Source organism: Trifolium pratense, linkage group LG7 (genome assembly GCF_020283565.1).
Source record: "Trifolium pratense cultivar HEN17-A07 linkage group LG7, ARS_RC_1.1, whole genome shotgun sequence".
Classification (NCBI taxonomy): domain Eukaryota; kingdom Viridiplantae; phylum Streptophyta; class Magnoliopsida; order Fabales; family Fabaceae; genus Trifolium; species Trifolium pratense.
This window is the reverse complement of record NC_060065.1, coordinates 12,344,524-12,415,538: the sequence shown is the minus strand read 5'-3', so window position 1 is coordinate 12,415,538 and position 71,015 is coordinate 12,344,524. Positions and strand designations below refer to the sequence as shown.

The following is a 71,015-nucleotide window of genomic DNA, read 5'->3' as shown; positions in this document are numbered from 1 at the left end:
CATAGGTAGCACACATAGAATCAAAGATAGATTTAGCGGTAGACTTGTCCTCTATTCTGACATAGTCTTCATGTCTAATAGCACCAACAACAATGTCCTTTACTCTATGATGCTTAGTGTAGGTTTTTAAGTTAGCTGGTGTGAGTAACTTTCTATGCTCAATGGACAACCTTCCATGTTCATTTAAGTTTTCAAAAGTTACTCCCAGCTCAACCAAATCCCACAACTCATGATCAATAGCAGTAATATTGCTATACAGTCTTTCCTTCCACCACTCAAATAATGATGCATCACCATTGAATATAGGGGCTTTTCTATTGCCACTATGATCATGTGATTCATTACTTAAGTAGTCATACCCAAAAGCATTTCTAGGACCACCACCAGCACCACTGGCCTCACCGGCTTCACCGGTTGTTCTAGTACTACTATCGTCTCCTCCAGACATAGTGTTCTCACAAGATCTTTACTGTCTCACTGTTAAGTGAAAGTAACAGACCAGGTGCTCTGATGCCAATTGAAGGTGTGAAAACACAAGAAGGGGGGGGTTGAATTGTGTTTTAGCTAAGTTAAAACTTTTTCAAGTTCTTAACTCAACTACGTTAGCAGCGGATAAATAACACAAATAATAACAAGATAGAGAGAGAGAGATCACACAAGCAATTTATACTGGTTCCTCTCACAAAACGAGAGTAGTCCAGTCCCCTTGCACTTCCAAGGGAGTTCACTATAATCACACAAGATTACACCTGCTCAAGCACACAAGCAAGAGACTTCTCAACAATGCTCAAGCACACAAGCTTAAGACTTCACACTTAAGCACACAAGCTTAAGTTTCCTCAAGTAAATAGTAAAGTATATAAAAATATACAAATGCTCTTAGATGAACCTAAAGAGAGCAAATACAAATAGTACAGAGTATTTGGCTAAAGTGCAAAAACACTTGACAGAGGTTCAGAGCCTGTATATCACAAAGTTCAGAGTTTGTTCAGCGCACGTTCAAATCTTGATTATTGTATATTTTGTTGTAGCTGAATCTTCTAGTATATATACCACTAGAAAAGAGTCGTTGCAAAGAGAACCGTTGGAGTTAATAATCTTTTGTCTTCAAGCAGTCTGTCTTGATGCAGTTTGGTTGTATCCAAAACTAAGAAAGAGTTTCAGATACTTTGACTGCTGCAGAGTGGACTTTCCTTATTCAGCTAACAAAACTGAAGACCCACGTTCTCAGGTTAGGACAGACAAAACAGAGGTAGCTGAACTGATCAGGCTTGAAAGGTCCTTTTCTCCATTGGTAGAAGAGTTGACTGGTGAAGGGAATCTTCACAGCTTTCAAAGAGATCTTCAGAGGTTGATGAAGCTTGTAGACAGACAAGAAGTTCTGAAGTCTTCATCCTCTGAAGGTTGTAACCTCTGAAGTCCAACATCTTCTGAGCGCTTGTGAACTTCTGAATTCACATCCTCTGAACTTCACTCAGAGCTTATATGATGCTTATATCTGCGCACTTAAAATAAATTTTTAGTCCTTCCAATTGTTTATTAATACTTTGTTATCATCAAAACCTTTATATATATATAGGGGCAAACATTTAAATCAATTTTGTTCCAACAAGCCCCTCCGTCTACGGTGCTAGCTGTGAATGATCGGAAGTAGAGAGATTGAGAGAACAAGAAATCCTAGTGCGGCTAGGTTTTCTAATAGTTTTTCACGTAAAAAATAAGTTGGTACAAAGGTTCTATTTATAGAACCACTTGTGTGTACCATTCCTTATGGTGTACTGTATTTCTCACTTAAGTCTACCGTACCTTACGGTGTACCAAATTATAAATGAATTTCTCGGAACGTTGGCAATAATATTAAATCATATATTTAATATTATAAACAGTGAGCGGTATCTAGCAACACATCACTGCTACCCAAGCGACGAGAATGTCATGTGATCTGACGAAACCTTTCTGTGATAACGATCGTGTGTATAATTACCCCTTTGCCCTTATATCTATATTGAACACAAGGCATAGATCGTGTCACCCTTGTATGGTTCAATATCTTATTTCTTGATCCCAGAATATATTGAGCAACGAATAAGCTCAATATCTTATATTGACTTAGTTCGGCGTGGCCACGCATTTTATCAGTCATATTCCATCAAGAGGCCTACAGATATTGCTCCTGTTATGTAGGAGGGGCAAATTCCATCTAGGTCACTCATGTCCCTCAGCATGATTTGTGGAGTACCCATTAACCGACTTTATAGTCATCCTGTTGACGCGGGTGGAAAAATGCGCGGGCGGTAAGCGCTCGCTTAGAAAGTAAAGTCGCCACCGAACTTTATTTATTCTCGAAAGAAAATGAAAATATCGATAAAACCTTGAAAGAATAGAAAAATGGTCATCGCAACCATTTTCGGGTTCGGGAACCGTTAATTAGTTTAGCGTTTGGTTTAGGTGTTAGTTTTATGTTTGTTTTTTATTATTAAATGTGAATTAAAAAGAATTGTTTGACTTTTAATAAAAAGAAAGAAAAAGAAGAAGAAAAAAAATTATTTATTAGCGTACTTGACAAGAGTGGTCCCTTGCTCCTACGTATCCCCAGGTGCGATGGAGAAATCAAAGCTACCCGTAGTTCTTTGGTAGAAAATTCTTGTGTGTTGATTGATTTTATTTATGAAAATAATTTAGCCGCACTTTAGCGAAAAAAGTTTGTTTGATTAAAAAGGTAGGACCCATATGTAGGCGATGGAACTCGTTCAAAGAAAAGAAAAGAAAAAAGAAAAATTAAACGCACTTGGGCGCGAAAAAAGAATGAAATTTGATGGGTTAAAATTGATTTTAAATGGAGTATGAATATTCGACCGAAAGCGAGATGTCTACCTCATTCCCAAACATTCTAGGAAGCGTCGGATGTCTACCCAATTTTCCTTTTTTACTCGCAAAAGAGTTTTATTATTTTTTGTTTTACTATTGTTATTATTATTAAATTAAATGAATCACAAAAATGAACTAAAATAAAATAAAAGAACCAGAGACAGATATTAAACAAGAAGAGTGTATGATCTCAGCTGTCTGATCGATCAGACGGTCTTGATGAGACTCTGCTGAGAACCAACCAGGGCCGCTTGGTGGAAATCAACAGACTTGATAAGCCAACCCACAGAAATTTCTTATTTTTTCAGATTTTTCTCTCTCTTCTTTCAATTTCTCTCTCTCAGCTCTCCTTCTTTCTCTGCCAGGGTTCTTGACTATCAAGAACAGGGATGAATCTTCATCCCTTCCGGTGGAACACCACCGTGAGACCCAAATTCCGACGCGGTGGCTGCCGGACTGGCACCGCGCCGCCGCCGCCGAAAACCCCTTTCTTTCCCTTTTTTTTTATTATCTTTTTCCAAATCTCTTCCTAAGTCCTTATCTACTAATTTTATACCCGAATTAGGCTCTCAAAGCCGCAAAAAACCGATTAAACAGATTCAAACAAAAAAACTTTAGATCTATTCGTTTTTTATCTTTTTACTACAAACCCAGTTCAAAAATCAAACAAATACATCATATATACCTCATAAACACAACAATCAGAGGTTGGAAAAATTAAAGAAAAGAGTTACCTGAACTGCAGCGAGTTCCACGAGTCAGAAAACCTTCTCTTGCTACTGGCTTTTTGTGGTTTGGGTAAAGTTGTTGTTTATGGAGGCAGTGGCTATAGGGTTAGGGTTTTTTTTATTTCTGGTTGTTGTATAGCTTTTATTTTTCACGGTGATTTTTCTCTTTTCTCACTGTCCTCCCTTTTCTGTGTAGGACTTGGGTTATTTATAGGTAAAGATTAGGGTTAGAGATTGATTCTTGATTGTTTTATTTTCAGCATGAATCTGTCTAATTGATTTAGGGACAAAGCTTGTATAAAGTGGTTGATTGTTTATTTTAGGAATAAATCTACGTGATTGAGATTTGCCGGCAAAAATTTTCCCTTTCTTTGTTTTTTCCTTTTTATTCGTTATTATTATTTTTTTTATAATATTCACGTGAAAAATAAAAGAAACTAAATAATTTTAAAGATATAACAACAAAAAAAATAAAAATAAATAAAAAACAAATGCTGCTACAAATAAAAGAAAAATATCAAAAATACACAAAGTGTGTTTCAAACCCATGACCTTGCACTCACGACTGCCTAAATACCCCCTTCATTACCACACGAACTGATAGTACCCTTTGCGAGAGAATTGTATCGAAAATAATATAACACGGAAACAAATGTCAAAATTTGGGGTATGACACCTGTTACGGACAATGTTTGAACGGCAACTAAGCACTCTACTCCACATCTAGGGTCCATAGTGGTTTCAGGTCGAAGGGTGGTATACACCATTATCACTATGAGAATAACTTATGACACTTTTCATAACATACTATGTAGTATTCTCATGACGGGTCAATCCAATATAAATATTACTCCTAATATTTATATCTACGTGAAGACTTGATATCTCATATCCATGACTCATGAGATAAGGTCATCAGTCTACTCACATAATAGTCTCTATGTTTTACTGTTATCCCACATCACAGTAAAACTTGACTATGGATACTTTAAGAATAGTGTCCTTATGTTTAATGGAGTCTCACTATTAATCACACTTAAAGTTCCATTAATTAGACTAGCTATTCTAGGGACTTTATTAGTTTGAAACAAACATAATAAAGAAATGTCTTATTATATATATATATATATATATATATATATATATATATATATATATATATATATATATATATATATATATATATTAAATATATAAATCAAGGTCATGATACAAAAGAAGATTCTATCAAAAATAGATTGGCTTTTAGGGCTTACTCCAACACTCGCCATTATTCGAATCATTAGCCTCTATGGCCAATTCACTTCCTGAATCAACATTGGCTTCGATAGCTATATTTTCTTGTAATTTAATGGCTTCTAGAGCCATTTTAATTCTATTTTCGGCTGCATAAGCCGTAATTTGATCCCATTTTGGAGACTTAATCATCATATTCATTGAAATTAACCCATCCAGAAGCTGGTGGGAAAGCATCTTCAGATAAGGGCTGCTCAATGTCTTCCCTCTCCCAACAAAAGCCATGGGTTGGATGCAACTTGACAGAGTGGTATACATTTCCTGACACCACCTCATTTGGATCGAAGGCAGCATCTTGCTCACCACAAGGAGCAATTGAAGCCAAATTCTTATCAAAATTTTGGAGAGTCACAGTGCTCGTTTCTGAAACGTATGCACTTTGGTCTGGCTCCACATTTTCGACCAAACCATCCTCTCTCCAAATTATTAACCTTTGATGCATGGTTGAGGGAACAGCCCCAATGCCATGAATCCAATCCCTTCCTAATAGCAAATTGTAATCAGGCCTAGCAGCAATGACCATAACGAGGGTTTTTCGAACTGTGCTTCCAACACAAACCTCTAACTGTACTGCTCCTAGAGAGTGACCAGTCTTTCCTTTATAATTTGCTAACACCACATTGTGGGAATGAAGGTCTGTATCATAAAGACCTAATTTCTTCAGCATGAAATGAGGCATAATATTAACCACAGCCCCACCATCAACCAAGACTTTGTTTACCCCCACATCATTCACCTTTGCTCTAATAAACAAAGCTTTTAAGTGGTTTTGCATTCCCAAGTCTGGCTTTTCGAAAACAGCTTTTTGTTCCTCAACACAGCCATTTTGCATAACATAATAACACATTGGCTTGTGATCAGCCAAATCGAGAGCATCGAAGTCTTCTTCTACCTCATTGACTTCTGTAGGAATATCATATTCTAGAGGCAAGATGGAGACAACGTTAACCATCACATCAAAATCTGATTCCTCATCCAATAGGTCGTCATCATCCATGTGATCTTCGCCTTCTACTAATTCTTTGGTACTTTCAGCTTTTGGCTCTTCCACAATTATGGAAAGCCTTTCTTTCACTGGCCTCTTGGCCAATTCAACTTGCTGGACCTCAGTGGGATTGCCCTCAGCCTCAGTATCCTTACTTGCCAATTTCTTTTTCCTCTGAAACCTTCGCCACTGAGTGCGAGTCATAGGATTTTTCCCCTTATAATTGTTCCTATAAGAGTACTTATTGGCTTCTGTGGCAGCATTCATATTTTCTTTCCCAGCTACCACTTTTGAACCCTTAGGCTCAGACACAATGTTAACATTGACATTGCTTGAACTTCCATTCTCCATCATTCTCCTATTGAAAGTCACATACTGACCACTTACCCACTGGTTAATGGGTGCTTTCCTAGATGGCTTGAAAGTGTTTTGGGGGCCTAGTCTCTGATGAATCGAAAGGCCTTTGGTAATAGGCCTACCTCAATTAGCCCACTTGTATGGCCAAGCTTTTTTATTAGGCTTAGTCTTTGGCCATTTTCTCTTGCTTTCAGCATAAGGCACAACACTTTGAGGGCCTGCAGTAGCCTCTTTATCACACACTGCGCTGCACCTGGGGCAAAGCATCACTTCAGAGTTCTTGAGCTTGCACCTATTCAGGAATTCCACCAACTCTTCCTCAGCATTGGGGTACACTTCACGAACCCTCTTCTCGTACTCCTCTTCAGGGATAGCCTCAATTGGAGCAGCAGCATCTACAACCTCTACCATGTTGCAGTCATAAACTTCGACAACGGTGGCATCAGCAGTTGATAAGGGATCTGTGTCCACCTTCATTGGAGGCTTCGCTTTATCAGCATATTTCAGCCTTCCTTCATTTAGCACTTTCTGCACCAAGTCCCTGAAAACAACACATTGATAAGTCTTATGTCCCAAATAATTATGAAACTTACAAATAACCTCTTTTCTTTCTTTGTTCTATTGGTGGTATTTTCATATCTTTTGGCACAACTATTTGGCCATCAGTCACCAATAAATCAAAAATTTCATCACACTTTGTTATATCAAAAGTATAGGTTTTTGTAACAAACTTATCATTTTTTGGTTCGACTGGATTTTTCCCATTCGAAGGCCTCAACAACTTGCATGTGTAAGGAGGCCCAGGCTTCAATTCAGCCACATTGACATCACTGTCCTCAAATTCTGAGTATTCATCATCAACTTCATAATCAATTTCATTGCCATAAGAGTCAATAAAAGTAATTTCTTTCTTTTTCTGAAACTTAGAATTTCTAACTTTTTCAGCTTTTAACCTTTCGATCTGTCTAACCCTAACAGCTAATTGTGACATGTCTCGAAGGTATTGTGTATCTAGTTTCTTCCTAATCGAATAGTCTAGGCCACCAGCGGCCATTTCGACTAGCTCATGCTCAAGCACTTGGGTAAAACACCTGGCCTTCAGCAAACGAAACCTATTTAAATAATCATCAGCTGACTCTTGGTTTTTTCGCTTGACACTAGCTAATTCTTTAAGACTTATCTTGGTTTGGCCCATATAAAACTGCTCATGAAAAACTCTTTCTAATTGGGCCAACTATGAATCGAATTAGGAGGCAGCGTTGTAAACCAAGTAAAAGCATTCTTGGTGAGCGAATTAGGAAAGTACTTCATTCGAGAAATATTACTTGTGGAGCAAACTGATTTACTCTTGGTGGTGGAGGAGGTGGACCAAAAAAGTCAGCAATTCGACTCATTTGAAATGCTAACATTTGGTAGCTTTCATTGGTATTTTGAATTAATGGATTAAACACAGTACCAATTTGCTGCGTCAAAAGGTTAACCATTTCATGATTACTCTTATCCATTTGTTGTCTTAATGACAACACAGACGCAGTAGTTAATGGTTGGGAAGTTACTCTAGGAGAAGTATACCTATCAGGCTCGAACACTGGCATTCCTTGAAAACCAGGTGTAGGGGGAGGCCCATACATAGGATTGAGCACTGAAGATACTTTTGCACGTCCATAACCGGCAGCTACAGACGGGAATGCCATAGTTGTTATTGGCATAGTTGGAATGACATTGTGAACATTCGAAACTGCAGGACTAGAAACCACCGAAGCAGTTATTGAACTAGTCGTGCTCGAACTTTGTGCGGATGGATCGAATCCTCCACTTGAACTTGCTTCACTACTCATTGCGCTAGAACTTTGGTTCTTGTTAGAATTATATATTTGAGTAGTTCTAACCATAACCTAATGAAAGTTACGAAAAGACAACAAGTTTTTCATTCCACAACACAAACGCTATTAAACAAACACAAAACCAGTCCCACCAGGCGTGCCAATTTGTTTACGTTGGAATTTGGTAAACAAACACAAAACCAGTCTCAGGACAATTTTGTGTTTTGTTTGCTTAGAAAAATGTTTGGATGTTCGTCAAAAAGTTCAACAAACACATAAGAATTAAATCTTGTGCAAATAATAAAAGGAAATGCTAGTTCGAATCGCCTCGAAACAGCAGTTTCATGAAAAGATATCAAGTAAAGCAAAATAACATTGCTGGAAAATAAATTGCATTGAATTAAAAGCAATTATAAAGTAAATGGTTCACAAAACATACATCTTCTCTTCAGAATTCCGTTCGTTCGATCGCTGAATACTTAGAATTTTCAGAGAAAGTTTTGTATAAAATTTTGTGACCTCGATTCCTAGCGAAAAACTACTATATATACTATGGCAAAATGATAACTGCTCCTCAATCATCTGGACGCTCCTCGCTTTCCCACGTACACCCACGTTCTCCACGTTCGAATCTCCTTTCTTCAGTGCGCGCCAATTCTCTATTGGGCCGTTGTTGGTTCTTTGGGTCTGGATCAACTGGCCCTTCGATCTGCTTCACCTTTTCGACGCGCCTTTTGGCGAATTGCCACTCAGGAACCAAGCTTCGACGCCTTCGAAACTCCTTTTCGCTTCGACACACTTGAAGCTTCGAAACAATATTTAAAGGTTTATTTTGACAACATAACCTTCAAATGAATTTTGGACCCACCAATTGTATTTAATTAATAAATACCAAATTTATGCCCAACAGTTGTATTTAAAGGCATTGTGTCTCACTTTGAAAATCAATCAATATTCAACAAATTATCTCATTTTCTAAAACTCCCTCATTTAATATTTCTCATTTGTACCGAATTCTATTCAAACTATTGCAATTCCTACTTTGAGACTTGATTCTATCGGTTTGTCCCTAGAATCTATTTTATCGGTTCGTCCCTAGAATATTCTTCCGGTGTGAGTGGTATGATACGTTCGCAAGTGCACAAGTATATCGTCGTAATAAAAAGAATATTGAATCCACATGAAATTGTGAGATAAGTGATATATGACACTAATTATAAGATTGATTATCCAAAAGTAGTAATAAGATGATAATGATGATTTTGATTTAGTTTTGTAAAAGATTCATAAGCAAACAAGGAAAATAAAAAGATATAATTTTAATAAAAATCACTCTGGTGTCATAAATTTCATCACAAGCACAAATCTCCCAACTCAATCCAATCGTACCTTTGTCGAGTGAAAACATATTTTAAAACAAGTTATGGATAATGAGAGAATGTGGAACCGACAACCAGCACAGAATAAAACATAGACTACCCTAAATCATTTCACTGCCTCCAATGCACTCATACTATCTAAAATAAATATTTGAACTACGTATTAAAATAATGTAAAACAAAAGCATAAGAGAAGAAAAAAAAAACACACAAATATAGACCTAAATTGTTTTCAGTTACTATTGTTTGGTATGTTTAAACAAAGAATTTGAGGTCTCCAATATAATTTTCTTGACCATTTTTCCTTCATTAATAACTCTAACAATGTTGAGTCAATGAAGCTGTATTTTGTAGAGCCAAAATCATCTAACAATGTTGAGTCAATGAAGCTGTATTTTGTAGAGCCAAAATCATGTGCTTTTGTCACCAAGTTTTTGGTCTATTTATTTATTTATCTATCAGTACTAGTATTATTATTAAGACTAAAAAAAAAGGATTAAATTAACAAGAAGCAATTAATAAGTGATATTATTGAAAATTGGAGGATTGTTTTAATTGATTCTGCTTCTGTGAAGTGGAATTTGTTTGTGGTAGGTGATTGAGATTTGGGAGTATTTATTTGGTGTGCAGTGGCTGGTGTCACACAAGATACAGTATCATTTGTCAAATCCAAGCGTGGAAAACTTGCGGTTCCTTCTCCAATAATTAATATCACGGAATTTATGATCATACCCTTGTCTCCCTTGGATTTAGTTGAGTGCACTTCTAGCCCCACTTTTTCCGGATTTGCTTAGCATAATGGCATCAAGCACCTGCATTTTTATTTTTATTACAGGTTGGAGAGTAATGCTATTTGGGTCGTGTCCCTGGGAAACAGATTTCCTGTAGTTTGGTATCCCACAGTTTTCACGCTGTTTTAAATTACAGCCGTCCGATCTAAACTGTGCAATTAAGATTAATTTAAGTGATTTTATAACTGCGTTGATCTGGATCGTCCGATCAACAATCAACGGCCAGAATCAAAACTGCGTAAAAACTGCGTGAAAAATTACTGCAGCAAATCTGCATCCGTGTCCCTACACTTAATATAGTACCTCTTGACTCTTTTTTTTTTTTTTTTTAAGGAACCTCTTGACTCTTGTAACCTGTATCTAAAGTTTTAAATTTTAGAGTAACTTCGATAATAAGAGTTTCATATATTATTAATAAGTGGTCTATAATACATGTAATATTTTTGCAACATATACATATTTCACTTCAATGATATAAAATTATGCAACCTATATATATATATATATATATATATATTATGTACAAGAGAAAAATAAGCTAATATAAAATTGATGATACGGCCTTAAATAAGATACTTGAACATTTTTTAGATACTCACTATGTTACATCATCGTTGTTTCAATAATTAGAAAAAATAAGGTACGCATCATTAGTCATAAGATTCTCTTAGATATCCTCTTTGGATATGCTCTTAGATTGTTACTTAGTAAGAATCCAACATCTTTTCTAGACTTAAAACACTTTATATATCTCAATAGGTATTTGCAAAACACTCAAGTATGAGAACTTGCAATGAGATATTTTTACAATAAGGGCCCGTTTGGTGCACATGATAAGAGATAAGATAGGATAACTGTATCATATCCTGCCGCAATCCAGTGTTTGGTGATACACCAAGATATGATAAGTTAATCCTGAAGCTTATCCTATCATGTCTCTCTAGTTATAATTCTTATCCTGAATTTGAGCTGGGTTACCAGTAGGATAGGATAAGAAAAAAAAAACTGATTTATTTTATAAAATATATTTTAAAATACATAAAATAAAATTAATAAAATATAAATAATAAAATAATTAATTTTTAAATATATATGTGATTTTCTCACAGGGGTAATTTTGTAATTTATATATTCTAAAAAATCAAAATTTTACTAAAATTACAATATTTTAAAGTAAAATGATTATTAAAAAATTGACAAATAGGAATATTAATTTAAATTTTATAAAAAATTAAATATAATTCTTTTGCATTAGTAGTTTGATTATTTACGTATGAGATATATCATATATTTATTTGGCTTATCTAACATGTATATATTATTGAGTTATTTATTTGATCATGATTCATATAAAAAATTAAACTTGATTATTTTCTCATAATTTTTATTTGAAATTATATAAAGTTATTTGATTACCTATTCATATTTTTTATTTATAAAATTAAAAGTATTACAAAATAATTTTAAAAAAATAACAATTGTTTTACAATAGTAATTTTGTCATTATCATTTAAATATGTTATATATCTTATCATATTATTATGAGCTATTAAAAACAAAATATAATAGTTATCATGTTTGTTATCCTGTGTGCACCAAACGCAGGATATGATAACTGAGTATAACTGTTATCCTGCTGTTATCATATCCTATCCTTATCCTGTTTTATATCCTATCATGTCACTATGCTATCCTGCGTACCAAACAGGCCCTAAAAAGATTATAAAATAATTGGTTAAGATAATGAACCGGTAACAGGTAAAGGAAAATAAAAATAGGATGATGTGGCTAAATATGATTGGAATGTGTTAAAAAAAATGTGTTAGAGAGTGTGATCCTAGCATTCCTCCTACAAACAAATACCGTGCACTCAAGCCGTTCAATCCAGCGAATTGACATGTTGGACTTTGGAGGAAGATCCAGCCCAATAAGAGACTTGTTGAGACCCCATGAAATTTAGCGATAATCTAGGGAGTGAAAATTATCTTTCCTCAATTAGTGTATTATTATAGGCGTCCCTTTCTTAATTATAGATAGATTCCCACTAGCTAATCACTAAAGTCGATTTAGCACTATACATAAAAAGTAGTCACATATATTAAATGGTTAACAGCAGGCAACCATGGTGAAGAAGATGAAATCAAATATCCTATGATTATAATTTATAACCTATAGTAACATGTATACAAAAATCCATGGTGTGTTAATTATCGATTAAAACTCATTGGGGTCACCGTTGCATGTATTCATGACCAGGATTTGCTATTGTAATTAATACATGCAGTGATACATAGTTTTCAATCTCAACCATCAATCTTTAGTCCGATGATCTAGATTGAAAACTATATTTTTTGGTTAAAATAATCTCAGTTGTTAAATTTTAATCGGACAACCGATATGTATTACTATGGTTTACTGTTATGTCAAAGGATCTAAATCCACGATGTCATATTATGATATATAGTCATTTTTTTCTCTTCAACTGTCCATGCATCTATGTTAAAAAATACCTAGACATTGTACGTTACTAGAGTATTGATTGAAGAAAAATTGCACACTTGAGGAAGATTTTGGTCATTTGCCAAAACTAGTAGAATCATACATATTTAGGTCGATTAATTAATACTTGAAATGTGTATGGAGGATATACTTGTTATTATAAGAGAATGAATAAAGTTGTATATTGCATTACTTTTGAGAGTTTACAAGAGGTGTATATATACACAAGTATAGTAACCTAATTGGAGTAAATTAAGGAACAAATATCTCCAACAATTAAGGTGATTGACTCTATAGACTTTATACAAATCCTAAAATAATAATGATAATAATTAAATACTAATTATGCTTGATATCCTCCCGCAAGTTGGGCGACCTGGAAGAAAGATGCAACTTGGATAGTAGAAACTCGAACCGAGGGCGAAGCAGAGGCTTGGTGAGAATGTCAGCAAGCTGGTCGTTGGTAGAGACGAAGGAAACACGAAAACGGCCACGTTGAACGTTTTCACGGACAAAGTGATAAGCTAAGGCTATGTGCTTCATTCTAGAGTGGAAGACAGGATTAGCACTCAGATGTGTAGCACCAAGATTGTCGCAGTAGATGACAGGACCAGCTGTAGGAGTGTGACCAAGTTCAGTGAACAAAGAGAGTACCCAAAGGAGTTCACTGGCCGTGTCGGCCAGGGCTTTATACTCAGCTTCAGTGGATGATCGAGCAACCGAGCGTTGCTTGCGGGAACTCCAAGAGATGGGGGTGTCGCCAAGATAGAGCAGGTAACCAGTGGTAGAGATATAATCATCTTTGTCACCCGCCCAGTCCGCATCTGAGTACGCATGAAAGGTCAGGGGAGCAGTCGCGGAGATGAAAATCCCTTTGTCGCAAGAGCCGGCCAGATAGCGAAGTAGGCGCTTGAGAGCCAACCAGTGCATGGTGCTCGGGTTCTGCATGAACTGAGCAAGTTTGTTGGTCGCGAAGGCAATGTCTGGTCGAGTAAGACTCAAGTATTGGAGACTTCCAACTAGTGCTCGGTATTCAGTCGGGGAGGGCAAGGGATCACCAGAGTTTTTGAGCAGCGGAGGAGTTGCAGTTATTGGAGTGGACGCTGGTTTAGCTTCTGTCATGCCCGACTTTTGAAGGAGATCAGTGATGTATTTCCGTTGTGAAAGAAACATGCCCGCAGCGGAAGGAATGACTTCAACACCCAGGAAATAATTGAGATAGCCAAGATCTTTCAATGAGAAACGAGCAGCAAGTGTAGCAATGAGACGAGACAATTCTGTCGAGGAGCTCCCCGTAACAATAATGTCGTCGACATAGACGAGCAAGTATAGTGTCGCGCGTGGTGTCCGCTGAATGAACAAAGAAGCATCAGCGGTGGAATTGACGAAGCCAATGGAGAGCAGGAATACACGAAGTTCCATATACCAAGCGCGAGGAGCTTGCTTTAACCCGTAGAGCGCCTTCTTTAGGCGACAGACATGATCAGGGAAGCTTTTGTTAACAAAGCCAGGTGGTTGAGCCATGTAGACCTCCTCGTTGAGCGTCCCTTGAAGAAAGGCATTGTTAACATCAAGCTGGCGGACGGACCATCCTTGTCGAACTGCCAAGGCGAGGATGATCCGAATTGTCACTGGTTTGACGACGGGACTAAATGTTTCTGTGTAGTCATAACCAGGGCGTTGATGGAAACCCTTAGCGACCAATCGAGCCTTGTACTTATCAATGGACCCATCTGGATTTCTCTTGATGCGAAAGACCCACTTACAACCAACCAGATTTTGAGCAGAGGAACGACCAACGAGTTCCCAGGTGTTGTTGCGATGTAGGGCATCAAATTCAGCCAACATGGCGGAACGCCAGTCCGGATCACGAAGGGCCTGGGTAATAGTACTAGGTTCCATCGGGGATGAGGGACGGACATGGAGGTTGAGTTTGTGGATGGGTTTGACGATGTTGTTTTTGGACCGGGTGATGATCCCACCGCCATGGGGTTCAGTGGTCGTTGTGGGGGGAGAGGTCGTTTGTGGTTGTGGGAGCAATGTAGGCTGTAAGGAGGAAGGGGGTCATTACTGGTCGTTTCATTGCTCGTTGTATTTGAGGACGAGGATTGGGATGTGGTCGGGGAGGAAATGCCAGACTGGGAGGGAGGCTCAACAAGTGAGGTATCCGGGGATGTGGGATTGGTGCTCGCAGTAGGTGGAGCGATGGTCGGCAAGACGGGCAGTTGGAGTGGACCAGTCTGTGAGGTCGTGGACGTGATCGGTTGGGCCACCAGTGAACGGAAGGGGAATTCAGTTTCGACGAACTTGACATGGCGAGAGGTGTAGATCCGTCCAGTTGAAGGATCGAGGCATAGATATGCATGTTGATCAGCTGAGTAACCTACAAAAACACACATAGTAGACTTTGGAGCAAGTTTATGGTTAGCATAAGGTTTAATCCAGGGAAAACACAAACATCCAAAACATTTTAATTTATGATAATCCGGACTAATGCGGATGAGTTTAGAGTAAGGTGATTGGTGCCCGAGGATCGGGGTAGGGAGACGGTTAATGAGGTAGGCTGCAGTGGTCATGGCGTGAGGCCAGTAGGTGAGGGGAAGGCCAGCGTGGTGAAGGAGGGAGAGACCGGTTTCGGCAATGTGCCGATTCCGCCGTTCAGAGATGCCATTGTGTTCGGGTGTATGAGGGGGAGTGGTGTGGTGACTTATGCCATGAGTACTTAGAAAGGAACGAAGACCAATGTATTCGCCACCATTGTCAGTGTATAGGACTTTTATTTTGTGTTGGTAGAAGTTTTCAACTAGTGTTTTAAATTTGGGAAAAATGGATTGCACATCAGATTTTAGTTTCATGGGATATAGCCATATATAGCGAGTATAATGATCAACAAACAAACAATAGTAACGAAGACCATCAATAGATAAAACAGGGGAAGTCCATACATCAGAAAAAATTATTTCTAATGGATAAGTAGATGTAAGAGTAGATTCATGAAAAGGAAGTTTATGACTTTTATTAATTTGGCATGAATTACAATCTGATTGCGGAAATTTATTTGAACCTAAAGAAAAATGCTGCTGAATAAATTTAAAGATGGAAGTTGAAGGGTGTCCAAGCTTGTGATGCCAGGAAGCAGCGGATTCCACTTGGACGGTGTGGGCGGAAGGTGAGGTCGTGGGCAACAGATAAAGTCCATTCACACATGAGCCTTTATGGGTTGTTTGGCGTGTCTGCAAGTCCATGACATAAAAAGAGTTTGGTAAGAAAACAACGGCAGAGTTAGTTTGTTTGGTGAGTTGAGAGACAGAAATGATTTGTTGTTTCATGGAGGGAACATAAAGAGCATTAGACAAGGATAAATCATTAATTAAAAGTGTTCCAGAGTGAGAGATGTTTAAACCTGAACCATTCCCCATGAAGAGGGAGTCGGGGCCAGTGTATGGATGGTGAAGTGCCAGATTTGTAAGGTCGTTGGTCACATGATGTGTTGCTCCACTGTCGAGCAGAAAACCAGGCGAGGATGTGCCAGCAGTAGCGGTGTGGGCCTGGGCCTGGCCGGTGGTGCTCGGAGAAGAACGAGGAGGTGCGGGGACACTGGGGTGTTGGGTCCGAAAAAGTCGGCAGTCAGCGAGGACGTGTCCCTTGGTGTTGCACCATTGACATCGACCAAGGAATGGTTTGCGATCACCTGGGCGTTGGTTGGTCGGTGCAGGTGCTTGACTTGGTCGAGGCTTGTTGTTGGTCGACCTTGCTTGTGCGTGCAGCGCAGTAACAGGAGCAGGTGATTGGCGTTGAGCAGCAGCAAGAGAGAGTTCCTGGATGAGGAGCTTTTCGAGGAGATCATCAAAGGTGATTGGAGTGTCCCTTGCGTTGACCCCATCAATGACTGCTCGGTAACCGTCATCAAGGCCGCGCAAAACATGGTCGGTCATGTCCTCGACGGAGACAGCAGATCCGAGAGAGGCGAGGAGATCAGCAGTTTGCTTCAGAGAGTGCATGTAGGTCGTGATGGATTGAGTACCTTTCGAGGCCATCCGAAGACGTTCCTTGAGTTGTTTAAGGTGACTGCGGGAGGCTTTGGCATAGGTGTTCTTGAGAAGCTCCCAGAGGTCGTGCGAGGTCTTCGTCTGGGACACCAAGGAGGCCACCTCGTCGGAAAGAGTGGTGAGGATGGCACCATAGATGAGGCGATCCTGGCGACGCCATGTTTGAAAAGCAGGGTTTGGTGATGTTGCCGGAGGCGTTGCGGTGGTGGTGATCGTTGCTGTCGGCGCAGGGAACGATCCATCAGTGTATTTGAGTAGATCAAAACCATCAAGGAAGGCTTCTACCTGGAGTTTCCAATTGAGGTAATTGGTAGGGAGAAGCTTGGTGACACCGCTGAGGGTGATACACGCAAAGGGTTTGGAGGGTTCATAGGGGTTAGCTATGGAGCGAGAGCCATCGGAAGTCATGGGAGGCAAAGGGTGAAAAAACGGCGTTTTTCTGGTTTAACAGGGTAGGGCTGGAACGTTACCAACTGATACCATATAAGAGAATGAATAAAGTTGTATATTACATTACTTTTGAGAGTTTACAAGAGGTGTATATATACACAAGTATAGTAACCTAATTGGAGTAAATTAAGGAACAAATATCTCCAACAATTAAGGTGATTGACTCTATAGACTTTATACAAATCCTAAAATAATAATGATAATAATTAAATACTAATTATGCTTGATAGTTATAAGGCAGTTATAGGTTAACCACCTACAACGTTGTTAGTAGATGTAACTTACCATACAAATTATCTGTTAGCATCACTAGTTAATTAGTTACAAATTTCATTGTATATATATCAAACTCTTGTAACTTTTCTCGTCAGTGAAAATCTAATTTTTCTTTATGCTTGTCTATTTTGTCTATCTTCTTCTCTCTTTTTACTTCATTATCATATTCATAGATACCATTGTTAATATGTCCTTTGCATGCAAAAATAAAAATAAAAATTGAAATGTGTCCTTAACGATCGAGTAAAAACCCATACCATTTTTGTGCAATATTTGAAGAATACCACTTTCAAATTATGAATTTATACTTGTCAAGGAAAATTTATAAATTTATTATTTTGATATTTGCTGATTTGATATCTTTTGTGTGTGTCAGTTAGACACGTCTCATCTTAGAATGAATAGTATTAATTGGAATTTGATTTGAAAGTTAAAAGCTCCACCGTGAGTTAGAAATCTGTTATGACGTATTGGTCTTCGGTGTGTCCTAACTCGTGAAAAACCTTCTCGGAGTAATAGAGGAGTGAATATTACACAATTGTATGTACTTTGCAATGATCATGATGAAGATAGCCGTCACTTTTTCTTTGACTGTCCGAATATCAAAAATGTTTGGAGAATGTGCAGTTTCAAAAATAAAATTACAACAACATTGTATAACAAATTTGATCTTTGACTCGTCGCAACAACTCTCTAATGAAGATGTTTCACTCATGGAAGGTGTTATTTGGAGTATTTGGAAGCAAAGAAACAATTGTATTTGGAACAATGTGATCAACACTTAGAACTTTGTTTTTTCACAAGTTACTACCTTGATTAATGACTGGTGTGTTGTGCAGCAGGCTAGATCTGGTGCGTCGGGGAAACATACGACTAATGAGATTACATAGAATAAGTCGGCCAATGGGCGAATGAAATGCAATATTAATGTCTCTTTTTCATCGCATAATAATAGAGTTGGGATAGGTGTTTATATTCTAGATGAGAAATGTGCTTATGTGTTGGCAATGCTTGATCAATTCTCACTAATTTGTGATGTTTTTGTGTCGGTGAAGCTCTTGATTTTATAAAAAAAAATGTTGACTTATGAATATTCATCAAATAAATACTTAATTTTTATGTTTTGTGATTCGATTTTAAAAAATATGACACAAAGAAGTATTTGAAGCTTCATGATTCAAATCATATAAATTAAGATAAACAAATAATTTATACTATTACAAAAAAATTAATATAGAATTCCACATATAGTTTTTTTTTTTTTACATAAGAATTCGACATATAGTTTTTTCTCTCTAAGTTGCCGTCACTAAAAAAAAAACATCATGTATTATATGATATCATCAATGCATCATCAAGACTCGTTATATTAATATTATTAAAAAGAATCCTCTTGATTAAAAAAGATATGGGCTGATCTTGCGCATGCAACTCGTTTTAATGCTAGTTCCCAAATTCTTGATTATTGTCCATATTATATTGAAACTATTATTATAAATGAAAAGCACTAAGTTTGCTTGCTTCAAAAAAAAAAAAGATATGGGCTTCAAACCAAACAAACAGAAAATAAGATATGGGCGCATAGAAGCCGATAAGTTAGATTTTTTTTTTCTACTCCTACATTTAACCCTTTATTCTTACGAATAAACCAATATTTCCATTTTATTGCTTTTGAAAAATTAAAAAAATGAGTTTTGAACAATTAGTCACGGTTATCTAAACAATTTTCAGATTCCTATGTTTTCTGGTAACAAGTGTAAACTGGAACAGTCGAGAAAAAGAGTTCTGGTAAGAGTTAGCCACGAATCCACGATTAAACTGTGGCGAAAATTAGAATCCGGAAAAGAGTTGATTTTGAGGGCAAAATTGTTTTCCTCTTTGTTCATTTAAATTTACCTTTGTTGTGTGACAGACACATGATTGTTAGGATTATAGTGTAAACATAATAAGTAGAGGCTTAATCTCTGCTATATCTATATCTATATATATAAATCCTAGATAGTTGTGGAATTGTCTATCTAAACCCTAATCCACAAACCAATGAAAACTTTTCATTTAGCCATATCATCCACTTACATTCATTTAATGTGGGGTACTAATTGTAATTATTATTATTATTATTATTATTATTATTATTATTATTATTATTATTATTATTATTATTATTATTATTTTGGGTTATTATTCATTTACATTTGTTTGTTCATTTTATTATTTTTTGTATTTTATTGTTTTTTTTTCAAAAAGGTTAATGTTTTTGCTAATAATCTTTTGTCCAATCTTTGTAAATATAAGGAGTTGGTCAATTGTCAGGACTACTTTCTAATGTTAGTAAAAAAAATAGATAAAATAAAGTTTACTAATGGTTGTTATGTCCTGTATGATTTTTATCATATTCGATATTTGAGTATGAGTTAAGTTGGTTTATTTTTGCTCCAATAAGTTTCAAATTAATATAAATGTCAAATTCGATAATACAGTAGTTTTTTTGTAAGAGATAATAAAGTAGTTTATCCAACTCAGAATCCTCCAATGAGATTTATAATATAAATAAAAACTTATGTTTCAACATCGATTGTTTTCCATGGTCAATTATATGTTGTCATTTCCATAGTTATTTTGAAGAATGAGTTAAAGATATTGTTAATCAATGTTAATGAAGAAGATACCAAAGTAACTTCAAATCTGATGTATAAATAAGTTTTTTAAATGTATAAGCATCGATATATATATAATTCCTAGATAGTTGTGCAACCACTAATCTAACCACAGTGTATGAGTATGACCATAAACCGTTTTCATAGTGACATGACAATTTATGGATTACCAACTTATTTTGGTAGATGCAATAGGATCCATTGTAATCTTTTCGAAATATATAAACACATCTTTAATATCTATCTTATATTTACATCACTTTATTATTTTTTTTTTTAAGGAACATCACTTTATTATTATTATTATTATTATTATTATTATTATTATTATTATTTTGTTTTTATTGATGTTATTATTATAATTTTCATAATACTTATTGTTTCAATTTATACGAATGATTTTTCAACATTATAATATAAAATACCGCATAACACCCGTGCATCGCACGGGTGTGGGACTAGTATATATATAAATTCTAGATAGTTGTGGAATTGCCTATCTAAACCCTAATCCACAAACCAATGAAAACATTTCATTTAGCCACATCATCCACTTACATCCATTTAATGTGGGGTACTAATTGTAATAATAATAATAATTATTATTATTATTATTATTATTATTATTATTATTGTTTTGGGTTATTATTCATTTTAAATTTTTTTGTTCATTTTATTATTTTGTGTATTTTATTATTTTTTTTTCCAAAAAAGTTAATGTTTTTGCTAATAATCTTTTGTCCAGTCTTTGTAATATAAGAAGTTGGTCGATTGTCAGAACTATTTTCTAATGTTAGTAAAAAAAATAGATAAAATAAAATTTACTAATGGTTGTTATGCATTTTATCATATTCGATATTTGAGTATGAGTTAAGTTGGTTTATCTTTGCTCCAATAAGTTTCAAATTAATATAAATGTCAAATTCGATAATACAGTAGTTTTTTGGTAAAAGATAATGAAGTAGTTTATCCAACTCAGAATCCTCCAATGAGATTTATAATATAAATAAAAACTTATGTTTTAACATCAATCGTTTTCCATGGTCAATTATATGTTGTCATTTCCATAGTTATTTTGAAGAATGAGTTAAAGATATTGTTAATCAATGTTAATGAAGAATATACCAAAGTAACTTCAAATGTGATGTATAAATAAGTTTTTTAAATGTATAAATATCTATATATATAATTCATAGATAGTTGTGCAACCACTAATCTAACCACAGTGTATGAGTATGACCACAAACCGTTTTCATAGTGACATGACAATTTATGGATTACCAACTTATTTTGGTAGATGCAATAGGATCCATTGTAATCTTTTCGAAATGTATAAACACATCTTTAATATCTATCTTATATTTACATCACTTTTTTTTTATTATTATTATTTTGTTGTTGTTGATATTATTATTATAATTTTCATAATACTTATTGTTTCAATTTATACGAATGATTTTTCAACATTATAATATAAAGGGTAATGTTAACCGGTGCCCCAGGGGCACTGGTTAAGGAAACCAAAAAAAGAAAGTTTTCAAAAGAAAAAAATACTTTTTAAACTTTTGAGGAGTTGACTGCACAAACTCCAATGTCAAATTACTATTTTTGCATCCTTAATCAGTGCCCCAGGAACACTATTTAGCATTTTCCTAATATAAAATACCGCATAACATTCGTGCATCGTACCGGTGTGGGACTAGTTGGTGTGTAAGGTGGCTTTGCATACCATTTCTTTACCTTAAAAAAATAATAAATGAATACTCAGTTTGAGATGAAAGCTCTAATAACACAAAATAATCATGATTGTTTAAGAACTTTGGAACGCACACATAAAACAATCTTAGTCCCTGCTCCCTTCGTCTTTAAGACCTATATTGATCTTGTGTAGTGATGATCTTTGAGCAAAAAGATTATGTGAATGTGATATAAATTTATTTTAGTCTGGCCAATTCTCACTACTAATCATATAAGATTCAAGCTTAATATTTTAAAGTAAAACAAATTCAAACCTTGTATAAGCCGATCTATTGATCACGTAAGAATATAGTAATAATTTGGCAACAGAATTAAAGAAATTTTGTTAAATACACTTAACACACTAATAGAGACCGGTGTACGCTAATATTCAATCAATTATATCTCCATCAACAATACTCTTGTAAAGGCGGATAGTCGGTGCTCTGATCTGAATAAAACTAGTTGCCGGTGAAGCTTGAGATAATTACGGTGATGATAGGTCTTTAAAGTGGTAATATGTTATCGCAAATGTACCTGTAAAACGGATTAACACTCTGACACTCAAGTCAAAATAAGATAAGGTGGATGAATGTAAGAAGTGATTAAATCATACATTGGTGCAAAAATCTTGGTGCTTATAAGAAATGATTGGATCGTACTTTGACATGAAAGTTTTTGCGTCGATATTCCTAAAAAGTGGGGAAAAAAGGATTCGATGTGACAAGAATAAGTGACTTCAAATTTCCTACATAAATTAATTTTCAATAAAATTGATGACTATTTGGCATAATAACATGATTAAAATTATGGGTAAAACCTAATTAACTACCCTTTCAAAGCTGTTGTAGAATTGTATGAGTAAGTTTTAACATCAATCTAATTTTAATTTTTTACAAATACACATCAGTCTAATTAAATGTCTACATCTCAAGTCTGTATAACCAAATATTACAGTATTTCAATTGCTGGTTAAAAAGGTCACATGGTTTCACTGTATATCCCAATACTTTATCTTTTTATTATATTTGTTTTGTCTGTTTTATTAAATTTGAATCCCCTTCACAATCATTTAGGCCTCACTTAATAATGGCTAAAACTAGCAAGAAATTAGTAACCCGTGAAACCAGAAATCAGGAAGCATTTGAGCCCCATATGTTTGTTAGTTAGTTTAATCACGCTATTTATAATCTCTTTATTATATATACACCCCCTCCTACTTACACCCCTTCTCACCTCTCTCCTTTTACTCCTTTCTCTTATTATTACTCTTTCCCCCATTTTCTCTCCCTCCCATCCCCAACATGACAAACACACTTTTCACTTTTGTTTTATTTCTCTTCTCTCTTTTCATGCCTACCCTCATTTCCTCTTCACCTCTTCAAAACCCTGAATTGGTAGTCCAAGAAGTAAATAGGTAATTTATTCATTGCATAAAAATGAATGTACTATAATTGTAAAAAGTTTACAATCATATCTTACTTCCATACTTCATTGTAGGAAAATAAATGAAGTTATTCTATAAAATTTAGAGACTAAAAATGTTTTTATTGTAGGAAAATCAATGCCTCTGTAGCAAGGAGGAATTTAGGATACCTGTCTTGTGGGAGTGGAAATCCTATTGATGATTGCTGGAGGTGTGACTCCAAGTGGGAGAAGAACAGACAAAGACTAGCAGATTGTGCAATTGGGTTCGGGAAGAACGCCATTGGTGGAAGAGACGGTAAAATCTACATTGTAAATGATGCCAACGATGACAATCCGGTGAACCCAAAGCCGGGAACACTCCGTCACGCCGTGATCCAAGTTGAACCATTATGGATAATCTTTGCTAGAGACATGGTGATCAAGTTAAAAGAAGAATTAATCATGAATTCTTTCAAAACAATTGATGGTAGAGGCGCGAGTGTGCACATTGCTGGTGGTCCATGCATTACCATACAATATGTCACCAATATTATCATCCATGGAATAAATATACATGATTGTAAACAAGGTGGGAATGCTATGGTTAGGGACTCCCCGCGACATTTCGGGTGGAGGACTATATCGGACGGTGATGGTGTGTCCATTTTTGGTGGAAGTCATGTTTGGGTTGATCATTGTTCTTTGTCTAATTGTAAAGATGGTTTGATTGATGCTATTCATGGATCAACGGCTATAACAATCTCTAACAATTACATGACACACCATGATAAAGTTATGTTGTTGGGTCATAGTGATTCTTATACTCAAGATAAGAATATGCAAGTCACAATTGCTTTTAACCACTTTGGTGAAGGTCTTGTTCAAAGGATGCCAAGGTAAAATTGATTTTATTCATTAAACTCCCCAAAATAATAACATGTGATTTAATAAGGGAAAGTGAACTTGAGAAAAAGAAAAGTGTAGTTTTAGTGGCATAGCTTCGCAAACTCAAATCTAAATCAAAGATACATGAAATCTATGTGGGGCTAATTGTATCACTTTTTTGTCAATTCTCTTGATTAATTGTCTATTAGTTTGTAGGACCAATATTATTGCTAAGTTAATTTCGAAAAGTATTTGTGAAATTTACAGGTGTAGGCTTGGATATTTCCATGTAGTGAACAATGATTACACTCACTGGGAAATGTATGCTATCGGAGGAAGTGCTAATCCCACAATTAACAGTCAAGGAAACAGATTTGTTGCTCCTAATAACAGATTCAGCAAAGAGGTTAACAATAATTTAACTAATCAAAAATTAATTAATCAGTAATAGTACCGACACTTATGAGTCTGGTGGTGTCTGACACATATCAGTGTCACCGACACATGATTATGTTCAATTAATTCATTTTTTAAAATGTCAATGTGTCTGTGTCCAGTATCAAGTGACTTAATTAACTCGTCTATGTTAGAGCTTCATCTACATTATATTTATTAATATTGATGAATATTATGCAGGTGACAAAGTATGAAGATGCAGCTGAGAGTAAATGGAAGCATTGGAATTGGAGATCAGAAGGAGACTTAATGGTAAATGGTGCATTTTTCACTGCATCAGGTGGTGGAGCTTCATCTAGCTATGCAAGAGCTTCAAGCTTAAGTGCAAGACCATCTTCCCTTGTCGGTTCCATAACAATAGCAGCTGGTACACTTAATTGTAAGAAAGGTTCTCCTTGCTAGCTACTCAATATAGGACCTTTCAACCTACCAATATTGCATAAGGAGAAGAGGCTCTATTAATATTAATTGGGACTTAAATGGCCTATATTATATATGTGGTCAATCTCTACCTTTGGATTTACTTGTCCTCCTCATCCCTTTTTTTTTTTTTTTTGCCTTTTTTTTCTTAATTATATATTTTTTACATTTTTTTTTTCTTCTGTTTGTTTGCCTTTTTTTTTTTCTTCTTATTTGCTCATGATTACAACCACCACTTGTTACTTTCTAAACCAGATCAAATCAAGAGAAAAAACAAGTGCAGAAGTGTTGATATGTATTTTTTATTTTTGTAATATATATATATAATATATATAAAAATTACATATATCTTAGCTTGTTCTTTTCTTTTCTTTAATTTTATAAATTATAAATTAAATATTAGTATTTATTTTTGAACAAGTAAATATTAGTATTTTTAATTTTATGTTGAGTAAATTATTATTCCGCCTACTAAAATTGTAAAGGTGGAACACTAAATACTCCTGAATTTTGTAAATAGACAAAAGAAACTCTGATTTTTAATAACGTTGAAGTAATCCTATTAATTTGTAAAAATTTGTTTGACAATTATATAATTCCGAGACAAATTTGTTAGTAATAAGTTATAATTTATGTACTAATTTAACAATCCTATTAAATTGTAAAATTAGTTTGACAAATATATAATTCTAAGACTAATTAATTTGTTACGTAGTAAGTTATAATTTATGGACTATTTTAATAATAAGTTATATGCAGTAAATGATCGACACCTATTATTTGAAATGTTCATTGTTAAATATAATTGAAAATGATCGATATAATTCAAACTTACTAATTGAAATTGATCGACACTCATTGTACACTCATATATCCTTCTACTGTATATAATTGAAAATGATCGACTACAAAATATCAAGAGTGAGTGTTTAAAAATTATCGACTAAATGTTAAGGATATGTGTTTGAAACACTCTTTTTTAAACATTTTCCTACCCTCACTTTATAATTAGTTAAAATAATATGAATCTCTCATTTTAAACATAAATTTCATATAAAATAATGTGACTCACAAAATTAACTCAATTAAAATTTAAGCGATTAAAAGGTAGTGTTACTAACACTTCTATGTTAAGTGGAAGATCAAATCCTCAATTTCTTTGTCATTCCGCACACACATTTTTTGACTTGTTGGATTTCTTTAGTTAATTATGCATGACCGACATATGCGGAATTGCAGAGACATAAAAATGTAGCGTTTGACTAAGACCTCGAACGAAATAAAGTAGGGAGTTTCTACGGTACATATGAAAAATTTCAATGTACCGGTACATTAGATCGATTAATTAATAAATTAACAATTATTTTATAAATTAAAAAACTATTTGTCGATCATTGTATTTTAGAGATGATAATTCTATAAGAAGAAACACAAGTTCATTGTTCTATAAGCATTATACTAACTTTTTTACATGTTTTCATTAAAAAATTCAATAATAACTATTTTGAGTGATAAAAAATTCAAAAAAATATAAAATTTTATTTCTTCTCAATTTTGATAAATAATATTTAGTTATTATAATATTTACTTACACAATCATGGGAAATTCCAATCAAAACAAAGAAAATCATCGAATCCCATCAATCTTGTTATAGAGCACTTGTTATAGAGCATTGATGTGGCTCAACTAACTACCCTGTAACTGTCACTATCTATGTTGCATGGGTACTCGGGTACGTACCGATACGCGTATGGTACTTTCCGGGTACGCACCGACGTCGTACCTTTTTTTTTCGCAATGGGTACACGTGGTACACCTGTGGTATGCGCGTGGTACACCAATCCAAAAAAACACGATTTTTTTTCTCTTTTTCTTTTATTATTAGTTTTTTTTTATAGGAAAATTTACGTTTTTTATTTGTTTATAATATAAAAGTAGCAACTATTGCTAAAAAACAATAACAAAATAACCGCCGGAATTATTCACTCATTCATTGAAAAGGAATAGACTCAATTCAAAGAGAGATGAAGATCTAGTTTTTATTCATACCAATTTTCGTCTTCTCTCAAGATGGGCTAATTGGTTTTTAATTTCATATTTTGATGTTTCGAACAATTTAAATTACATTTAAAGTGTGGTGTGATATTTTTTATGTTTAATTATTTGTTTTAACAATATAACTCTATTATTTGATATATATAATTATATTTTAAAAAAAATTATAGGGACATACCCGTACCTTAGTTTTTCTAAAAATAACGTACCCCGTACCGCTACCGGTACCGTACCCGCACCCGGGCAATATAGGTTACTAGTAACAGGACAAAAGAAGGTACGATCTAGGTAGAATTCCATTCGGATGTTACTCAACTTATTAATTGCATTATATTGTTAAATTAGAAAGTTAGATGAAAAAATGTACTGTAGATGTTTTCGGTGGTTTTGGTAGTATGTATGAGATTTTGAGTTCGATCCTCAATTTTATTATAAAAATAAAATAAAAATTAGATATTGAATTTTATATATATGTGACCGGGTTTATATGCATAATAATAATATCTTTATTTTGGGTGAATATATGATTTACAAATTCACTTATGTGGTTGTTTTTAATTCAATATTTCAACTTTTACGGAATATCTAATACAATTTAATAATATTTAGAGGAATTAATTACTTCTGCAAGTGGTTAATCGTGAACTAATAATTAAAAAATATTTAAATTTTTATCGATGATATACATTATTTTTTGAAAGTATAAGTTAATAGTCATTCTCATTTTTACGATTGATAATGACTTAATTTATATCGAGTAGATTAAAACACAAAGATGTAATTCGTATTAACCGATGTCAATCAAATAATTGTTTTAAGTGTAAAGACAAAGAGAAACATACACTAATTATAAGACAAGTTATACTTTTAAGTACACTAATTTTAAGTACTATAAATCACTCGGTAACATACACTAATTATATTTTTACTAAAAGTTATGTAGCATTTGAATGTTTCCTATCAAGAAAACAGAATTAAGATGAATTCCAATATAACCACAATGGATAACCTATGATTTATGTGGAGACTTTCTTTTCGATCCATTTTGAATGAGATAAGCATATTTATCTATCAAGTAGATTAAATAATAATAATACTACTAGATACTAGTGGTCGATTGTACCAATGCCCTTACTAGTAAAGTTAGGTGATGAGGCCACCGAGGATTCAATTAAGTTCAACACTTACCAAAGACAAAATTAGGGGAAAGGATGAAAAAATATGAAAAGCACATGGGTGCACCTCTTAAGTGGATCTTCTTTTCATGGTGCATGGCACTTGATATGATATTGGTTATGTGTAATAAAGATTTAAATTAGGCAACACATACCTTTCACAAAGTTTAAAGGAGAATGTTAACTTGTGCCCTTAAGGCACATGTTAAGGAAACAAAAATAGAAATTATTAAATGCTAATTTGTGCATTTTGACTTTTGAAGTATTAAATTTCTTATATCATTAAATGTTGAATTTCTATTTTGGTATATCTTAACGTGTGCCTTAAGGGCACATGTTAACAAGACCCAAGTTTAAATTCCCACTTTCAAAACTTTTACATCTTGGTTAAACATAAATCAATATCTTTCGTAAGTTTGTTTTTGTTTAGATGTTTTTTCTCTAGGGCTCTCATGTATCTTTTATATCCCAAATATTCCAATTTTGCCCTTGATTTTTTTCTAATTCAAATTTAAGAAAAATTCGGTTAACAGAAACTGATTTTTTTTTTTCAATGCAAAAAAGTAAATTTCAGGGGAGGAAAGAACCATGAGGGCCTAAAGAGAAAACATATTTGGTTTATGTTATGTGATCAAGCCCATATACAGGCCCAATTGAGGAGCTAGAAGAGATTAGTGGGCTGGATGACCCGGTCAAGAGTACAAGGCTTAGTCACTATGAGAATTATGCTTACTTGTAATAAGAGAATAATGCTATCCTATAATCTTCCTATTCTATTAGATTCGAATAGTAGGAAGGTTGTTAGAGCATCAGAGGAGTGTTAGGAACACACCCTCTAACACACTCCAATATCCCTTTTTAAAATTCCTACCTATTAACCGGTTGTGCAAGTGAAGGATAACTTTTCCCATTTATTTTAATTAAAACAATTAAATAAAATAAACACATTTCTTCTCTGATTCTCACCATCTCCAGAAGCTTCAATCACACATTCACACCTATGGATCTGCAAGTTCATTGTTTGACAATCAAAATAAGTGGCACAACAGCGGTTCACGTTCGTCGAAGACAACAGCGGCTGCCGGAGATCGTGGCACAAACTATATGCACGCAACAAAGGGTGGTGTGATTGAAGCTTTTGGAGATGGGGAGAATCAGATAAGGAAGACATGTTTTAAAGTATTATTTATTTATTTTTTAATTAAAAAAGAAAATCTAAACTTGTTTAACCGGTTAAAAGGTAAGAATTGAAAAAATAGGTGACATGGCATTATTATATTGGAGTGTGTTTAAATGAGTGTGTTAGAGGGTATGTCCTAGCACTTCTATAGAGCATCATTATCCAAGAACTTAATATCCATTCTTTAAACGGATCTCACTTATTCTTTTATATTATTTCATACTTTTCAATTACATAAACAACTCAACTACATTTTTTAAATATCCATACAACTCACTAAAAACTCTAAAATAAATCTCACATAACCTCACATTATACCTCATAATATTTAAAAAAAATTAAAGAAAGCAAAATGAGAGAGTTGAAGCGTGTCTTTCTTTGACAAACGTTGGTGTATGGGCGGATGCTAGCATGAGAGACCAGGTCATATCTCTCATCAGTGGGTAACCAACTTTCCACCATTGGATGTGTTGAAAAATTATTAAACAGCTGTGATGAAGTACACCAAGTTACTGCTACGATACAATAGCAAATTGTTAACATTTAATTTATTCTTTTACTTCAATAATCTATTTCACTTTTAACAACCAAGTTCAAAACCCAAAACTCATCATCATCTTCATGAAGTCCAAATTTGAAAGAGCTTAATTCCAAATTTTAAAAAGTTTCAGAAACGTGTTTTTTCTCAACAAATAAATAAAACACTTCATGGATTAATTAATTTAAGGAGAAAATGAATTTATCCGGTTACAGCCCCTTCTCTACAATTAGCCCCTTCACAGTTTGTTGCAACAAGGAGAAAGTGATTTTGCTGGTTGCGATGATGATGATGATATATGAGATCTGGGATTACCGATAAATAGGTTTTGGATTTGGTTTGCTGAAAATGATTTTGGATGAATAACTCAAAGATGATGATGATGTCAAAAAATAAATAAAAAATTAACAATCTCTTTTTTCCCCTTTTTTATATGAAGAAGATAACAATTTTAAGTGTGTTTGATCAACTAAAAATTAGGAGACTGAAACGTACAACTTTTGTTGTACCCTTGTTTTATTTACAAACTCGTTATGAGACTGGACAAAATAGGTAACGGACAGAACAAAAAAAAAAGATTTTTTGTCCCTCATTGAACCACGGGACGACCTTTTTATCCATAGTTCAACTATAAAAATAAGAAAATATCCATTTTATTTTTGAATACTATAAAAAATATTATCACTCTATCTCTTTTCGATATAGTTTTGTCGGTACTGTGTTATCTAGTACCTGAGATTTCGTGAATCAAACAAAGTCTATATATATAAAAGTTGTTGAATTACCAAGTGACCATAATTTAACCCTAATTCAAACGAGTATTTTTTCAAACTGCAGGTATGAGGATGAGTACTATAGTACCCTACTCATTGTCATCCCTAACTGTTAGATTGCTTAAATTTCTATTCATAATTGATTGTTAGTCTAGTTAGGTGAAATTGAGCGGTATAATTGAGAAAATTTGAATTTTTTCGTTACAGTCAATACAATTAGTTGAGAATTGAGTATATTTCATAGAATCTAAGTTTCTTAAGTTACAGTTAGTCAAACTAGTTTTGATTGAACAATCGAATTGGTGAAATTTCAAATCCCAATCGATTGTTAGTCCAGTTAGCTGAGATAAAATTTGAATTTTTTAGTCATAATCAGTCCATTTAGTTGCGACTTGAATAACAATTTAGAGAACCTAGGTTTTTCAAGTCACCGTTAGTCAAACTAATTTAGATTGAACAATCGAATTGGTGAAATTTCAATTCCCAATCGATTGTTAGTCCAATTAGTCAAGATTGAAGGGTTTGATTGATAAAAATTGAATTTTTTAGTCACAATCAGTTATAAGGCATGTTTGTTTTTTTAGCAGCAAAATTTTTTTATTAACAAACTCACCATTGTTAACTACACAATTAATCAAAGAGAGAAATGGAAAAGAACAAAAGGGGCTAGGGTTTCATTACATTACAATGACTTAACATTATAAAAGTGATAAGAGAATATTTATAATATAACCTAATGGACTCTAACTTACTAGTATAAAGGCCCAATAGCTTAAGTCCAATACTTTATTATCTAACAACCATAACTTGATGTCAGAACTGACCCCGAACCAGATTCAACCGGTGGTTAATTAAAGCCAAAAAACTCACCATAATATGAGACTTTTTATTTTGACATAAATTTACGTAATAAACAGTTAGACACAGACGCGGAACGTGCCTATTTGGCTACTAATTTTCTAATAATTAAATTAGAAAATTAAATCCCATAAAAAAATTAATCCCATAAAAAATTATTATTTTCACCCCTATTAATCCCATAAAAAAAATTAAATTATTATCTTTTTCGTATAAACGAAAAAAAAGGGGGGAAAAGAGATTGTTAATTTTTTTATTTATTTTTTGACATCATCATCATCTTTGAGTTATTCATCCAAAATCATTTTCAGCAAACCAAATCCAAAACCTATTTATCGGTAATCCCAGATCTCATATATCATCATCATCATCGCAGCCAGCAAAATCACTTTCTCCTTGTTGCAGCAAACTGTGAAGGGGCTAATTGTAGAGAAGAGGCTGTAACCGGATAAATTCATTTTCTCCTTAAATTAATTAATCCATGAAGTGTTTTATTTATTTGTTGAGAAAAAACACGTTTCTGAAACTTTTTAAAATTTGGAATTAAGCTCTTTCAAATTTGGACTTCATGAAGATGATGATGAGTTTTGGGTTTTGAACTTGGTTGTTAAAAGTGAAATAGATTATTGAAGTAAAAGAATAAATTAAATGTTAACAATTTGCTATTGTATCGTAGCAGTAACTTGGTGTACTTCATCACAGCTGTTTAATAATTTTTCAACACATCCAATGGTGGAAAGTTGGTTTCCCACTGATGAGAGATATGACCTGGTCTCTCATGCTAGCATCCGCATGGTGTATGTAGCAACATGCAATGTAGGCAAATATCCAAGTATCCCTGACAATATAACATTGGACAATGTGTAGAAACGGTGATATGGCACCCATAATGATGCTCACTTATTAGAGCATGCAGATCAAGGACCTGGATTCCATACATTCAAATGACCATGCAGTCATGCAGTCATGTATTTCTGGCCTTTATATCAAAATTTTGGTGGTCCAGAGTTCAAAATGAATGGTTGTGATTAACCTGCAGTCAAATAGTGACTGCAGGGAATCCAAATCCTGCACATCAATTTTGAGCAAGCGTGTTTCTTCACGTATATCAAGAATACTATGTCAGATGTTAATCGATATTTCTCTTTAGACTAGTTACAATGGTGGGCATTAAACCCCAAAATAGGAGTTGATTGCATGCATTGGTGGGTATTAATAGTATGGTTGAATGAGTTGGAGGGGAGAGAGGATGAAAAAATTCAACTCGGTTGAATGGAGAGAAAATGTGAGAAAGTGGGAAAGTGAAAATATGGGGGAGTGGAATGAACACGTGGCATATTTTTTTCAATTTTTTTTTTAATACTAAAATTCATAATTTTCAAAACTCTATAAATAGAGGTATGATTTGATATACTTTCAACATAAAAAAAAAAAAAAAAACTCATTTTTACATTTCTTTCTCTATTATTATTTCGTGTGTAACAATTTTTACTATAATTGAGTTGTTTTTGCGTATCTTAATTAAGTTAATAATAATAAAAAATTATTTTCATATTTAGTTGATAAATTAAGGAAGAATAATAATTTTAAATATTATATAAAAATAAAAATATTCATTATCTTAAAATAAAATATAAATAATTATTATTATTATACAAAATTAAATAATATAAATAAAGAATGTGGGGTATATGAAAGTGAGTTGGAAGAGATAGTATTTGGTTTTAACTAAACCATTGTAAGAGTAAAAGTTGAATAATAGTTTAATTGTTATGTGAGAGAGAGAGAGAGAGAGAGAGAAAAAAAAAATAATGTGGAGTATTGGGAAGTAAAAAATTAAAGTTTAAACTTTCAACCATCGTTGATAGTCTTATACTTCGTTCTCTATTGCACAACTGTTTTTCTGTAAAGACACACTCTTTTTTCTGCTTGTTTCAATTACTACACATATTTATATATTAAATTATTAATGTCAAGTATAATTGTGAGATATATTATATGTTTGATGGGACCCATTTTAAAAAATTCATGGAGTATTATAATTTATATGTAGTGAGTTGTTTAAATAATTAAAAAGTATAAAATAATATAAAAAAAATTTGTGGGATCCATTTAAAGAACCAAAGTGGATGTGATGGATATGTATTCTATGTTGCCATATTGCAATAATGAGAAGTAAGCAAAATTTCAAGAAATTAGAATAACATTAGTTTAGCTCTTTCTCTTTTTCCTACATTTTTTTAGGATGTTTTCTCTTGTCATCTCCGTGAACCTTTTATCTCCTTGAATTTCCAATTTTGCCCTTGAAAAAACTTCGGTTCGTAAAAACCGGAGTTTTTTTTTGCCTTGAAAACAAATTTTGGTTTCTAAAAACCGAAATTTACTCTAAATTTGTACTAGTAAAAATTCAGTTTCTGCGAACCAAATTTTTCTGCAAGGACAAAATTAGAATATTGAAGGGTATAAAAGATTCACACGAGATAGGGAGAGAAAACATTTTTTCTAGAGTACAGGCCCAATTGATGAGCTAGGAGAGATTAGTGGGCTTGATGACCCCGGCAAGAGTACAAGGCCTAGTAACTATAAGAATTATGATTACTTGCAATAACAGAATAATGCTATAATCTTGCTATTCTGTTAGGATGTTTTCTCTTCCCACCCCCATGAATCTTTTATCCCCCCGAATTTCCAATTTTGCCCTTGAAAAAACTTCGATTCGTAGAAACCGAAGTTTTTTTTTTGCCTTGAAAACAAATTTCGGTTTCTAAAAACCAAAATTTACTCTGAATTTGCACTAGAAAAAATTCGGTTTCTGCGAACCGAATTTTTCTGCAAGGGCAAAATTGGAATATTGGGGGTATAAAAGATTCATGGGAGGGTGGAAGAGAAAACATCTTCTGTTAGATTTGGAATAATAGCAAGGTTGTTAGTGAACTGTTTGTTCATAAATGATTTGTCTTAATTTTTCGTGATTCGACAGGTGTGAATATGAAATTGTGTTGTTGGGATGTTGATGAGATGATTTTTTGGTCTTTGTGGGGGAAAAAGTACCTGAAAATGTACTTGAAATATTGTTAGTACTCAAATACTCGAGTCGGTATTTAAATGAGGTAAAAGAAAGTGAGTAATTGGAGGTTCGGATATTTCATACCTAGAGATTGATGTATGAATGTTTATATATAGGAGAATATTAGAGTTTTACGGTATAGTAGGGTTCCCATGTGCAAATGATCGTCCGCGTATAACACATGTATTGTCCTTTGCATGGGAGCGTGTTGGGACGTTGTGGACATTTGACCTCTATCCGTACTCATTGTTTGAGTTCCGTGGTCGTTGCGCCACGCATTTGGTTTTATCCCATTTTGATAGATCTTCATGTATGTTGGAGTTTTAGCAAATTCGAAACAGTTAGTTTGTTAAGCTATATGTAGTCCTGTTGCAATAATGAGAAGTAAGCAAGATTTCAAGAAATTAGAATAATATAGTCTAGCTCTTTCTCTCTTCCATGCGTTTTTCCCCTCATTGGTGCTTTTTTTTTTCCGGCTTTTCACCACCAGTTGAATCTGGTTCGGGGGTCAGTTCTGGCATCAAGTGGTTCCAGCCCCCTCCCGATCGCAGTTGTGGGGGATCGAACCGCGGTCCTCCCTACCAAGTTCAGCACCAATCACCACTGAACCAACTAACGATTGGTCCCTCATTGGTGCTTTAATTTGACAATGAGTTCACCCACCGAGAATCCGATCTTCTAACAACCCTCAACCAAATCCTCAACAACCAACATACATTCCAGATCGACCTCTCCGCCATGTCCACCGAACTTGGCAACCTCCGTTCGTGCATACACAAAGATGTTTAAACTTAAATATTGAATAAAAGTGACATATGCATTCACACGGGTGTTTAAACTAGTTAATATTAATATTATTATTGTGCAATAATTATTATATGTTGTTTATGATTTAAATATAGGATAATTCTTTTTAAATTTTTTGTTTTTTTTATTAGAGACACATTTTTAATATTTAATTTTAAGCAGTGTCTCTAAAACGTTGAGGACGGTCCTAACTAACCTTTTGTGGGATCAAAATAAATAATAAATTTTTTGTAAGAGTTTTAATCTATATTTGGATCGATAAAATATAATGGAATTACAATATTATTATGCATAACCTTTTGTGTTGCCTTGTTGTTGGTAACTTTTTTTTTTTTTTTGAAAAGTGTTGTTGGTAACTATAATTTCCTAAAATAAAGAATCTTATAATGTGATGGTTGGCTAAACAGAGTGCAAAAAATTAATAGGAAACCAAATTTGATCAAGTTTCAAATGCAGAGCTTTAATTCGTTGCATTCTTGATGGTATATGAAGTTGAAGTACTACACGAATATGGCATGAAAACACCATAAGAAGAAAGTAGAGCGGATTATGCATAAGATAAAGATAACATTCATTCAAATTCAATGATACAAATACAACCACTGCACTCATAGTGGGACCATTGCCTAACCTATCCTTCCTAATTCCATTGAGTATTTAATTCTCTTACCACTGTACAACCGCGCCACATTCCTAGGGAGTTAGTAATTACTACTGGTGTCTAGTACTATTGTCTGTTGTTGATTTACTTTTTACTGTGTAGCATAGGTCTGCACTTGCAGGTTGCAGCCGCGAGCTAGTATGACTAAAGATGAAGTATGTTTGGATCTGCAGTTAATAAAATTAATTTGGGGGAATTGATTCCGGTAGTATTGAGTACTAGTATTACTAAAGAATTATTGTTCGATCTCTTGCAACTGTTATTGATAGATGATTGAAACCATTTGATGTCAAAACTGATCCTCGAATCAGATTAAACTGGTCATAAAAAGAAGAAAAAAAATGAAATAAAAGGATATAAGATAATTTCCAACCAACCAACCAACCAAATTTCTCTAAGACAAAAATATGTCACGTTTTTTATAGAAACCAAAATTATATTTAACCTTGTTTTAATATATGTAAACTTTTTGAAAAGTCTTGTAAATAAGAGAATAGGGAGTAGTTAAATATATGAATAGAGGAATTCTTTGATATGGATAACCACAAATAATACTATTTAGGTACACACATCAAAGAATTTTTTTAAAATATAAATATTTAGTCATATTAACTATTATTAATCAATTTTTTTTATATTTAACTTTTTCAAAAATATGTATGTGTGCCTAAGGATATTTGGTTTAGGCTTGTGTCTATGTAAGTGTTGCTCGCTCATATGAATAACTTAAAAATGTGTACGGACTCTCGGTAACATGGGAATGGATTCTCTCAAGTGTAATTTACACTTGAGAGAATAAAGTGTGGTTTGTTACCATTGATCAAGAGAGAGAAACATATAAAAATTTAGAGAAAATGAATTTAGATGATGTTAGATTACACTTTATTCTCTCAAGTGTAAATCACACTTGAGAGAATCCATTCCCCGGTAACATATATGTGACGTGTTAGTATAAGACACTAATATATGTTAGATATTGGGAAGATTTGGCAGTTGAACTTGTTTGAGGCGAAGATTAAGGAGTTAAGAAGTAAAAGACCCGCGTTTAACTCCTACTTAACAACAATTCTATATTTAATAATGTAAAAAAAGTTCATATTTTTTTTTTGACAAAAAAAAAAAAAGTTCATACTCAAAAAATTAAAACGCACAACTAAAAAAAAAAATTATATTTGTTTCTTTAACCTATGTCCGAACACATGTTAAATATTTTTCTTCTTTTTAATATATTACTGACTAATACATTAATAATAATTGAATAAATCAATGTCCAATAAACTAAAATAAAATAATTGAATAAACCTAAAAAATAAAAGTTTGGTTATATTATAATCTAGATATTAATTTATGCATATATCATTAAACCTTTTATTTATGTTTTTAATGTAGTCACTTTAGATTTGTGGGAGAAGTTATTATACATAAGTGTAATCCTTATGCATGGTACATAAGTCAATAACATCCATTAGATTGAGCATCCACATGTAATAATCCTAGCCAATCTCAACTCACACACTCACACCTAATCTCACACCCCCCAAATTTCTCACGTACCCCCCAAATTTCTCACGTACCCCCCAAATTACTCGCGCACCCCCAAATTTCTCGTGCACCCCCCAAATTTCTCATGCACCCCCCAATTTCTCGCGCACCCCCAAATTTCTAGCGCACCCCCCAAAATTTTTCACGCACCCCCAGATGACTTGTGCGCCCAATTTTTTTTTAACCCCCCATATTTCAAGCCTAAACCATTTTGCTGTGGGAATGGTTTCAAAAATATACACTCCAAAACCATTAAGTGCATAAGATGGTTTTGAAGTACAACCTATAATTAGAATCATAATTGTTTTTTTTTTGGTACAATTATAATCATTATTTAAAACCAGTTAAATGGTTTCAGATAGTTATACACTAAAACCATTTGTATTGTAAAATGGTTTTATGTGTATTTTTATGGTTTCAAAAATTCTGGAAACCATTATGCTGGTTAAATGGTTTCAGATAGTTATACACTGAAACCATTTGTATTGTAAAATGGTTTTATGTGTGTTTTTATGGTTTTAAAAATTCTGGAAACCATTATGTTGGTTAAATGGTTTCAGATAGTTATACACTGAAACCATTTGTATTGTAAAATGGTTTTATGTGTGTTTATATGGTTTTAAAAATTCTGGAAACCATTATGTTGGTTAAATGGTTTCAAATCACAATTATTGTTTGTATTCTAATTATAGGGTTGTACTCTAAAACCATCTTATACACTTAATGGTTTTGGAGTGCATATCTCTGAAACCATTCCCACAACAAAATGGTTTAGGCTAGAAATGTGGAGGGGACCAAAAAAATAAAATTGGGGGGCAAAAGTCATATTGGGGGTGTGCGAGAAATTTTGGGGGTGCATGAGAAATTTGGGGTGCATGAGAAATTTGGGGGTGCACAAGTAATTTGGGGGGTGCATAAGAAATTTGGGGGTGTGCTAGTAATTTGGGGGGTGCACAAGTAATTTGGGGGGTGCACTAAGTAACTTATGCATGGTGCATAAGGATAGCTTATGTATAATAACCAATCCCTAGATTTGTTATCACCTTAATTTTCTAATATACTAGCGTTAGAGTAATGATATTCTAGTGAAACCCTAACTTGCCTTCTCTTTGCCTATCTCAATTTTTTTTATTTGTCAAGTAGTCTAGTGACTAGAAAATTTACTTTAAAGGTGAATAAGTGGAGTGTTTGAGGTTCGAACTCGGGCTCCTATACATATAGTGCGATATTCCTATCAACTAAGCTATTATTATCCGAATATATATATATATATATATATATATATATATATATATGAAAGTAGATGAAGTAGATTTTAATGGGTGAAATCTTGGAATGGACCATTTTGATAAAGAAGAACAGAGCCGTAGTAGTACTAGTAGCACTGTGGAAAGTGGAGTATTGCCCACAGCTTGACAGCCCCAAACACTGCAGAAGCCGACCGCAAAAGTCATAGCTTTTCTTTTATTTTATTTTCTTCAAATCAACTAGATTCATTAACCGTAACACCTTTCCAACCAAAAAATGACAAAAAAAAAAAGCCCCTCCTCTGTTTCTATTTCTAAGAAACATAAATAAAGAAAGAAAAGGGTCACTGGTCGAGACAAACTCCTCTCACTCACCAGTCACCACACCACAAAGCTGTCCTGTCACACTAGAGACACTTGTTCACGCCACAACACAACTCAATCAAATCCATTCATTCATTCATTCCCAAAAACAACTCTTTCTCACTCACTCACTCACTCACTTTTTGGCTCCATTCACAAGCCTTTTGCCGTGCCTAACACTCCCTACCATTTATTTATTGCATTTACTATCTTGCCACTTCTACTCTCCGCTCTTCTTCAGTCCCTTACCCGTTAGTCCTTTTACTCTCACACGCTAGCTGGCTCCTCCATTTTCTACGCTACCCACATTATAATTTATAATACTCCTCCTCCTATATTTTTTTCTCAACAGATTTTGCATTTTTTCTATTACAAGGTTTGCTTGACTTTCTTTTTTCAAACTTTGTCGTTTCTTTTTTTGTTTCTTTTCGATCTACTACAATATTTTATTTCATTGATTTCCGGAGTACTGTATTATATTTATTCACTTTGTTTAATTAATAGTAATAATAATGCTGTGTGAATGTCAATGGAAACAGAATATATAGCTACAGCATGGCTTGCTATAGAAGGGAGAACAAAATTTGATGCTTCAATTCCATTACTCTCTCTGTTCTTATCTTTTGTCAAGGTACTGCATTTTCTACTCTTGTTCACTGAGAAACAATTTTTTGTTTTAATAATTTTTTATAGCTATTAAATCGTTCATGCAGTTTAGTATTTCATTGTGACTTGAACTTTGGAATTTGACCTAGTTGCATTTTTATGCTTTTTTTTGGTAGTAATGTTTATTAGAGGGTTAAAAACCTGTTGTTTTTGTGATTTCCGGGTTGTTTTATGCCCCATCCATTTTATTAGTGTAAGTTCAAACACTATTTGTCTTTGTGTGTGTTTTGATTTTTACACTGTGTTGTGTTGAATGTTGATGTTAGTTTAACAATGTTAAACTTCTCTTTAGGGAAAGATTTAAACAGTTTCAAGTGGAGTTATAGGAGTGTAATATAATGATGGATGGGCGGCGTCATTCTGTTGATATACCGATTTCTAAGACTCTTGTAGCATTGAGGAGAGTGAGGTCATTGAGGGATCCATCAACTAATTCTATGACCAAACATTCTCCTTTGATTGATAATTTACATTGGGAAAATAGTTCCGGCAATGGGATTACTCTGATGTTTCCTGATGATGTTCATGCTTTTGATTCTGATGATAACCTTGCCTTCAGATCAAGGAATTTATGTTTTAAGGGTCAAAGAGAGCTGAATGCTGCTGGTTTTGAATCGAATCATGGTATGTTGAAATCAAGGCTGAATCAACAAAGTGTTTACGGAAATAAATCACCTAATGAAAGCTGTGGTAGCAACCATGGTGGTAGAGGATTGGATATTAACGATTTAGAGGATGAGGAATTGTGCTATAGAAAAACTGGAAGATTGTCAAAATTAGGGAGAATAGATCATATTAAGTCGGCCAAAAAGCCGTTATGCAAGAATCAAGTTAAACCGTCTCTTGTAGTGGGAGATATCGCTAGCCATTTGAGTAGTCCATGTCTTTCTCCTCGTGATGCTTTATCGCCCAATGGTTCCTCAGAGCATACAAATCAAGATTTTGGTGTTCTAAATAATACCAATAATGCATGTGGAATAAGCTGTTGTTGGTCAAAATCACCAAGATTTATAGAATCAAATCTTTATTGTGAGAAAGAAGACCGTCCCTTGATATTAAATGGCGCTGATGACACGAATCTTCACGGACATAGAAATGCGAGACACAATTGTGGTGAAATTAGTCCAAATTTGGAAACTCCTCGAATGTTATCCATGAAATTCAGGCCTAAATCATTTGGTGATTTGGTGGGACAAGATGTGGTAGTTAGGTCTCTTTTGAATGCAATCTCTATTGGAAGGATAACATCATTTTATCTCTTCCATGGTCCACGTGGTACCGGCAAGACATCTGCTTCTAGGATATTTGCTTCTGCTCTGAACTGCCTCTCTGTTGAGGAGCAAAGACCATGTGGCTTGTGTAGAGAATGTGCTTTATATTTTTCTGGAAGAAGTAAAGATGTTAAGGTGGTGGATTCTGTGAGAATCAATCATACAGACCAGGTCAAATCCCTCGTCAAGAATGCGTGTACACCTCCGGTTTCCTCACGTTTTAAGGTTTTCATTATTGATGAGTGCCAGTTATTGAACGAGGAGACGTGGGCGTGCCTTTCGAATAACCTAGAGTACATTTCTCAACACGCGGTCTTTGTGATGATCACTCCTGATTTGGATAAGCTTCCTCAAAGTGCAGTTTCCCGGGCACAAAGGTATTACTTTCAGAAGGTTAAAGACACTGATATTGCACGCAGATTAGAAACAATTTGTGCAGAAGAAGGTCTTGATTATGAACAAGATGCTTTGGACCTTATTGCCGCAAAATCCTGTGGTTCTGTTAGGGATGCAGAAATTATGCTTGATCAGCTGAGTTTGCTTGGTAAAAAGATCAAAATTTCCTTTGTTTACGAGCTTGTAAGTATATTGCTTTAGTTCAATACTTGTTTTTTTCTCAAAACTTGCTTCATTTTTTCCTCAGTGCTCAGATTTCCCCCTCTTTTTTTTTTTATGCAGACTGGGATTGTTTCTGATGCTGAATTGCTTGATTTGCTGGATCTGGCGATGTCCCCAGACACTACAAATACAGTTATAAGAGCTCGTGAGCTGATGAGATCGAGGATAGATCCTTTGCAACTTGTGTCACAGTTGGCAAATCTCATAATGGACATCCTTGCGGGGAAATGTGATTATGAAGCCAGAAGTAGACTTTTTAGTAGATATACCTGTAAGTGTTTAAAGAATAATTTAGCATATTTAATGTAGTTTTAACTGATTACATAGTCTGTTTAATGTTTCTGCACGCTATGACTGTGTTTCAATGTCTAAATTTTATTTTCTTTGTATCTTATTTCTGTGTTTCTGTCTGATTATTTTCTCCACCATAGCGGAAGCAGACCTTCAGAAACTAAGTCATGCATTGAGAATACTTTCTGAAGCTGAGAAACAATTACGAATTTCAAAAAATCAAACAACATGGTTCACCGTAGCTCTTCTACAGTTAAGCTCTATCGATTATCCTTCAACCGATGCAGATGGTTCCAAGTCGTTTCTGAGAAGTGCATGCAATGGAGGTGGGCTCAATTACTATTTTTCTCTCCAATTTCCTTTTTTTCTTATTCCTTAAATAGATGTCGATGTTGATTTTAACAATGCATCATATACAGGGCAGAGCATGGAACATCTTGCTACAGCTACAGGTGGATGTGAAAACAAGTCATTTAGATTAGTGGCGCACGAGGATCACGAAGGAACACTGGATTCCATATGGTATAAAGCTACTGGGATATGTCAATCTAGTCAACTCAAAACTTTTCTCAGGAAGAAGGGAAAGTTGTCTTCGCTTCATGTTGATCAATCTACATCTTGTAATTTCTTCATCTATATGTTAATTTTAAATTATTGCATCATACTGTATAATCACTTTCTACTGTTATAATCCGTGTTTTGCCACATTTTCTTTTTGAGAAATTTTCTTTGTTATTGTTTAAATCAATTTCTTTTCTTGTAGCAACTTCCAGTACTGATATTATAATTTCCAGGTCTTGCTATAGCGGAGTTGGAATTCGGTAATCGCCGTCATGTATCCAAGGCTGAGAAGTCATGGAAATTGATTGCAAGTTCCTTGCAAAGCATATTGGGTTGTAACATTGAGCTGAGAATCACTTATGTACCTCATACTTCTAATTCACCGAAGAGGTTATCTTTCAACAACATCTTTAGTTGTTCACGCAAAATACAACAGAAACCATTGTCGTCCAATGATCAAGAAAGTGAAATAGACTATGCTTATTACAATTCTGAAAATCCCATGATGAAGAATAAAACTCTATCTTCTTCTGCTGAATGTGGATCTCGGGTGCGACCATCGAAGTCTTACAACGGAATGGATGTTGTAACAACACTGAGGAGTTGTGAAGGGAACGTGCTGAGCTCAAGAGAAAGATTTTTGAATCGGTTTCTTCAAGAGAATATGGGAGCATCATGTTCTAGAGTTGATGCTTACAATGAAGAGGGACACATTGGTGCACATTTAGTTCCACCAATCATCAACTCGGATAACCAGTCTAACTGTTTTCCTCGAACTCTCTGGCTTCAAAAGAAGTTCCGATCATCAAATTCATCCAAGTTGTCTTTTCAGGGTATCTAACAACAGAAAGATTATGTTTTATAGAGTTGTACATTCTGAAACATAACTATGCTAATTAATTAACCCTGCATTTTGTCCAGTAGCTTAAAAAGTTGCACCAAAGTCATCGAGAATATGTTGGTCGATTTATTGTGCACCTTTATGCTACTGTTTGCATTATTAAAATTATTGATACTTATTAACCTGTTATAGTAGGATATGATAAACTCAAATCCCATTAATAGTATGGTGTTTTTTGCTATCAAATTTTGATATTCACCAGGCAACTGGGATTCATCTAAATTTGTTAGCCTACATGCAATGCAAGGTCAAGAATTATTGGACCACAAGTTCATACATAGCACATATTTTATGGAGAACATTGTTGCTGCTTATGTGTTGTATACTTTGTCTTGTCTGTACTAGACTACTAGGGAGGATAGTGACCTTGCATAAATTGTTGTGGTATTTGTACTGATGTTATGCTAATTTTCTGTCTTGAGTTTATGTAACTATCAATAATTGATTTCTTCCTTTAATGAGAAGTGCTAGGAACACTCTCATTTGAACACTCTAATATTCATTCTCTAAATAAACGTGGGTTTCTCAATTTGGAAATAAGTCCTACATAAAGTGGCGAGACTTACATGATTTTGTTTATTCAATTAGAGACTGAGTGTTAGAAAAGAGTGTATCTCGAGAGATCCCAACCTTGGACCACAATTAAACCGCTGCGTTTTAAGGGCCACATTTATAAATTGTCTTATATAAGATGTCGATACAATGGTCAACCCATGAGATGCATAGATTGTTGAGAAACTTTTCTCTATATTTATTAATTACCATGATATCAATAAAAAAATGTTCACGGCTGTTTATGGATGATTATTTTTTGTTGGAAAGAAAATTTCTCCACAATAAAGATGTTTATCAATTTTTATTTTTGACAGATGTTTATAATTTAAATTCATATAAAATTATAAAGTTAAATTATATTATTAATCATCTCTCGACTTGAGATCTGGATGATAAGGCTGTTGGTAAGTTGTTGTGTATGGACTGTCGGTGGTTGACGGTGGCTGTACCCTGTTGTTTATCAATTGTATGCATAATTTTACTCTTGTTTTAATTATGCTTATGAGCAGTTAAATTTCTTTAGGTTAAGTCGAGTATCAGCGTCTTTAATTGCAACAGGGTGATTTTAGTATGCGAAAGCACATTTCACTACTTTAGTGTTAATCCGCCAGATAATAAAATGAGTAATACTAATAAGTAATATAACGCCAAATTAGGAGAGAGATTTGAAAGCACTTAATCTAGTTTTCTCTTTTGATCACTTAACTTTATTTTCTCTAGTTCTGTCTCAAAACTATTTTCAAAACTAAAAGTTAATGCAAACTATCTAAACTCCTAAACAAAACTAGTCACTTTGGCATGATCCATGTGGAGACGAATCTTTATTAATATTATTACTCGACGACAGACTGGTGCACTTGCCAGACCGTAGTCAGCGTTTCGAAAATTTAGGACCGATTACGATAAATTGGGCCCCTTTTCATTTTTAGTATCCTTTAAGAAAAAAGTTGGAAACCAAGCTCTGATACTTATTTCATCTTTTAAGAGAATTAGGGTGTTGAGAAGAAATTAGACTTTGTTTTCTTCGGACTGCGAGTGTAGGCCAGGTTGAATCTCGAGGTTGTTTTATTCATGTAATTTTCAAGAGCGAAAATTCTTTAAGAGAGGGTTGTAACACCCCGATTTTTACAATTATTAATTTTATTTTAATTTAATTGAATATGATGTATTTAGGTGTTATTTAATTTGTTGAATAGGCTAGAGACAGTGAGTTAGTGAGAAACTCATGAATAGAAATTTTATTCGATTTCCCCTGGTGTCAATTTTTGATGGGCTAAGTCCATACAAAGCAAAACAACTCTGGCTTTAAATGAGGCCCCCACAAGTGGGCGGTGGGATTGGTCCCCTTGAATTAGTCGGACCTAGAGCCAGATACCAAGTTTTCAAGAAAAAAAATTATTTGATTTTACTAGAGATAAAATAGTTTTTATTAAAAATAGCTAGAGTTCTTTTAGCTAAAAATATGGAGTTTTAATTTGAATAAAGTCTTTAGCTAAAATAAGAAATTGTTAGTTAAAATAGAAATGCTTAAATATCACATTCGTCTCTGTATGTTTCTGCTTTTTTGGTTTTAGTCCTTGTATTGTTTTTTTTTAAAAAAAAATGTCCCTGCATATGCAAATCGAGTTGGTTTTGGTCTCTGCCGTTTCAAAAATGCTGATGTGGCTAACGACTTGACATGTGACAACTATGATGTGACAAATAAAGGACCAAAACCAAATTTTATTGATTAGTGAAGGACAAAACCAAAAAAACAAAATTTAAAAATCCCTAAAATAAAAAAAATTAAAAAGATTTATTTATTTTTTACTTTAACATTTTTTTACTTTTAAAAAAACTAATTTTTTATTTTTTATAAAAAAGCAGAATATTTTTTATTAAAAAAAACCGAATATTTAAAATCCATAGGCTTAATTAATAAAATGGTCCCTTAAAGACATTTTTGGTTTCAGATTGGTCCCTTAAAGAAAAAAAAGTCCAAATAGGTCCCTTAAAGAAAAAAAAAGTCCGAATAGGTCCCTTAAAGACATATCCGTTAATCAGTTTGGTCCCTAAAAAGAGGTCTAAATAGGACCAAACTGATTAACGGATATGTCTTGAAGGGACCTATTCGGACCTTTTTTTCTTTAAGGAACCTATTTAGACCTTTTTTTCTTTAAGGGACCAATATGAAACCAAAAATATCTTTAAGGGACCATTTTATTAATTAAGCCAAATCCATATATATAGCTTCATGTTTTTTACTTTTTTTTAATTAACAAAAAGAACAAAATTCCTTTTTTAATAAAGTAAAAAATGTGAAGATGTATATATGGATTTTTTTTGTTTAGAATGAGTTGGGGATCGAACCCAGAACCTATAACTTACTACTCAAACCCCTCACACTAGACTAAACCTAGTGGCTTGCTATATATATGGATTTTAAATATTCTGTTTTTTTTTTAATAAAAAACTAGTTTAAAGACCCATGCATTTGCACGGGTCAATTGATTTTTATTTGATATTTGAGTTTGTCACTATATTATTTTTAAAATATAAATGGAATTATTGTGTTATTTATTGATTTTTATTTGATATTTGAGTTTGTCACTATTTATTTTAAACTTATTTATTCAATATTTTATGTTTCAGTAATAAATAATGATCCTATGTATATTCTTAATAAAAACTTAGAAATGTCATTTTATAGCACAATACCATCAATTAAATTTCATACAAGCCACACAATACCGTCAATTCAATTTCATACAAGCCACACAATACCGCAAATTCAATTTCAACCGAGCCACACAATACCGTCAATTCAATTTTACCCGAACCACACAATACCGTCAATTCATTTCATATAAGACACAATATCATCAATTCAATTTCAATCGAGTCGTCATTTTAAGTCATGTTACCGTCAATTCAATTTATAGATCCAAATATCAAATTTTGTATCCGATATTATTCGGGCATAATACCATTATCCTTCGATTCAATTAAAATATCAATTAAAGACACAACACCGTCAATTCAATTTCATACGACAATACTGTCAATTCAATTTCAACCGAGCCACACAATTCCATCAATTCGTTTTATATATGACATAATACCGTCAATTCAATTTCAGTCGAGACATAATTTTAAAATTTTGCATCCAATAATATTCGGGCACAATACCATTATCCTTCAATGCAATTCAAATATCATTTAATGACACGATACCCTCAATTCTTCCATTTTCTCGAATTTAATGACACGATACCCTCTTTTAGTTTTTTCTATAATGTTTTTATTGACTATATTTTTTATTGTTTTTTCCCCTATTTTTATGCATATCATCTTTCTATAATTTTTTTTTAGTGAAATTACAATGAATGATATAAAACTTGCAACGTGGTTGGAAATAATAAGGATAAATTAGTAACTTTGGTGGTAATCGATTTTAATATATTAGTAATAGATATTCTGTTTTTTTTTTAAAGTAAAAAATAAATAAATTTTTTTGTTTTTTTTATTTGAGGGATTTTTAAATTGTTTTTTTGGTTTTGGTCCTTCATTAATCTAAAAATTTTGGTTTTAGTCCTTCATTTGCCACATCATAGTTGCCACATGTCAAGTCGTTAGCCACATCAGCATTTTTGAGACAGCAGGGACCAAAACCAACACGATTTGCATATGCAGGGACAAATGTGATATTTAAGCCAAATAGAAATAATAAGAGATATGATGAATATAATTTGGTTGGAGATTAATTTGAGAGATTATGCGAGAAAATATAGAGATTTGATTACTTTTTGGAAGATTTGGTTAAGTATTAATTTGGGAGATTATGTGAGAAACTCTTGGGATATGAATTGATTTCTAGGAGATTTAGTTGAGAAAATTATTTTAATTATAAAATAGAACTTTTGTAAAAAAAAGAGAGAGTATAAAATAGAACGTTTAGTAAAAATAAAGGAAACGGGCGCGTGAAATAAAATAGGGGTATGAGTAGTAAAACCATAAAAAGTTTAATTAAAAAAAACTAAGAAAAAGGAGGGTGTAGATAGAAGGTCAGTTTTATGACTTTTGAGAGAAGCAAAACCTAATAGATCTTATCTTATCTTATCTTAATCTTAATTTTATCTTATCTTAATATACTAAAGGATCAATGGTTTTGCAAGCTCCATTTTGAAACCCTAAATTCTTGCCCAATCAATCTCCTACATTTTTCCATTTTGACCAATCACATATTGCCACCTCTAGGTTTCCATTTCATCTAACCTAATTTGCTTGTCCTTTGTAACCCTAATGTTCTATCAAATAGTTAATTGACACCTATTATATGCTTAGAAAATCACATGTTGGCAACTAGAAGCTTCTATATGGTTGCAATGATTCAGCCTGCATCAATTCTGTTGGACCTCTCCTTACACCAATTGGAAGGCTCCACTAAACACAAGATGACAGCAAGTAAACTAACTGAATGAGAACCCAGATTTGGTTCAACCCACAGATTTCATCTCTCTATTAAGAAAGAATCCCACCAATTCCCCAATCATATACCCTCAACATTCTCAAACTCTTTCTCTCACCCTCCATCTCGTCCTTCACAACCACCACCACCACCACCTGTGAGGAGTGGCCGAGTGAGAGATTTTCCGGCGGGAGACAGAGAGTTCCGGCTGTGGAAGAGAGTTCCGACCGATATAGAGAGTTCCGGTGGCGTTTCGCGGTAACACGGCGGTGGTTGGTGACGGCGGCGACGGCAGTGACAGAGCTTCTTTCTCCTTCTTTCCTCTGGTTCGATCTTACTTTGTATACATTTATTTGTTTTTTTTTTCCTGTTGCTCTTTTTTTTGTTGGTGAGGATGGTTGAAGATTGGAGGTGGTGGTGATGTGTGCTGGTTATGGTGGATGGTGATTATCTCGAAATTCATCTTCTAGATTTCATCTTTCTCAATTTGTGAATATTAATCTCTCTAATTGGTTTTCTGTGTTGGTTTTTTGCAGGCTCTATGAAAGAGGCAGCTCAGTTTCAATTTTTGGGCTCTCAATTTTAGGTTTGGTTTATGTTTTTCTGTTTCTTTGCTGGGTTTTCTTCTATTTTTCCTGTATCATTCTTGCTGATTTGTTCATCATCTTTTTGCAAAGAAATAGAAGCCTCATCCCATCAATTTGAGTTATAGTTATTTGGATTAAATATACATTCTACTTAAGTTACAAACAATAGAAGTTTTATCATGTCATTATCTTCTTGATTATGAATGATGACAAATTTAATAAGTTTGATTGATGGAACAATGACAAATTTAAAAGTTTGAAACAATTTTTAGTGTTTTAATAAGTATGAAACAATTTCTTTCTCATAGTAAATAATCTCTTTTATTGTTATAGGTAAAAGATGATTTGTTGTATGTACCAGAGAAGGTAGACCTATATGAAGGCATGGATGAAGAATTTAGAAAAATATTTGAGAAGTTTAGTTTCACTGATGTCGCTGCTTCGGAGGTAATGAATTGGTCTTAATTGTCTTTTTCTCATTGCAACTTCTTTGTTTTATTGTTTTGATTAAAGGTTTTCTATTGTACTACTAAGAAACTGATAAGAATTAAGTTTTCTGTTGATAAAGCTTACCAGACTGCTGGCGTGCGTTTTGAAGTGCTTTGTGCTGTTAACAAGACTGAGAAAGTCGAAGAAGTTGCTCCTGAGGTTAGTCATATCTGAAAATTGCGTAGTTGTTGCGTTGATTTTCTCTCGGCATTTATATTTTGGATGATTCAGTATCATCTTTGAATTTTGTTGTGTATTTATATTATTGCAGCTGCTAGAGATGTCCAGGAAAAGACGGAAATTTGTGCACCTTTTAACATTCTTCCTTTGGATTCTGCTGGGGCTTCTTAGCCTATTATGCAGCTTGGAGAGGTATCATTTCTGCCGTGATTCATGTGGAGTCCGTTTAGTGTTTCGAATTAATTACACTCATTTCCTTGCCTTTGTTTACGTGTTTAATAGATTAATTACACTCATTTCCATGAAAATTACTTACCATTTTTATTTTACTGCAGCGCATAGCACACAACAAAGGGAAAATGACTACTCTACCATAGAATTTGACATCAAAGGTACCCCATTCTGTTCAAAAATATTGAACTCAATAGCTAGAGTACTACTCTTTTGACTAACCATTATTCACTTTTGGAATTTTCACCTTAAGACATATACTATTAATAATTATAATTCATAAATTTTCCTCTCTGATTTTTATTTCTGGCCAAGAATTCGGGGGAATGTATTGCATTGTTTTAATTGTGAAGTATGTGGTTTTCTATGCTTTGTTATTTTCCCGAGTTCTTAATTTTTGTTAAGCTGAATTTGTAAGTATCATACTTTGTAGTTCTGTCGTAGTATCTGCCGGGCTTCTTAGGATTTTTGGCTGCAACATTGTTGAGCTTCTCCTGGTTGCTACAAGTAGAGAGCATCAAGGAAAAGTAAGCAATTTATTGTAATTCAGGAATGACTCATTGAAAAAGTGGATTAATAACACTCTTTATACATCTTCCAAATTAACATGCAATTTTCCATTGTAGGGTTATTTTCAAGTGTTGTTCTCTTGCATAGAGAGGTTGTTGTCTTCTCTAAATGTAGAAAAGCTGGTGCTCCCTGCTGTAGGGGATGCAGAGTCAATTTGGACTAAGAAATTAGGCTTTCACAAGATGAGTGAAGATCAGGTAAAGTTCATCTTCTACATTTTACTGGTTAACTAGGTAAGATAGTGATATCTTGAATGTTTCATCTTATTCTTTGTTTCAGAAAGTTTTTGGTGTTCATCCAATTTCAGACAGTAATGATCAACTTAACTCAGCTTTGTACCTTCAGGTGAGCATTATTAGTTAAGCACTCATCTTTGTGACAAGGTCAAGGAGTTGGTCTTATGTCGAATGCCCTGGCCTGTTGCTTCTCTTTGCCTTCTTTGCTGCAGAGATGGTTAGTCTTACAATTTCAACGACTAAAATCCTGATTTACTCATTTAAAAAAAATGTTTCTCTAAACAAAAAACTTGTGATGTGAAATTAATCTTAAATTATATGTGTGAATTATTGAACTTTGGTGGCAACTCTCATTGTCGTGTATGCACACTAGGTATTTGCTAGAATCAATGGAATTGGTTGGAGATGGGCTGGAGTAATCTGGATCTTCACCATTGTTACTTACATTCCTCTTGACGTCCTCATGAGGTCTGGGACAACATGATTGATAATAAGGTCTATATATAATACATTCTTAAAATCACCAAATTTCGTTTGTTTCATATTTCTTATGTATAGCACCGACACTTCAAGTTGAATATATGTATCTGGTATCTGATATGTGTTAGATAGTGTCGGACACTACATATTTTCAATAATTCGTGTCTATGTCAGTGCTTCAGAATTTAATCTTATACGTGTCAATGCAATGATTTTGTGTTTGTCTTGATTGGTTTAGTCTGCTTTCACAACAAAGAAGGACTACAGAAGAGGAGAAAGAGAGGCACAATGGGCTACGGCTCAACACACACTCCATGGTCTCAAAGTTACAGAAACTAAGAGCAACAACAGCCATCATGAAGACTCTGAAATTGCTGAACAAGCCAAGAGATGTGCCAAGGCTGACAGGTTCATTTATATAAATAAAATGCATCTTATTAATATGATAGTTAATTTTGGATTAGTAGTTGTAATTTTGATCAATATTATTATACTTAAAACTATATGGTAGTGGATGTTCTAAGATAGTACAGTACACCATAAAAGAACAATCTTATAAGGCAAAGAACAATCTGATCTGATGCTTTTGCTTGCTGTAGAATTTTATTTTGTACTCAGCATTTGCAGATTGGAATCTCATGGTTAATCATTCATTTATTCATAATTTTGTCTTTAATTGCAGATTAATTGGTGAAAGATCAGGATAATTATTCATATACATACATACATACTAACTGCCTACTTGAGCGTGCATGCGCTGAAATTATAAGGTAACAAACAATCATACGCTCCATTCTGATTAAAGTAAGGGAAAATAATAGAGGATTTATACTGATTTAAGTAACAAAAGTTATGCTTTTTAAGGAAGAGGAAATGAAATGATTTAGATATTAAAAATGTCAAAGTTTTGGGAAGTATACATTAACGATTGTTATTGTCTCTGCAACTTCTGTTTGATGCAGAGAATGAATTGCAGTGAAATTTACTCCTTATTCTCTAGATGCTGGCTGATGCAGAGAAAGGAAAAGATTGTTCAATAAACTTGAGTATGTGTTGATAACTGTGAAACATTTTCTTTGGTTTCTTTGTCTGATAATGATTTTCAATTTGTATATGATTTCCACGTTTGGTCTTCACTCCATTTTTCTACATCATCACTGAAGGGACATGTTGAACCTTTGGCTTTTTTTTTTGTTGCAGAAACTTGATATATGTAATGGGTTGTTTGCTTAGTTCATTTTTGTTCCTTCAAGTGTTTGTACTTATGTGATGTTTGTTGATTTTGTTGTTTAGTTTGACCAACAATATTATTTTTGCTTCAATACATTTGTTTTATCATGTTGGATTTGTTTTGTATTTGTTAAAACTTTATCTTTCAGACCACTCTTCCATATATTGTTTAGGCGAGAATATAATTTGATGATTTAGAGATAATATATGTGGTTCTTTTTATCTTCATGGATTTGTGAAATGTGGTGTGGTAACAACTCTAATGGTACTCTTTCAGACCACTCTTCCAATTTCTCTATTTTTTCTTTGTTTCATTTTAGATTCTGTTCTTTATTTTGGATTTAAGTTTCACATGATATATTATACTAAAAGAAGTTATTTTTTCCTTTGCATACCTTGCATTGATTTCTAATGTTCCTATTATGATAGATTTGTAAATTGGCAGAGATGAACATTGATTTTCAATTCCTTCAGGTAAACTATGAAGACCATATATATGTTAAAGAAATCTCTTTCAGATTGCTTCTTTTTCGCAACAACGGCGGCAGCCTCCGACATAGAGGTAAGGACCGGAACCGTCCTCCGGTTCTGTCTCCGACAATTGACAAAGAATTTTCCGACATCGTGTTGTTCAAGCAATGGTTCTGTTGGAATCACTGAAGAAGGGATCAAATCGTTAGATCTAGAGGTTAGAAAAATTGAATTTGAAGAATTGTTACTACTACAATTGTAATGTTTTTTCTCTCATTATTATTCATGATTTCATTCTAATTTTTATTAAATTTATTGTAACGCATTAAACTTTCTATTTACATGTGGAGAGAGCACAAGTTGAAACGTCGACGTGTAATTGTCGTGAAGATAAAACACGGAGGTTAGTTTTTGAAATTGCTGATTTATATTTTTCAGCATAGTCTCCATGTATATGATTTAGTGCTGAGCTGATTCTTCAATATGTTAATGTTAATTTTTTCTTGATTCATGTAATGTGGATTAATCTTTTTTGCCCTTAGAGTTTAGCATATGATTTTGTGTAAGGTTTTTCAATTAATTTTTCAAATTTGGTTGTTTGATTTGTGAAGTTAAGTGGCACGTGTATTATATGTTGATGTTAATTTTAGCTATGATGTTGTTGATTGGTGCAGCTGATTTTATGAAAATAAGAATTTTTTATGTTGTATATTTTAATTGGATTTTTTGTGACTTTGATATAGGCAAGAGGCAGGCTGAGTTATTTTTTAACAATTAAGATTATTTTTTCTACTTGATTGCTTGCTTTTCACATGTTAGTTATTCTTGATTTGATTATCCATTTGATTTCCTCCATGACTATTGATAAACTATGTTCAATAAAGCTATGTTTACATTGTTGCACTTGGTTGTGGAATTGAAACCAATGACAAATCATGCTGGTAACATTCAATATAGTTATCTTTTTATCTCAGATATTATGAATTTCCAAATTTTATGCAGGGAACTTTAGATTGTAGGATATGATAGAAGATTATCAATTTGGTTTGGGGCCTTAGATCTATATGCGATATGATTGCCTAAAGAGGGACCTGGAGTTTGAAGTTATCAACCAAATTAATGGAAAAAAGGAGCTGTGATTATTTTTGAATTATTGTTTAGAGGAAGTAGGGATGGCAATGGGTAGGGTATGGGTAGGGTACTATAGTACCCATCCCCATACCCGCGGATTGAAAAAATACCCGTACCCATCCCCATACCCGCGTGGGTAACAACTTTTGCCCCCGTCCCCATACCCTATGGGTACCTAGGTACCCATACCCGTACCCGTTACCCGCATTTTTACTAAAAATAAATTGATCAATTATAAAATATCATATAATTTTAATAGAGTTAAAAAAAAATTCAAAGATTTTAATATTGACTAATGAAAATTATAAACAAAATTATTATTAACCTTATGTTAAAGTTCATATTTATGTTAAATATTTACATTATTTTTATATTATGTTATAAATAAATATTTTTATTAAAAATATGTAACAGTTTAGTAGAGTTGTATTGTTTTAAATTGATTTACATATATTATAATATAATAATATAAATAAAATAAATAAATATATATTATGCGGGTATGGGGCGGGGTGGGTACTAAGGTACCCGTACCCGCACCCATACCCGTTCATTTTTGCGGGTAATTACCCATACCCGTGCCCGTACCCAAAATGCGGGTTTTTACCCTACCCGTTGTGGGTAATTTTTGTGGGTACCCTCTGGGTATGGGTCAAATTGCCATCCCTAAGAGGAAGAGAGAAATAAATTGAGTCTATGTATTGATGTTTTTCTTTAAACTATATCCTAATGTACTCTTGCATCCTTATTGTGCATTGAAACTTTTTTTTCTTCATATTGTCATGATAATGATAATTTATGTGGTTATTTTTGTAAATTGAATTTGGCTTCATATGATATAATGAGATTGGCCTAGAAAAGTCTTATACATTGAAGGTTGATGAGAGGAAAGGAAGGTAGAAATAATTCTCATATGTTGAAGAATACAGGAATTGGAGGAATTCTATTTTGGAACTTGCTATCATGTCCTTCACAAAATTCTTCTATCATCATAATATACAATCGTTTCTCCTACCTATATTTTGAATAGTACTCCCATATCCCATAGCACTCCTATCTATTCTCAAATAGTAGTAATCTTTCTATAAATGTCACAGGTCATGAAAGTTCCATTATAAAATTCGATGTGATGATTCACTTGAAGTGTGCATATGGTCTGCATTTATGTTTGCAATGATCAATTATGTTTAACCCACTTAATTAAGATTAAATTATATGATGCCTTTAATTTAAAACATCCTATATTTGTAATGATATATATTATGCTTAACTCACTTGATTGACAGCATTCATGATTGAAATAAATTTGGCGTTCCGCCAAATGAATCAATTTGATTAATTTTCGTATGCTTATGACTAACTTCATTTGGCTCATAGCATCCATGATTGACAACAACCATGATTGTTATATATATGACGTTCTTCCAAACCCGTGCATCGCACGGGTCGGTTACTAGTTATTATAAATAGATAAGAAGTTCAGAAAATTAGGATTAGTCACAAAAACATAAAAACAATAGTAACTTCGTCTCTCTCACGATTTCTTTTGGCCTTTTTCAATATAATGGTTTTGCCTATATCTTCTGAATTTGATTGATCACTATGCGCGATTTCCCGCTAGCCTTTTTCACTAAGACGAAGTTGGATAGCCATTTGTTGCCTATATAAATTTGACTTGGATCAGTTCGTCAACGATGGCCTTAGCTGATTCGATTTTTTCCGCATATTGCTTTTGTCTTCTTTGTGCCACATATTTCATGTTGGTGCCACATATTTCATGTTGGGATCGACGTTGAGGTGATGGCATGCCACCGCATGATTGATTCCTGACATTTCCTATGGTGTGGTGGCGAAAACGTTCGCGTTGGCCTTGAGGCATCTGATTAAGACCTCTTGGATTTGTTGTCAAAGATTTGCTCCAATTTTGACGATTATGGTTGGGTTGTCGTCCAGTTATATTGTTATGAATTCTCCATCGCATTTTGGCCTTTCGAACCTTGTTCTTACTTCTAGTGGTAGCGGCTTCTCTGCTTTCTTTTCTTCGTCGAAAACGTACTCGTCATGGCGAGGGTCGAAGTCAGTATTTTTTTTTTATCGTCACTTGTAGTGGTTACCATTGGTGTTAGGGAGTGTTATTGAGGAAAAGTCATTTCCTGTTGTCCTAGAGTATCTCCTGAGGGCTTTGCTGTCAGCACGGATAGTGACCACCTTGTCATTTATTTCGTGGTATCTCATCTTTAGGTGTACTGTCGAGGGTACTGCGCCTAATGAGTCGAGGGCTGGTCTTCTCAAGATTCAGTTGTATGTTGTGTTGCACGGTACCAAGAGAAACTTAATTTGGATCGCTCGTATCGATGACGGATCATTGTTGTCTTTAAAGGTGGTTGGTACCGTGATGATTCCCAACGGACGAGTCATTGTGCCATCGAACACGATGAGTGGTCGGTCATTGTATGGTGATAACTCCGACGTTTGGCTTCTAAGCTTTGAAAATAGGTTTTGGTACATGATGTTACAAGAACTTCCTTGGTTGGAAATGTTGTGTTTAGTTATTGTAGCCGTAATGAGTAGTGGTAGATCTCTGTTAGGGATACCGCCTACAAGGTCTAAGTCGGAAAATCCAAGGATTGGTCGTTTGACATTTTCTATTTTGGAACCTTTTTGTGACGTTTGTGAGTGGGTTTTGGGCTGTTTTATGGTATAAGCCCACCAAAAATTGTGGTTGTGAGGGTCGCTGGTTTAAACATAGTTTTCAAGAGGGTGGTAGGAGGTGGTGCTCCCCCCCTTTTTTTGAAAAGAAAAGGTGTTTCCTTTTGAAGAAATGAGTTTGGTTCTGATTTTTCTAAATAAATCAGGTCGCAGACGACGCCATTGAACTGGTGGTTCAGAAATGATGATTTGGCTTAGCTCTTCATTTTCCGGTTAGCGTGAATACAAAAATAGTGTTGTTGAGATGTTGATTTTCTATATATGACAATACCTACCTGATTTTTCAAGTAGGGGTGGCGCTCCCCTATATATTATTTTGCATTCAAGGTCATCGATGCAGAACATCATCGTATCAAATTTTATCATTTAGACCACATAAACTCGAATATGTCATCAATATTTCAGACAAGTATCAGATAAAATTGATAAAAATTGAAATATGTCGTAATGATTAAAGAAATAAAATTCAAAAAAGAACTTATGCTTTATAGAATGTCCAATTGAGAAGCTTTATAGAATGTCTCTCTTTTATTCATATTTTGAATCGGAAAGAGAGACGGACAATCAATTTAAGAATCAAGTAAATAAAGTCATCATTTTAAAACACAAGATCTATGATCAATTCAATTTCGTATAAGCCACACAATACCGTCAATTCAATTTCAACCTCACAATACTGTCAATTCAATTTCAATCGAGCCATCATTTTAAGTTACGTTACCGCCAATTCAATTTATAAATCCAAATATCAAATTGTGTATCCAATAGTATTCGACCATAATACTATTATCCTTCAATTTCATACGAGCCTTCATTTTGTACCACGATACCGTCAATTCAATTTCAACCGAGCCATCATTTTAAAATTTTGTATCATTTAGACCATATAAGCTCAAATATCGAATATGTCATCAATATTTCAGACGAGTATCAGAAAAAAATTGCAAAACATACCTTGAGAAAGAACTGCATCTTTATAGAATGTCCAGTTAAGAAGGCATTGCATTTCCTTACTTCAAATTTTCATCCCTCTTTTATTTGTCATTTTAATCGGAAAGAGAGACAAACAATTAATTTAAGAAATCAAGTTCATAGAAGTCGTCATTTTAAAACACAATACCTACCGTCAATTTAATGTCATAAGAGCCGTCATTTTATAGCACAATACCATCAATTAAATTTCATACAAGCCACACAATACCGTCAATTCAATTTCATACAAGCCACACAATACCGCCAATTCAATTTCAACCGAGCCACACAATACCGCCAATTCAATTTCAACCGAGCCACACAATACCGTCAATTCAATTTTACCCGAACCACACAATACCGTCAATTCATTTCATATAAGACACAATATCATCAATTCAATTTCAATCGAGCCGTCATTTTAAGTCATGTTACCGTCAATTCAATTTATAGATCCAAATATCAAATTTTGTATCCGATATTATTCGGGCATAATACCATTATCCTTCGATTCAATTAAAATATCAATTAAAGACACAACACCGTCAATTCAATTTCATACGACAATACTGTCAATTCAATTTCAACCGAGCCACACAATTCCATCAATTCGTTTTATATATGACATAATACCGTCAATTCAATTTCAGCCGAGACATAATTTTAAAATTTTGCATCCAATAATATTCGGGCACAATACCATTATCCTTCAATGCAATTCAAATATCATTTAATGACACGATACCCTCAATTCTTCCATTTTCTGAATTTAGATCCGTCAAGTTAAATATCATATTTTCCAATCAAGGGTCGTTGAAGTACAATATTATCCAACACATATATTAAATTATGCATCCATAAGAATCATCTCTAATTTTCATGTTTCTAGTGTCATTCTATCAAGGGTCGGTAAAACATGAATATGTGATATGAATATGTTTGAAACAACCATCATCATCTCAATTTATCGTGTTTCTACGGTAATTTCATTAAGGGTCATTATAACATGTATTTCACGTTATAAATATATTTGAGAGAACTGCAGTTTAACGTCGCTTCAAGGCAATAAATATTTGTCAATAAATGACAAACATTCAAGATCATACTATTTTGCACCAAATGTCATCCTATATTTTATTTTGGATTCAAGGTCATCCGATCCAAAATATCATCGTATCAATTTTTATCATTTAGACCACAGAAGCTCAAATATCAAATATGTCATCTCATATTTTTATGTTTCTATTGTCATTCTATTAAGGGTCACCGAAACATGAATATGAATGCGTTTGAAAGAACCTTATATAAAATAAAGAGGAAGAAGAAGAAAATACCTGCATATTGCACTTAACAAGATCATAATGCCAGGATCAAATATTTGGTTGTAAAGCCTTAAATTGAAGAACCTCTTTCTTAATTTGTAGCAAGAGTGGCCGAGATTTACATTCACACCAACCTACAAAACAAAATGCTCATTCAGATTGTCTCGTAGGCTAAAACTTCGTAATTTGGACAAGAAAGTGTAAATTAGCAATGCGCACCTTTTTACTTTGGACAAGAATACCTCTTTGTCTATATTCAAAACAATTTTTACTAAAAGGCTAATTTGGTAAGTCTCGTTTATTTGTTGGAAATAAAACTGTTTACGCTTTGGCCCAATCAAATTACTTGTTGCGTGATGTATCAGTAATTTTCCAAAATTCCCCACTCATAGAGGGTATTATTCAGGTGACAGGTGATTATCTTCTTTTCTAGTTTATTTTAATTCTATCAACACTTTGGTTTATAAAAAAACAATTTTTTTAGTAATCACTAATTAAAACTCTTGTAGAGTTTGTTCAAAGTTTTTTTTATACATTACATTACATTTTAGAAAAATACCAATTTCATAAAAAAGTAGAAATTTAATTGTAAAAAATCGAAAGAGATTGAAATTAGTTAAATCATCTTAATAAAAAATTAAATTGGAAAGACTTGAATTAGCGTAAACCTGGAAAGTTGGGATAAAAAGCTAAGTAATAGGATTGATCTCCAAAAAATAAAAGGTGTACCAGACTTTTGGTACGTTTGACTCTTTTCTTTTCTGTCAAACATATAAAATTACAATGTTATCCCTTAAATTTTCTATTGTTTGAAAAAGAATGGATGTACATTATTGTCCGAATTTAAAAGGTGTGTGTTGCTAATTTACACCGTATTTTTTTAAGTGGGTGTAAATTAGCAAGCCCTATATATATATATATATATATATATATATATATATATATATATATATATATATATGTGTGTGTGTGTGTGTGTGCGCGCGCAAAACCACAACACTATCCTAGTTTCGTTATTTTGGGGTTATGCTATTGATAACACTTTCTTATCCTCTCTTCTCTTTGGCTAAAAAGTTCAAACCAGTGCCATGACTTACCACACTCCCTAACTGCTTATTCAATGCTTGCAATATCAACAATTTACGAGTGATTCTTATGCTATATATACATAACATCTACATCATATGGATTTTATGAGTGATTCTTGGGCTACATGGCTTAGAAATAAAGAGACGGTTGATTCGGTTGAAAACACAAATCAACAATTTCAGTCGGTGGTCCAAAAAAAAAAAGGAAGAACAAGTTCAAGCACCAACAAACTATGTCTATCCAGAAAATGAACTATTACTTACTCATGAAAGACTACATTAGCTCACAGTTTTCAGACAAAGGAACTGTATATTATATAAAAGAAAGGAAAATATAATATTTACCTCGATAAATTGGCCATAATCCTAGTTGTTTCCTGAAAGAGACAACACTTGGTAACTTAGAATGGTATCAAAGAAATGTATGATGCAAAATAATGAAAAGGTTCTAAAATATTTAATTAGAAAATTAAACGAGAAAATGAGATTGGAAGTAAACCTCAACCTCATCTCATTTTGGTATCTCCGAAAAACAAAATCACTATGCACATGAATGGCCATTTTATAGAAAAGGTTGTTTTTGATATGGCATCAACTTTGTGGAAGTTATGATAACATTTAAATGCAGCAGGGAGGCGTTTTTCCCTCATCAACCAAATTATTTCCTGATTCAAAACCAAATCAATGCTATGACTATGAACTGGACAGAAGACAGTAAAGCATTTAGGCGAAAGAAATGCAATCTAAATTGCAAGGGAAAATTTAATTTAAATGTTAGTGCTTCTTGAGAATCGGGAGACCCTTTGAATCATTTGTAGAGGAAAACAATAAAATAATAACTCGAATCTATCAATTAAAATCCAGAGAAGACTATCAGTATACTATTTCATATTATAGAGAAATAATTCATCAGAAAGGAAGACATGAAATGTGTAATTTGGCAATATAATAAAATTCAGGACATATTATAAACTTACACATTAACAGAATTTAGTACAAAAAATATGGTCAAATTACAAATTTTCCATTTGTAAGGTTAACAATATGATAATCTAGACTGACTTGCAATTTTTTTGATGAATAGTCTGTCGGATGGGCTTGTAAAAACTTTCGAAGAACAGATTTGTCCGCATTTCTTGAATGAACATTAGAAGCATCGGTACCAGACCAATCTGAGTGATCAGGACAAAATGAGCTACCAACACTCTCAAGAAGCGGTTTCATTTGCTGCAGAAAGCATACCAAATCACAATATTAAATTACTATAAATTTATCTGGAGAAATTTGTTCCTGAATACTATAAATCACAATATTAAGCATACCACCCAATTTTGTTCCTAAATGATCAATCCATTGTTCTGGAGAAACAGAACAGACACAACACCCTGGAACGAGGAAGTGGGCAACCCAAATTTCCTGCTAGATAGGATTCTACTATTGTCTCTAAGTCACTTTCTCTCCTAGATTGACAATGATGGCAATATAAGCTTAAATTGAGAGGGTCCATATCCACATCAAGAATTGCAATATCACAACTCTGAATCATGGTAATATAGTTTACCCAGTACCTGTTTTTCATCAGATCTATTGGCAGCACAAATTTTCCTCAGACTTGGACCGAAATTTCCCTCAGACTTGGACCATCATTTTCAATTTTGTATCATTTTAAAATTTCAATTTCAAACAAGCCATCATTTTAAAATTTTGTATCCAACAGTATTCAGGCATAATAACATTATCCTTCAATTCAATTCAAATATCATTTAAGGACATGATACCGTCAATTCGATTTCTTATAAGAGAATACCATCAATTCTTCCATTTTCTTGAATTTAGAACCGTCAAGTTCAAATATCATATTTTCCAATCAAGGATCATTGAAGTACAATATTATCCAACTATGTAAAGACATATCAAATTATGCATCCATAAGCATCATCTCCAATTTTCATGTTTCTAGTGTCATTCTATTAAGGTTCAGTGAGACATGAATACGCGTTATGAATATGTTTGAAAGAACCATCATCTTCTCAACTTATCGTGTTTCTATGGTAACTTCATTAAGGGACAATATAACATAAATTTCACGTTATAAATATGTTTGAGAGGACTGTAGATTAACATTGATTCAAGACAACAAATATTTGTCAATAAATGACAAACATTCAAGATCGTACTATTTTGCATCAAATCATCCTATTCCTTATTTTGCATTCAAGGCCATCGATGCAGAACATCATCGTATCAATTTTTATCATTTAAACCACATAAACTCAAATATCAAATATGTCATCAATATTTCAGACAAGTATCAGATAAAATTGATAAAAATTGAAAGATGCAGTAATGATTAAAGAAATCAAATTCAAAATTGTTCCGAAACATACCTTGAGAAACAATTGCAGCTTTATATAATTTCCGATTAAGAAGCTTTACATTTCCTTACTTCAAATTTTCATCTCTCTTTTCTTCGTATTTTGAATCGGAAAGAGAGACGGACAATCAATTAAAGGAATCAAGTCAATAGAAGTATTCATTTTAAAACACAATACATACTGTCAATTCAATTTCAACCGGCCATCATTTTATAGCACAATACCGTCAATTAAATTTCAACCGAGCCACACAATACCGTCAATTCAATTTCAACCGAGCCAACATTTTAAAATTTTGTATCCAATTGTATTCGTGCATAATATCATTATCCATCAGTTCAATTCAAATATCATTTAAGGACACGATAACGTCAATTCGATTTCTTACAAGACACAATACCGTCAATTCAATTTCATACGAGTCATCATTTTGCTACATAATACCGTCAATTCAATTACAACTGAGCCACACAATACCATCAATTTGTTTCATATATGACATAATACCGTCAATTCAATTTCAGCCAAGACATCATTTTAAAATTTTACATCCAATAATATTCAGGCATAATACCATTATCCTTCAATTCAATTCAAATATCATTTAATGACACGATACCCTCAATTCTTCCATTTTCTCAAACTTAGATCCATCAAGTTCAAATATCATATTTTTCAATCAAGGGTCATTGAAGTACAATATTATCCAACTATGTAAACACATCTATGAAAATATCTATCCATAAGCATCGTCTCTAATTTTCATGTTTCTAGTGTCATTCTACTAAGGGTCGGTGAAACATGAATATGTTTGAAAGAACTATGATCATCTCAACTTATCGTGTTTCTACGGTAATTTCATTAAGGGTCATTATAAAATGTATTTCACGTTATAAATATGTTTGAGATGACTGCAGTTTAACGTCGATTCAAGACAACAAATATCTGTCAATAAATGACAAACATTAAAGATCATACTATTTTGCATTCAAGGTCATCGATGCAGAATATCATCGTATCAGTTTTTATCATTTAGACCACATAACCTCATCAAATCAAATATGTCATCGATATTTCAGACAAATATTAGATAAAATTGATGAAAATTGAAAGATGTCGTAATGATTAAAGAAATAAAATTCAAAATTGTTCCAAAACATACCTTGAGAAAGAACTGCAGCTTTATAGAATGTCCGATCGAGAAGCTTTACATTTCCTTCAGCTTTTCATCTCTCTTTTATTCGTATTTTGAATCGGAAAGAGAGACGGACAATCAATGAAAGAATCAAGTAAATAAAATCATCATTTTAAGTCACGTTCAATTTGAACCAAGCCACACAATACGGTCAATTCAATTTCAATCGAGCCATCATTTTAAGTCACGTTACCGTCAATCAATTTATAAATTCAAATATCAAATAGTATTCGGCCATAACATAATACCATTATCCTTCAATTCAATTCAAATATCAACTGAAGACACAACACTGTGATGAATATAACAAATATTTGTCAACAACACTCTCAACTTATCATGTTTCAACAGTAACTTCATTAAGGGTCTTTATAAATTGAATTTCACGTTATAAATATGTTTGAGAGGACTGCAGATTAAAGTCGATTCAAAACAACAAATATTTGTCAATAAAAGACAAACATTCAAGATCATCCTATTTTGCATTCAAGGTCATCGATGCATAATCATATTAATTTTTATCATTTAGACCATATAAGCTCAAATATCGAATATGTCATCAATATTTCAGACGAGTATCAGAAAAAATTGTAAAACATACCTTGAGAAAGAACTGCATCTTTATAGAATGTCCAGTTAAGAAGCATTGCTTGAATGAGAGGGTCCATATCCACATCAAGAATTGCAATATCACAACTCTGAATCATGGTAATATAGTTTACCCAGTACCTGTTTTTCATCATATCTATTGGCAGCACAAATTTCCCTCAGATTTGGACCGAAATCTAGGGCAGCTGAAATAGAAAAGAAAAATTGAAATTATTTAAACTAAGAAGCATACCTCCATCAGAGTAGCTAGCAGCCTAGCACATAATATTTTGAGAATCCACAAGCATACCTCCATCAGAGTAGCTAGCAGCCTAGCACATAATATTTTGAGAATCCACAAGCATACCTCCATCAGAGTAGCTAGCAGCCTAGCACATAATATTTTGAGAATCAGGTGGAGGGGGAAATTCCTTCAAAATTTTCTCTATATGGTTTGAACTCTCATGGCTCACAAGACGAGCCATAAGACCCTCTAAAATTTCACCTCGGGCTTTCACATGGTCTTTTGAAGCTGCAGTTATAAAAATTTATGTAAAAATGCAGTGAATTTCACAAAAAGCTAGTGCGAAGATAATTGAATGGATAAATGAGATAGCTATAGATGAAAATGAAACATTGAAATATGAAACTAACATTAAGTGTGGGATAAAACTGAAACTAGAAGAAATCAACAACTACAAACCTACTTAATTTTGAAACATCCATTTGGACCGCTTAGGTTGGAAGTTTTTTATTTTGGGGAGGGGGCTTGATCATGTTTGAGTTCGTTCTAAAATTCTCTACCTGATGACCGATTCAACCTGTTCAGAAACTTTTAACACTAATTTTTAATTATTGGAATGTCAAACGCGTGTCTTAATATTTTTCCTTTTTCTTTTCCTGTTGGAGAACACATGTCTTCTTTTTTCCCAAACTCAGTCCAGGAAATTCACAAACTCCATTGTCCCAACATACAGAACCTTTCCAATAGCTACAGTACCAAGAGGCTAAAAATTCATGTTTTGAATTTTTCCTCAAATAAAAGGGCATAAAAAAATTGTTAACAAATACTTCAAGTTTCTTGTTTATTATGCAGCAAACCCATAAACCATTTTCTATCAAATACCATTTCTTCATATATGTGGAGCATGAGACATAATGTCAAGTTAAATAAATAGTGCTAACTTAACATTCATACCTGGTAAAGATACGTCCGCAATTTCATCAAGAGCCCTGCATACAGAAGTTGCAGTACCTTCCTCACATAAGGCATCATAGGCAGCAAAGAAGGAAGAGGCTGATTTTCTACATTTAGATAAAGGTTCTCAATAAAAAAATTTACTATTATATTATATTATATATTACTATATACAAAGAAAAGCTGATCTCACAGACCAGAAATCTCTAAGAACTTAATAAATAGAATACCAACCCATCAGATTTTAATCACATAATTACACATTTCATAAACAAAAGGTTATTCGGTGCTTCTAAATCTAATGCAACACTAATTAATTTCAGTATATCAAATTATTTGAAGAAAACAGGTTTAAAAGAAATGATATCATACTTTGAGTCATTTATGAAATTTGAATAATAAAGAACGTCTATTTAAATACTGAATGCTCACCTTGTTGAGAACAACCACATGTGATTTGTTGGTAATAGCCATTTTCTGCAATAAGAGATTATATCAGGGGTTGAATAGAACTTTGGCTTTCCATTGCCCAATTCAGTAACTGTTGTAACCACCACTGCTCAGAGCAAGAAATACCAATGAATATATATGATAGGAAATAATACTACATCACACAATTACAAAAACATATTTAAGTCTATTTTTTACATAAAATTTGGGCTACTTTTGTTGACACAGTAAAATTCATCCTTTGTAGATACAAAAATGCAACACGTGCATGAGGAGTTCAGTTGCCAAACTTGCTATGAATCATGGTGAAACAACTTAAACAATTATTAAAAAAACTTACATCTTTTGATCGTGGGAGTGTTGATTCAATCTCCTTGGATTCAAGACTATACAGATATTTGTAGAACTTCATAATTTTTTTTAATTGTTGCAGTATTTGTTCCTTTTTTCAACTCCATTTGTCCCTTTTGAATTAAACGGCCTATATTAGAATGTGACTTGTAAAGCTTTAAGAAAGAAAAGAAAAAAAAGCACAAACGAGATTACTCTACATCAGGGAAAAACACGAGACGGTCTACTCATGCATCGAAAACAAAATTGAGCAATGAATTTTAGCGACTCATATGATGATAAATTGAGCAATGTACCATAACAAACATGAAATAGTAATGAGGATAATTTAGAAAAAAAATTAGAGATTCAGAATCTGGTTGTACTTTAATGGTTGCTTGAACAAGGCATTAGAGGCTACCAAATCATAGGACTGTATTGTTTCAACTAAGCAAATTGGTAAGTTGGTAAACAAACCTCAAGGTGCGAAATGTTCTGCATTTGTAGACCAATGCAAAGTAACACGGAAGCTTGTAAAGCTGACAATTCAACTGGAAGCTTTTCTTGTGGGAACTAGATCTAAAACCTGTAAAAAAGAAAATAGAAAGGTTAACGGCATACTCAAAAGCATTCCAAATCACATAAAAACATGTGTTCAGCGTAAGGGTTCAGATTAAGAGTGAGGGGTTACTGGCAAAACGGGATAAACAAACCTATTGGAAATTGAGCATGAAATTCAAAAACCAACAATAAATAAAATGAAATTGGCATTGAATTTGTAACAAGAGAGAACCAATTCGGATTTAGGGTTCATATGAATATTAGGGTTTGGATGAAATTGAAAACTATGCAATTTGGAGGTGGAATTTGAAACGAACATATATGAAATTAGGGAATAGGAATTCATGGACCAAATATTATGGACAATGAGAGAGAAGAGATCAAAGAAAAGGGAAACTCACCATGAGAGAAAAATGACGGCGACAATTTGCTTTCTCGTTTCGGTGAAAGAATTTAAAAAATTGAAAGGGAAAGAGAGATTCTTATATTGGTTTTGTGGATGTGAAGAATTTAAATCGAAGCAAGAAATGGATGCAGAAGATAAACGGTGGCTAGCGAGAGAGATAAAGAAAGGAAGAGGAGAAGGCGATTTTGTTCGTTCATCCTCTGAACCTCTTTGCGTGGAAAAAGGAATTCGTTCAATTCAAATTCATACCAAAGAATGTTAATAATCAACTAATTATTATGATATTACTTGTACTATTGTTTGATAGATAATTTCAAAACAAAAATCATCAGAATGTTAATACCAAAGAAAATATGTACCACCGAATAATTCATGCATCTTTGTTATATATTTCAATGGTCTTATTTAATTTTTCTTAATTTCATCTTCCTTATTTTTTTACCCATAATTTCATCTTTCTATCATTTTATCTTCATTATCATATACAATTTCTTATGAAATTCTTAATTTCATGTGAACAAAAATTTCGTTTAAAAAATATTGACTTCAAAACCATGGACAAATGAAAGTTTTTTTATTAAAAATTCACATTCACAAATTTTTAATGGCCCACTTGTCATGCCCTTTATTTCATAGTACCAAAACGACTTGCTGACATAGTTGAAAATTATGAACTCTCTAAAATGTTAACTTTGTATCTGTGTGATAATTGTTGTATCAAACCAAATGATTAAAATCTAGTATATTATTCAATTGAAGCGAGACATGAGCCTTATTCAAATAGGGTAAATCTAGTGACATCAATCAACCACTTAATAATACCACAAATATTTTATAGACATAAACTAACATACATAAACAATGCTAGACCAAAAATAGATTCCTCGACAGGCTTGAATGTATTTGTAAATAACATGGGTGAACCCTTTGCATTGAACTTGAGAAACAATAACAGTAAAATTTAAAATGCCATTAAAATCTGAAATTTAGTCATGGATAGAATAGGAGTAAATCCTTGAAAATTGAAAAAGGGAGGGTCATCTCATCTCATATAAATTAAAGATATATCACTATCATTTGAACAAAAACAAAAAGCATTATCATTTGACAATATACTTTTTTTTTGACAAAGTTTGACAATATACTTTTGAATCTTTCATATTACTTGATAGCTTTGAAGAGTAATTCCTGCAAGAATTGATACGTAAGATCTACTCGCAGAGCAAAAGTGTTCCTGCACTAATTATTTAAAATATATATATAAAACATGCATGTTCTAGATGAACAATATAAGCATATCTTATGATCAAACCAAATAAGGTTAACAATTGTGCCAAAAAAGATCAAAAGAAATAAAGTGTCTATTGGTAAAACAACTACAAAGTATAGTTACATATGTGCGGAACTTATACCTAACAGCCACGATGTCAAATTCAACTCGAAAACTCAATACCAATTTTGTGAAATGGTGCTAAAAATATAAAAGCAGAAAACTGAAACTTTAATATGAATGAAATTAATCAAAATAAGAACCCAAAAATGGACCAAATGTGAATTTAGAACATGAGAAATTTCAATTGCCGCAATAGAAATCACTGTAGTCAAACTGATAAGATTTAAATGAAATAGATTTAAGACATTCAACAAAAGGGCTCATAGTCAAGCCAATATATTTAGTCTAAATGTTCATACACTATAAGAAAATGACCAAATAGAGTAAACCACGTATGATGAACGTGGTCATTAACTGCATAAGTGGCACCTGCCAACGTGGCACCCCGTCACATTAGAGGAGTAATTTATCAGTATACACATCACCGGGGGTAATAGACTAATTTTTCTCCCCTCTCTCTAACCCAATTTTGGAAATTAGCTCCCTCATTTTGCAAATTATAGTTAATTACCCTTTGCGAGGTGTATCTTGATTAATTACATTTCTCATGTGGCGTGGTGTCACGTTGACAAGTGTCACGTATACAATTAACAGTCACGTCATCAAAATAGACCGAGTAAACGGAGCAGTGAGAAAATTTGATTGACGTTTTACAATTTTATAGGGTATTTGCCTATTTCCAAATTTCAAGATAATACTTCACGAATTTTAAAATTTAAAGGGATATCTGGTATTTCACTCAAAGATAAATACGTACTTCAAGAGTACAAGACATAATATATATATATATATATATATATATATATATATATATATATATATATATATATATATATATATATATATATATATATATATATATATATATATATATATATATATATATATATATATATATATATAGAGAGAGAGAGAGAGAGAGAGAGAATGTATCATATGAGAATGACAATTATATATGAGAATGATGAGAATGAATATGAGTATATGTGATAAAAAACGTGAGGCAGAGATTAAAAAAGACTATTTTAAGTGTGTCACATAGATTCTTTCTTCTCACAACACAAACTGCTCAGCTTCTCACACCCTCTCTTCCGCCGCCGCCGCCACTGCACCACTGCCAATGGACCTCTCTATCTATGGCGGTCCAAAACAAATATGAAGACACACATCGATTTTCACATCACCAAATCTTGCTCTGTTCAATTTCTGGAGGTGGATTTAAATTGGATTTCTTTTTCTTTGCCACAAAATCAAAAATCAATTATTTTGGAGAGACCGCCACAAAATCAATTAATCATCACCACTATATAGTGATAGTTGGCAAATCAATCTTTAATCTTAATTATCAATTTTATTAATTTCAAACTTTTGTCAATTAAATTTTGCTGATGAAAGAAATTGGACGGGAGTATGAAGATTTCAAACGATGAAAGAGAGTTAGAGATCGAATTGTGCCGCACCGTGAGTAATTACAGATTTGGTGGAACTTGGAAGGTGAACAACGAAGGGGCGCAGAAGAAGGGAGAGTTCTGGGAAGGAAGAGAGAGTGAGAGAAGTTGAGTGGTTTGTGTTGTGAGAAGAAACAATCTCATGTGACAAACTTAAAAGAGTCTTTTTTAATCTCAGCCACAAAATTTTGATCACATGACTCATATTCATTCTCACCATTCTCATATATAATTGTCAATGGACCTCTCTATCTATGGCGGTCCAAAACAAATATGAAGACACACATCGATTTTCACATCACCAAATCTTGCTCTGTTCAATTTCTGGAGGTGGATTTAAATTGGATTTCTTTTTCTTTGCCACAAAATCAAAAATCAATTATTTTGGAGAGACTCCCACAAAATCAATTAATCATCACCACTATATAGTGATAGTTGGCAAATCAATCTTTAATCTTAATTATCAATTTTATTAATTTCAAACTTTTGTCAATTAAATTTTGCTGATGAAAGAAATTGGACGGGAGTATGAAGATTCAAACGATGAAAGAGAGTTAGAGATCGAATTGTGCCGCACCGTGAGTAATTACAGACTTGGTGGAACTTGGAAGGTGAACAACGAAGGGGCGCAGAAGAAGGGAGAGTTCTGGGAAGGAAGAGAGAGTGAGAGAAGTTGAGTGGTTTGTGTTGTGAGAAGAAACAATCTCATGTGACAAACTTAAAAGAGTCTTTTTT

General features: G+C 33.4%; 3 protein-coding genes and 1 long non-coding RNA gene across 43 annotated transcripts; 3 read left to right on the top strand and 1 right to left on the bottom strand.

Annotated features, from left to right (window-relative positions):
* Positions 1–22,971: 22,971 nt before the first annotated feature.
* On the top strand, positions 22,972–25,231 carry LOC123897035 (probable pectate lyase 5). Its single transcript, XM_045947531.1, has 4 exons — positions 22,972–23,312; positions 23,452–24,198; positions 24,455–24,593; positions 24,824–25,231. The coding sequence occupies exons 1-4, from the start codon at positions 23,200–23,202 to the stop codon at positions 25,043–25,045; spliced, it is 1,221 nt and encodes a 406-aa protein (XP_045803487.1). The 5' UTR covers positions 22,972–23,199; the 3' UTR covers positions 25,046–25,231.
* A 13,806-nt stretch (positions 25,232–39,037) lies between these two features.
* LOC123897029 (protein STICHEL-like 2) lies at positions 39,038–44,175 on the top strand. Of its 2 annotated transcripts, XM_045947528.1 has the most exons (7): positions 39,038–39,706; positions 39,870–39,961; positions 40,289–41,846; positions 41,946–42,156; positions 42,317–42,502; positions 42,596–42,796; positions 42,971–44,175. In XM_045947528.1, the coding sequence occupies exons 3-7, from the start codon at positions 40,335–40,337 to the stop codon at positions 43,576–43,578; spliced, it is 2,718 nt and encodes a 905-aa protein (XP_045803484.1). In that variant the 5' UTR covers positions 39,038–39,706; positions 39,870–39,961; positions 40,289–40,334; the 3' UTR covers positions 43,579–44,175. The 2 variants fall into 2 exon arrangements, with proteins under 2 accessions (XP_045803484.1, XP_045803483.1); XM_045947527.1 differs by lacking the exon at positions 39,038–39,706 and having other exon boundaries at positions 39,861–39,961; positions 42,971–44,060.
* Positions 40,690–67,800, bottom strand: LOC123897032. 22 transcript variants are annotated; one of them, XR_006804753.1, is made up of 14 exons: positions 67,435–67,693; positions 66,950–67,058; positions 66,483–66,606; positions 66,125–66,248; positions 65,693–65,799; positions 64,748–65,026; positions 64,508–64,700; positions 63,874–63,945; positions 62,724–62,804; positions 60,842–61,563; positions 60,682–60,713; positions 59,261–59,382; positions 57,909–57,985; positions 40,690–42,154 (listed from the first exon to the last, which is right to left on the bottom strand). It is a non-coding gene; the product is annotated as an uncharacterized LOC123897032 (long non-coding RNA). The 22 variants fall into 22 exon arrangements; XR_006804744.1 differs by lacking the exon at positions 40,690–42,154 and having other exon boundaries at positions 54,924–57,985; positions 60,842–61,001; positions 61,399–61,563; positions 64,508–64,651; positions 67,435–67,697; XR_006804748.1 differs by lacking the exon at positions 40,690–42,154 and having other exon boundaries at positions 54,924–57,985; positions 60,842–61,001; positions 61,399–61,563; ... (1 more) ...; positions 66,483–66,623; positions 67,435–67,694.
* On the top strand, positions 47,688–54,277 carry LOC123897030. 18 transcript variants are annotated; one of them, XR_006804722.1, is made up of 15 exons: positions 47,688–49,083; positions 49,177–49,226; positions 49,561–49,674; positions 49,796–49,875; positions 49,988–50,088; positions 50,232–50,288; positions 50,561–50,654; positions 50,754–50,894; positions 51,043–51,150; positions 51,307–51,428; positions 51,652–51,821; positions 52,096–52,183; positions 52,376–52,459; positions 53,118–53,517; positions 54,117–54,277. XR_006804722.1 is itself a non-coding variant. In XM_045947529.1 (8 exons), the coding sequence occupies exons 1-5, from the start codon at positions 50,454–50,456 to the stop codon at positions 51,415–51,417; spliced, it is 438 nt and encodes a 145-aa protein (XP_045803485.1). In that variant the 5' UTR covers positions 50,334–50,453; the 3' UTR covers positions 51,418–51,428; positions 51,652–52,183; positions 52,376–52,459; positions 52,614–52,735. The 18 variants fall into 18 exon arrangements, 1 of the variants encoding a protein (XP_045803485.1); XR_006804725.1 differs by having other exon boundaries at positions 51,925–52,183; XR_006804726.1 differs by having other exon boundaries at positions 51,652–52,183; positions 53,118–53,331; positions 53,465–53,517.
* Positions 67,801–71,015: the final 3,215 nt, after the last annotated feature.

What these genes read in the sequence shown, in the direction of transcription:
- LOC123897029 (XM_045947528.1), top strand. Translation starts at nt 40,335, where the DNA reads ATGATGGATGGGCGGCGTCATTCTGTTGATATACCGATTTCTAAGACT. An exon ending in TTTCCTTTGTTTACGAGCTT is followed by an intron (nt 41,847 to 41,945) that starts GTAAGTATATTG and finishes TTTTTTATGCAG; the next exon opens with ACTGGGATTGTTTCTGATGC. An exon ending in GAGAAGTGCATGCAATGGAG is followed by an intron (nt 42,503 to 42,595) that starts GTGGGCTCAATT and finishes CATCATATACAG; the next exon opens with GGCAGAGCATGGAACATCTT.
- LOC123897030 (XM_045947529.1), top strand. Translation starts at nt 50,454, where the DNA reads ATGTATTGCATTGTTTTAATTGTGAA. An exon ending in TGCATTGTTTTAATTGTGAA is followed by an intron (nt 50,480 to 50,560) that starts GTATGTGGTTTT and finishes CATACTTTGTAG; the next exon opens with TTCTGTCGTAGTATCTGCCG. An exon ending in ACTCAGCTTTGTACCTTCAG is followed by an intron (nt 51,043 to 51,306) that starts GTGAGCATTATT and finishes TATGCACACTAG; the next exon opens with GTATTTGCTAGAATCAATGG.
- LOC123897035 (XM_045947531.1), top strand. Translation starts at nt 23,200, where the DNA reads ATGACAAACACACTTTTCACTTTTGTTTTATTTCTCTTCTCTCTTTTC. An exon ending in GTAGTCCAAGAAGTAAATAG is followed by an intron (nt 23,313 to 23,451) that starts GTAATTTATTCA and finishes TTTTTATTGTAG; the next exon opens with GAAAATCAATGCCTCTGTAG. An exon ending in ATAACAGATTCAGCAAAGAG is followed by an intron (nt 24,594 to 24,823) that starts GTTAACAATAAT and finishes AATATTATGCAG; the next exon opens with GTGACAAAGTATGAAGATGC.